Genomic DNA, 72089 nt, shown 5'->3' on the forward strand with positions numbered 1-72089 from the left:
GCGTGTGTTCACACCGCCGCCGACTTGAGCTTCAAAAGTTACCGGAAGTCATTCATTTTCAATGAAAGCTCATTTTCTCAGCTGCAAGGAACAGCAAATCTGTCGGCGTCGCATTTTGGGCGTTTTGAGCGTGTTTTTTTCAATTTTATGGTAACAAGCGAGCTAACTGCTAACAGACACCTCTGCAACCAATTAAAAATACAAATCCCATCATTATAAATGTAATTTATAAAAGGTTTCTAGTGTCAGTGTATTGGCCGTGCAGTGGCTGCGTGTGCTTCTCCCATGGTCAAACAGAGAACGCTGCCAAGCCAAAAAGCTTCCCATGCCATGCCAATCTCTAGGTATGTGATGATAAGGGGTTATTTTAACTCCAAAGGCAAAGGGAACTTTATCAGGATGCATATTATCTTAAACCATTAAATAAGTAGCCTTCAATAATAACAATGTGCCTGCTTCTATGGTAATTTAACATAGGCGTGTGAATACTTATGCCCCCTGTATTTTAAGGAAGAACATTTATTTATTTACAATACATTATTCATTCACAAAGACAATTGGTGTCCATAGAAGGTTGGATTTTTTTTTAATTCTTCTTTTCGATCAACTTTAGCATGGGTGTGTAAACTTTCTCAAGCCACTGTTAAATGTAAAAAAAAAATGTTTGTATAGCAATGGAGTTTAATTGCCAAAGACTTTGTACATTTTATTGAGCTGTACAATAAACCTTATTTGCATATCTGCTTTTTCCTGGTTGAAATGTCTTTTTTTGCATGAACAGACATGGCCTTAACAGTAACATGGCCTTACTGGCAGTGGCCTCCCAGCTTCTACACACTACTGCAGTAGCTCATTACAAGCACCCTTTAGCTGATTAGAAACAATCCCCATGTAAACATGGGCATCATTGGTAAACATTGCATGTAATACAGGCTAGTTGTCATACCTTAATTACCATCACCATATCCACATTAGCTTATAGCCTGCACCCATTAAATGCTAACTAACATGAAAACTAAATATGTACAGCTTACACTTCTACAGGACGCAACTTGGAATAATTTCTACAAATGTTACCTATATAAGAAGGTGTATCACTCCGAGCCAATCAGGTTGGTAACAGCTAGTAGGATCAGCATCTGCCTGCATTTACAATGGAAGATAAAACTGTGTGAATGCTCATATCAAAGAACAACTGCAAGCATGCTCTGTCTCGTTGGAAATCCTCTGTTGCTGTGAAGAATTTTTCAGCTCTACAACCTAATTTTCTCTGCGCAAAACTTTGACACTTAATTTAGCGAAGCAATCTACATGAATAATAATTGTACATACATCCTCCTTTATTTCTCTCTTCTTATTGTCCTCTTGTTCTCATCGCTTTCTTTCCTACAGTTTTCACTCTTCATTTATTATGGTTGGTTAGAATGTAGGAAATCTTGTGCCTGTCGCAGACATGTAACTATGGAGTCCATCGGACTTAAACTTTTTGCTCTGTTTGCACCAACTGCCAGTAGAAACTATGAAAAGAAATATCTGGATTTTTCACTAAGGAAATCACCATAGCAACAAAGAGAAGAGATGTTATTTGTCAGCTAACATGATGTCATGATGGACTAACTGACCAACTGACTGACTCCTAACTGACTTCCGGCCTCAACACCAACAGCTGTTTCACAGAGACAAGACTTGGAGGGGAGGGGGAGAGGAAGGAAGGAGAAGAAGTGTTAATTGTCAGCTAACCTGATGTCACGATGGACCACACTCACCAGACTCGATGTAAGTAAACAGTAATTTTAGCATCGTAACACACCTTTCATTTTAAATTGACAGAAACCAAATAAAACTATGAAAAGCTGTTTTTGGTTATCTCTACACTTTGCCAACCATGAAAAACTCTATTGTTGGTTGAAATAAACAAATCTCTTACCGATTTACATGTAAAAATATGTTGGCTCTATAGACGCTAAAAGTACTGTTTTTTAAATGGAGTTTGGTTGGTTTAGCTATAGCTACTTCATAGCTGTTTCTGGGAAACAGAAATGTCTTAAATAGATTTTAAAAAGGTCTATCTCTGAAGGGTGAAGACATATAACACTTTTTATTATTTTTAGTTTATTGTTGGGATGTGCACCAAGTAGTAGGCACACTGTTAAAATTACTGCGGAATTTTCTAGTTAACTTTGCAGTAGGTAATGTAAGCCAGTAGCTGCTTATATACGGTTAAATGCTAAAAGCTAAACGGTGTAAAGTGTGGCAGTTTTTTATTAGAAATAATTCCAACAGTCTGCAGTTAAAGCCAGAGAGTAGCTACACCCCGGTGGTGCTCTCAGAGTTGTCGGAGATACAACACAGACAGCAAGTAATGGTACATTAAATTACAGTTGGTAAACTGGTGGTGTTTTGTTGTGTTATTACTGTACATTTAAAATAAATAATTTTAATTTGACTATATGGATGTATCAATACACAAGTTGTGCTCATCTTTGTTTTAAAGTATTGATTCAAGCACCGTTTAGGCAACAACACCATTATGGTTTTTGGATTGGTATCTACAAAAACCAAATGATACCGAAACCCTAGTCTGGGTCCTCCACAGGGTCATAGGCCACAGGACATTAGTCCTATAATGCAAATGAGGAAATCTGAGAATTGTTTCAGATGATGTTTCCCAACTCTGACATTTTTTGTTTTGATTTTAATGTGATATTGGTCTTAAATTTGACTTGTTGAAACCTGCAGAAACCCTAGAGTAGAAAAAAACTGAATCCGGAGAATTCAAAACAGTGGGGAATCTGAACGTTTTAGTTTACAGAGATTTCTCTCCTCATTATTTGACCACATTTACATGAAAATCTAACATAACATTATAGATATAAGTATTGGTTCAGGCACCTTTTTAAAAGTATAATTTTAGCATTGTACTAGAAAGAACCCAAACGATACCAACAGTTCAGCTCAAGCTATAACTCGGCTGTATAGACACCAATCACATGGAAGGTGCAGTATTGCAAAGGTGAAGTATTGAAAAATATATTCAAAATTTAAAAAACAACAAGGGAACTAAATACAAACTATTCAAATTATCATCCCAAAAGGATGTCAAACAATACCAAAGACTATATTAGGCCCTGACTATTGGGCTCTTTCACACACACCCTTCCAGGCCAACGCTGTTCTGCCCAGAGGATCCTCAGCCTCCTTCTTTTATACCAGAAGCCCCTCCTACAAGACAAACCAAAGTTAATTGGAAATCAATCATTGTGTTACGTCAACTACCCAGCGCTACAGTGGCAGTGCTGTACCGAGGGTCAGCGATGCAACAGCGAAGGACCGAGGGTTGCCTGCAGTCTTCTGATGCAGTTTCTATCTCTGCGCTGCTGCCCTTGATCCACGCCAGTGATGGGGGAACGCTTTGCTCAGCCAATTTCCACTTGACGGCGGGCCCCCCATGTGGTCTGAACAGGGAACCAGCGTTGCAGTGGGAGGCCATCGCCACAACGCCCAGAACAAAAGGACAGATTCTACACAAGGGTGGACGTAAGATTCGTAACCCAGTACTTAGAAAACATAAACGACTCAAATTTTTTAGGACACTTAATGAGGCCAGGACTGTTTGGGACCCGGTGTTTAAAAAGGGGGGACTGTTTGGGGGTCATCTAAATGTACGCAGCTTGGTGCCAAAATGTGAACAGATTGAGAATTTGTTATGTAATTCTAATGTTGATTTTATGGGTTTATCTGAAACATGGCTCACCAGCTCCTCACCTGAAGCTGCTGTGTCACTACCAGAATACCAAACTTTTAGGAAGGATAGGCGTCAAGGGAGGGGTGGGGGGGTTCTCATGTATGTTAAGAATAACTTGGAAGGCAATCAGATCAAATGGCCCAGTAATATCACATTGGAATGCGTTGGTGTAAATATCTCTCTCTCAAGAGAGATGTCTCTGACTGCTATCTGTATCTATCGCCAACCTACTGCTAAGCTGGACTTCTATGACCAGCTCAAAGCACAATATGTAATCATAAAAAAGAAATCCTCCTTTTTGGAGATTTTAATGTCAATTGGGATAACAAAACAGACAGAAAATATCTCAAGCTCATTACAGATTATTTTAACCTCACTCAGATAATTGAACAACCCACCAGAATCACACACCGCACTCACTCTAGAATTGACTTAGTTTTCACCAATAAACCGGAAAGGATCATAAAAACTCACAACCTGTTAACAGGTCTCTCAGACCATAATGTAATCTTTTTTTCCAGAAAGGTAAAATGCTCAGAAAATCCATATCATATTTCAACCAACCACACTAGTAATATGACAATTCCTAAGAACCAGTTAGAAAATGTGGACAGAGCGTTGAAAGATATTAATTGGATAAGCTTTATGGTATGCGAGGATGTGGAAGCTGGCAGTGAACTATTTCTCTCGAAAGTTAAAGAGGTTATCCTCTCCTTCTCCAGGAGGGGGCGCCGTGGAAGTGAGAAATCCAACTCTCCCCCCTGGTTTAACCCTGCCTGTTTAAAGCTAATAAAGCATAGGGATCAATTACTCCGAAAATCTATTAAGTATGGACTTCATATAGACAGACTTAGTTTTACAGGAGCCAGAAATAAAGTGACGTCCGAATTATGAAAGGCTAAAGCAAACTTTTTCATTCAAATTATTAAAAACGCTGGAGGTAACGGTAAAAAAATATGGCAGATCATAAATAAATTGACAGGGAAACAACCCAAGCAGGACATTAAAGGCTTAGAATTAAAAATTAACAATTTGTTGGTGAGAGACCCAGTTGTTCTGGCACAAGAGTTTAATTCCTTCTTTGTTAAATCAATAGTAGATTTGGTGAAACAGTTCCCATCCTCTGAGGGTTCTGATCAGCAGGTTCCTACTTTGCCTGACAATCATCCCAAATTTTATATTCAAGAGATTACAGAATCAGAAGTCATTGATATCATTACGGCTCTGAACAATTTTAAGCCAAGGATATGTATGGGCTTGACACTGGTTTTATAAAGTTACATAAAGAGGCTTTAGCACCCCCACTCACGCACTTGGTTAATTTATCTATAAATAATTCAATTGTTCCAAAGGCGTGGAAAATGGCCTCAGTTATCCCAGTATTTAAAGCTGGAGACAAATCTGATATGAATAACTATAGACCAATAAGCATTCTACCTGTAATTTCAAAAATGATTGAAAAATGGATTAGCAAACAAATCATTGAATTCCTCAGCAATAGTCAAACACCTCTACATCCAATGCAGTTTGGTTTTCGGCCACATCACTCAACTGAGACCGCATTGGCCATGTTTATGGAAAAAATTAAAAGTCAGCTAGATAAAAATGGATGTGTTGGTGTTGTATTTCTGGATTTGAAAAGAGCTTTTGATACCGTCGATCACAAAGTTCTGCTATCTAAATTGTCATATTTTAATTTTTCTGTTCAAACTATTAACTGGTTTCACTCATACTTGTCTCACAGAGAACAATGCACTATGGTGGGTGGGGTTAGCTCAGCCAATATGGGTAGTTCAGTAGGAGTTCCCCAAGGCTCCATACTGGGGCCCATTTTATTTTCTCTATATATTAATGACTTACCAGAATATTGTTTACATGTTAATGTCCAGCTTTACGCCGATGGCACTGTAATTTTCACCAAAGCAAAAGATCCTGTGGAGGCAGCATGTGTTCTCTCAACAGCTCTTACACATATACAAACATGGCTCAATAGATCTTGTCTTATTTTAAATGCAAAAAAAACTGTTTGTTTATACTTGTCGAAGCAATCTTCCACTGTTATGCCTGCTCAATTGGGGGTGATGTTGGGCACAGAAGAGTTGGAAGTTGTTAATGAATGTAAATATTTAGGTCTGATTATTGACTCTAGACTCTCTTTTAAAAACCATGTTAAAATGATATCCAAAAGAATTAAATTTAATCTTCATAATTTTAAACAAATTAGAGGATCTCTATCAGATTCAGCTGCTTTGATGTTCCTGCATTCAATGATACTTTCACATATGAACTATTGTATCACTAGCTGGTCTATGTCGGGTACTACTACCCTAAAACCAGTTGAGCTTCTGTACAAGAAGGCGCTTAAGACTCTGGATAAAAAACATCTTAGAGAAATATAACTTACTGAGTTTTGATAATTATTGTAAATTTTCCTCTTTGTGCTTAATTTATAAAATACTTAATGGTCTGGCGCCACCTCCATTGCTGGAGTTTATTAAATATAGACAAACGCGGATCACCAGGGCGGTGGTAAACAGGGACTGTGACGTTCCTTTCAGAAAAACCTCCTTTAGCCAGAATGCATTATCTATTAAAGGCAGTGCATTATGGAACACACTTCCTCCAGCTATAAGGTAGCGTCCCACTTTGGCCTCCTTTAAGAGCCAGGTAAAGCTGTGGCTTAGAGCTAACCAAACGTGTAACCACCTCTAACTTGTATTTCTATTTTTCTACTAATGAATTGTCTTGTTTTTTCTTTTTTTCTTCTTTTCTTGTTGATGCTTTTTTTGTATACTAAATGTTAATATCCTATGTCTTTTGTGTAAACTCCAACCTGCCTGTTGGACAGCAGATGGAAATTAGCCCTTGGGCTACAATCTGGCACATTTACATGTACTGTTGTGCATGTTCATCAATGTGCATTGTCCTGAATGAATAAATAAATAAATAAAATAAATAAACCTTCCCAAACATTTCTGGCCAAATTAATACATTATATGACCACTATAACATCAGAAATTAAGTGTTACATGCACTCCAGTACACCCTTTTGTACTGGCTGACACTTGGGTCATTCCAGATCTTCCCCCCTATAAATAGGCTCGTTTGAGATGAGCCAGGTCTGCGCCAAATCGATCACCGGCAATTGGCGTCTGTTGCGTCCGGTTAGATTTGTGTCCGACTTGATCCCAACTTGCTCTGACGTCATGCACACGTAAGCAATGATAATCTAACGAGAGCAAGGCGGCCGCAGTTCTAAGACGCAGGCGGCGCAGTTGCTTTTCACCAACTGCAAGACCCAGGCGAACCCAGAACATGCTGGGAAACGCTGGCCTCTCAGCTGATTTAACAGCTGATTGGATCACAATCAACTCAACATGATGAAGTTTTATATAAACCTTTTTATTGTTTTTGAATCTGTAGGATTTTAACTGCTATTTGTCTGATTTAAAGACTTATTCTGTACAGAACACACGTTGTGTGGCTGAAAGTGACGTTTAGAAGTCAGAGAGACTAAATCCGTTCAGATCACTGATCATCTACAGTCTGTTGTTAATTAACAAATTGCATGTAGAACATTTTGAGAGTTACTCTGTCATAATTAAAACAACTAGTGACTGTGTACCAGCTGATATGTGGGTCTGATTATATTTTAAATCGGAATCACACCAAAGTGTTTTTGTCACTTCCTGTTCAGCCTAAAGGCGACTGGAAACGGCTAGAAACTGTCCAACTTTTTCGCAGCTTTTTGTCCCCGCCCCCGGCTGCTGCCGCCTGCTCTCGTCCACTTTACAGTTCATTCGAACAAGCCTAATTACTCCAGACTGGGTTGCTTCCGGTTTGCCACCTTGACCCAGATTCCTGCTTGAAGATGAGAACAGGTGAATCCACTAACTTAAATTAAATGACTTGAAATGAACTGTGTATGTGTTGTATTTATCCAACCATGATTTCTAGTCCTTTGACTAGTACTTAAATTAATTGAAATAAAATGACATGAAATGACAAGCCATGTGTTGCCATTGTGTGCCATTGATACCATTGATGCAAGCCCACATGCTAATGGTAATGCTCACGCTAACCGTCCTATGCTACTGCTCATACTAAGGTTAGCTTAGCATGCTAAGACAAATGCTACCACCATCTTAAATGAATGCACGGGGTAGCCCCATGACACACACATTTTAGTGTCATTCAACATACTGTAATTTGTACAGCATCTATAGTCTCGATACACATACCGTCTCACAGCTTTTAATCATTTTAGTCACTGAGACGTCTACAAAAGCTTAATCTCAGGGCATGATTGGAGAACTCTCAGCTGTAATTAAATGATAAGGTGTTTATGCAAATATATCTGATTTTTGTTGGCGGCAAGACAGCAGCTGTTTGAATGAGGAGGTTAAGATAAAACTGATCATTGATTAAATAGAGTCAGTAAGTGTCATCCCACTTGCTCTCTGTCTGTTAGACAGTGACTTCTTAGCCTTATCAGTTTGGCAGATTAGCTGTGAAAGTAATACTGATGCTGTGAATGCCATCAGATATATTTTAATAAGAACTGTGGCAGCTCAGAATTTACAGCCAACCTTGATGCACGCAAGTATAGGAAGTGTATCCAGTGCTTTTGAATAGGTCTCATCAGTTATCAAGTTATCTCTGCACTCCAGCAGCAGTAAAAACATGAATGTTTGTGTCATTAAAGCAGCAGAGAGAACAGTGCCGAGAAATGAAATGGCTGAATGCCTATGTAATTATGAATGTAGGTCATCTGAATTAACACATGGTCTTCAGCAAATGCAATTTCTTCCAGTTTTTAGAGTTTACCATAATTGCTTTAACATTCATACTGTAAAGTGGCTTTAATAATGTCCCAGTGAGATCATAGTCAAAGCTTTAAGTTGCTTGTACTAGAGCCAGGTGGTTCCCTCAGGGTTTCAAGAGGCTCATTGTTCGAGCATTCACAAGCTTGACACCATTTATGATGAGGCCTGTCTTGGGCAAGTACTACTTTAAGTGAAGATGTAATACCATCTATTTCTGAAAAGCCGTTAGAAATGTTGTTGGTGTAACACGTGTTCGCATTAAATGAAAAATGAACAAGATAAAGCAAAACCAATTAGCTAGTGCATCAAGCCTCAATTAAAGGACATTACTAAGTCTACCATAAATAAATAGATTTGAAGATATTTGTACCACTGAATTATTATTTTTTTTAATGGGAGAAAGTAGTGAAAAGAAGTACTGTTGAGTACCAAATTCTAAAACCAAAAACTGCCAGTCATGTGATAGATAGATAGTTAGATAGAGTACTTTATTAATCCCAAATGAAAATTCAAGTGTTACAGCAGCCACTTGACATGAATCAAAATACAAAAACAATGAGGTAGATTAAAGAAGCCAATGCAATTAAGGACTGAAGTATATACACCTAAAGGCATTCGGAGAGTGCAGACCTCAGCAAAGAACTTCAAACTGGGGGGGCAGCTAAGGCAAGTAACCTGAAAGTTCACACAACACTACATTAAATAAAACAGAATAACAGCAAAGGCACACTTAAGATAAATTCTGCAAATATGAGAAAAAGAAGCAACTCCCTAAACCCCTGCGCTTAACAGCAGTAGCCACTTTTATAAGAACATGTTTACAACAGTATAAAATATAATACTACTAATAATAATATTAATAATAATAATTAAATTCAAACAAAGCTAAATATAAAAATACAATAGATACAGAATAATAACAGAAGACATGACCTAACATAGTAAATATCAAGTGAGCTGATTGTGATTCAACCCGGACAAAACAAGAGATGCATTCCCTAAACTTCATGAACACAAATGCATGCATTAATGGTGGTCACAGTAATGACGTAGTAGTATAATTAAATATGCATTAAATCAACCAGTATCGACAAACAGGGTACCTTGGCGGATTGCAACACTCCTAATCATTGATTATGAAAGCAGACTTTCACGCCTGGATTTCAATTAGCCGTTTCCAAGGACACACACAGGAGCGGGGCAGCCCACAGGGACGTCAGTCTGGAATATTTTGTACAGACTCAATGACATATTGACACAGACAAAGTAATGGCGTTAAAACTTAGCGCACGCCTCATACCTGGACCAGGGAGAGCAGGAACACCATGCAGCAGCTTACTATTAGATTTACAATTTATTCCTGGGGGACCGATGTGGAAACTCACTGCATTGATTGTATCATGCGGGTCAGCTAACTCAAGTGGGCGTGACGGAGCCCGACTTAACCAGTCTGGCTGGAAAATGGCCTGTCTCCCACTCATAGTCTATCACATACACTGAGGACAGCATCTCTCTCATTTTGAGGGATAACTGCAATGGTGCATGCCATGTCTGGGTGGTCACCTAGATCTAACTTATCCAGAACCTGACTAAAAGAAAGGAGGGAGTAGAAAGTTTGGTAGAATAAGAACTATGTATATGTATACCTAGATGCACTGTTATTCCACCCCTCACTATTGTTACCATCACAATTGTGTTGTGGATTTCTTAGTCTGATATGGCAAATTAAAGGGAGACCGGAGGGTGCAATAATAGATCTTAATTCAATCGAAAGACCCTGAGCAATTTTTCTGCTAAATATGTCTGTCCTTCCTCAAGCTCTTTCAATCAATTAGAAAAATGTTGGATTGACTCCCGGACATAGTTCTGTTGTTCAGAACTGCATGTAGGCAGAAAAACAAATCAAAAACAAGTTTGATAAGCATTTGACACGGAAAAATAGGAAACATATTAAGGTCAAAGTACTACTTTTAAGTCATATATTCCCCTCTTTGTAAGATTTAAAGTTACACACCTGGATGCAATTATAGTTAAAAAAAACATGAACATAAATATACATATATGTATATTAAAAGTAGAATGACAACCCTAAAATATTTAATATTAATAATTAATAATCTTTAAAGTGACTATGGGGAGACTCCAGTTAGTGTTAATGTTAACCCAATATTCAATGATTATTCAAAGAATTTGCTGTTTTTTTGTGATATTGTAAACTTACCAAGCTAATACAAACCTTTACAAATATAGAATTTGAACATTATATGAATTACACAGTTCATTATGACAAATAATAATAAATCATGTTTTTTTCTCCCTTCCCCATTCTCATTATCTGTGGATTTGTTGATTTCTCTGTGCACTTCCTCCAATCTTCATCTTCCCCCCCCATTCTCTATCGATTAACTATGTGATGCATTTATCTATTGTAGGGACAGCTTATGCCACATCAGATGTATTACTCTTTTCGAGCTCCACTGATAAACACACCACGTCCTAGTGGAACATGTAAAAAAACAACAATGGTGGTATCAAATATATGGGTTGTAGCCTAAAGAATCATGTTAGGTGATTGAAGTGCCATTTCAGACAGAAGTTGCGCAAGTGGCCAGCAGCTTCTTTCAAAAGCTTAGTAGTGTCACTTTGCCAGACCTTTCTTCACAGCGCCGCTGAGGAGGGTCTGGCTAATCCACACAGCATTCTGGAATGGGAGAAAAACGTGCTCTGGTTTGATGTCATTTCTTTAAACCAATCACTGTTGTCATGGGCGGCACTAAATGCCAAACAGAGCCACGGTGCTGCTGCAAAGAAGCCTTGGGAAGGAACTTGTTTTGGTGGAACACATGTACAATCAAAGTTGTTTTAGTGGTGGAACAGAAAACTTAGACTGGACATACAGTCTAGCTGGTTGCAGAGATCTGAACAACAGTTAACCATAGTTCTCATAAATTGACCAGAGTTTAAAATTCTAACCCTAACCCTAACAACCCTAACCCTAACCCTAACCCCTAACCCTTACCGGAGCAATCCCGGAAGTGCAATGTCGTGGATATAAACTATTGGCTTAGAGATGCTATGGTACACCTCCATGTTCTGCCATCCTTGTAGAGGTGTACAGAGACTGGACTAGGTGGCCTCAGACTGGAGGTGTCAGGGCTTCATCTGGCTCCTCCTCCTTAGTAGGGGGGGCTATGAGGTTTTTGTGGGTTTGAAATGTTAATTTTTGAAGAGTGGTTGAACTGTCTTCAGGGGTCATTGAACATAGTACAAAATTATGTCTCTGTTTTTTTTGTTTTACCTGTTACAACCCTATTTTTTGGAAAATGTATATTTCACTGTGCAACACCATTTGTAACACCATAAATTCTGCCTAAATCACTGGCTATGTTAAATAAAGTTCAGAAAACAGTTATTTTCGACAGTATGATTGCATTTATTATTATACAGAATTTTCAGAATACAGAATGTCTTTTTTTAAATATATTTTGTCACGCAAGGCTTAAAATGAAACATCACATTGGATTTTGTTTTGGAGTACTTTATTTTAATTTTCAAGTTGACAAACAAAAGCAAACAAAAACAAACAACCCCAGCCCCCCCCCCCCCCCCAAAGGAAGCTCCAATATTTCAAAATAGGGGTACAATATTTTGAGCTCAGTCACATTCTAACATCAAATTATTCACGTAATCTAGTTCATCCATCCATCCATCCATCTTCGACCGCTTATCCGGTGTCGGGTCGCGGGGGCAGCAGCTCCAGTAGGGGACCCCAAACTTCCCTTTCCCGAGCCACATCAACCAGCTCCGACTGGGGGATCCCGAGGCGTTCCCAGGCCAGGTTGGAGATATAATCTCTCCACCTAGTCCTAGGTCTTCCCCGGGGCCTCCTCCCAGCTGGACGTGCCTGGAACACCTCCCTAGGGAGGCGCCCAGGAGGCATCCTTACCAGATGCCCGAACCACCTCAACTGGCTCCTTTCGACGCGAAGGAGCAGCGGCTCTACTCCGAGCTCCTCTCGGATGACTGTGCTTCTCACCCTATCTCTAAGGGAGACGCCAGCCACCCTCCTGAGGAAACCCATTTCGGCCGCTTGTACCCTGGATCTCGTTCTTTCGGTCATGACCCAGCCTTCATGACCATAGGTGAGGGTAGGAACAAAAATTGCCCGGTAGATCGAGAGCTTTGCCTTCTGGCTCAGCTCTCTTTTCGTCACAACGGTGCGATAAACAGAATGTAATACCGCACCAGCTGCTCCGATTCTCCGACCAATCTCACGCTCCATAGTCCCCTCACTCGCGAACAAGACCCCAAGGTACTTAAACTCCTTCACTTGGGGTAAGGACTCACTCCCTACCCGAAGAAAAGCACTCCATCGGTTTCCTGCTGAGAACCATGGCCTCAGATTTAGAGGTGCTGATCCTCATCCCAGCCGCTTCACACTCGGCTGCGAACCGATCCAGAGAGTGCTGAAGGTCACAGACCGATGACGCCATCAGGACCACATCATCTGCAAAAGCAGCGATGAGATCCTAAGCCCACCGAACTGCAACCCCTCCCCGCCCCGACTACGCCTCGATATCCTGTCCATAAATATTATAAACAGGATTGGTGACAAAGCGCAGCCCTGGCGGAGGCCAACCCTCACCTGGAACGAGTCCGACTTACTGCCGAGAACCCGGACACAGCTCTCGCTTTGGTCATACAGAGATTGGATGGCCCTAAGAAGGGACCCCCTCACTCCATACTCCCGCAGCACCTCCCACAGTTTCTCCCGGGGGACCCGGTCATACGCCTTCTCCAGATCCACAAAACACATGTAGACTGGTTGGGCATACTCCCAGGCTCCCTCCAGGATCCTTGCCAGAGTAAAGATCTGGTCCGTTGTTCCACGACCAGGACGGAATCCGCATTGTTCCTCTTCAATCAGAGGTTCGACTATCGGCCGAACCCTCCTTTCCAGCACCTTGGAGTAGACTTTACCAGGGAGGTCTAATCTAGTTCAATTCAATTCAATTCAATTTTATTTATAGTATCAATTCATAACAAGAGTTATCTCAAGACACTTTACAGATAGACCACACTCCAGAATTTACAAGGACCCAACAGTTCTAGTAGTTTCCTCCAGAGCAAGCAACAGTGCGACAGTTAGGGCTGCCAAATTTGAATAAAGGTGTTGTTTCCCTTTCTAGGGTTATATGCTATTTTTTCTAAAGAGACACAGTTGTTCATTTCTAAATAGTTATGGATAGAGGGGAAACAGACCTCCATGTGACCGCAATACACTTTCTGGCCACTGCCAGGGCTATGTCCAAACATGTTATTGGAAATATGTTAAGTGGTTTACGAATTTTCATAAAGTTCCCCAGTAAGCAAAACTCTGGGTCAACAGGGAGTGAAATTTGAGTAATCTTAGTCATGACACGACAAAATTCAATTCAGAAATATCTCTCTCTTCTCTTTCTCTGAGGAGTCAAATACAGCTGATGAAGGAAATTATAGTGGATAAGCCTGTACCGTGCATTAATAGTGGCAGATAAACTGTCTTGACACAATTGACCAAAGTTGGTCTTCAACCCTGATATTTAAGTCTGATTCTCACCTTTCCTTAGACCTATACAGTGCCGGTTTAGGACATTCAGCTATTAACAAAGAATATACTTAATAATAAACTTAAATGATCCACTAGCATGTAACAATTTCTCCATTTAAGTGAGTTTGGGTAAAGCCATAGTATTGTTCAAAGTGCTTCTCAGAAATGGCCGCAGTTGAAGGTAAGAGAAGAAAGTATTGTTAGGAAAATTATGTCTTCGTCTTAATTGCTCAAAGGTCATGAAAAATCAGTCCTCCAATTTACGAATCCCATTATGATGCCATGCTTTAAGGATCTTATTGTTTAAAGTCAAAGGGATGCAAAAGTCAAGGGAAGTTTGTTTTGTTTTAGAGGAGATTTTGGTGACAGTCCTATCTTTTTGCCATGTACACCACACCAAAGTCTAATAGGATGTAATACAACTGGACACAATTAGGCAGTTGTATTTGTAAACAAAATCACCGAAAAAGATAGTTGAAAATGCAATATGATCCCAAGACGGAGTTGTGTTATTCTGAAACAGAGACAAAAGAAATCACATTTGGGCTGCACAGTAATATTTTTAAAATTGGGTAGTTGAAGTCCCCCTTACTGATAGTCCCACGTCAATTTTTCCAAATATATTCTTGGTACCTTGTTATTTCAAGTGAACTGTCTTACATTTTTATCAAGAGTTTTAAAAAAGGTTTGGTGTAATGGTATAGGCAGCGCTTTTACTGCAACCTTGGCAAAATGCTCAATTTAATTCAATTAATCCTCCCAATCAAAGTGATGGGGAGGCTAATCCATCTGTATAGATCGTCCTCAATTTTTTTAAGTAGTGTACTATAATTTAATTTATAAAGATTTTTACTGTCCACAACTATACCAAGATATTTTATTCCAGTTGTGGCCAATTTGAACAAAGATGCACGAAGATGTTGTTAATGGAATTATTTCACTTTCATCATAGTTTACCTTATATCCTGAGACAGTAAATCCCAATAAATCCTGTGGTCGAGCAAGAGGGTCCATTATATTGGATTTTAAAGTACAAATAATAACTAGAACTGCAAGCAGTTATGACCAAGTTCCAAGCCTCCCTATCGCGTTTCCCCCCTGGCGCACGCCGCCCCTGATGATCCACGGAGCCCGCTAAAGCAAGCCTGCAAAAGATGAGCATGCGAAAGCAGAACCCAAAGAATGACAGAGGCAAGGCAAATTATATGGGAGTTTCAGGCAAAAAGACGTTTCAGGTGAATTGTTCATGAGATAAAAAACAGTTGTACTTGTAGCGCCCCCTACCGGCCGATTTTTGTAAAATTTGTTATGGAACCTCAAAGGGTCATGCCAAGAAGATCCCAAAGTTCCGTGTTGAAATCTTTCATTGTGGCCAAGATATGACAACGTTTTTGTGTTTGATGCTAGTTACGCACATTTGTCCGAGCGTAATTTTTATCTGATAAAAATTCTTTTGATAACTTTATGTCAGGTCGGCCTGGAGTTGCTAGGTACCATGTTTTGTGTGGATTTGTCGCACAGTCTAGGAGATGTTCAAAAAAGTAGGTATTTGATAAATCACAATTTTCACTCATAAAGGTCTTGGTGGAAATGGGTGGTGCCTATATCAGGAAATTCAGCTCAATTCAGGGAATGCATGTAAATAAATTGTTAATGTGCGATGTACGGTTTGGAAGTTATACGGCCAAACACGTTTTTTTCTGCTATAGCGCAATCTAGTGGAGAAGGGGCCTCAACACAAAGGACCAGAAGTAATGTTTGAAGTTGGAAAAAGAAAGGCCACCATCCTCTTTCCTTAGATAAATTTAAATACAGCTAATTGTAATTTACGCTACCAGTCGGCAGGAGGGGAGAGAGGTAGCATAGACCTCACAAAATTAATCCTGGGTAATACATTAATTTTAACCACTGAGATACAGGCTTGTATAGACATGGGGAGACCTATCCATTTTTCTATTTCTTTCAGAACGTTGTTCAGAACAACAGAATGTTTAACAATCTGGTTTAAGTGTGGGAAAACCTCAATGCCCAAATTTTTAAACTGCTAATTGGGGATGTCAGCAGAGATGGTTGAGTTGTGGGCAGAATAATTTAAATGAAGTAGTGCACACTTTGACCAGTTCATTTTAAAGCCTGATAAGCTCCCATACTCCTCGCATAATGATAGAAGGTAAGGGAGAGACCGAGAGGGATCTCTAAAAAAACCAAAACATTGTCCGCAAATAATGAGAGATGAGGACTCAAGGGGCAGCCTTGGGAGCATCTAGAAACTGGAGGTGTGTCCAGTTAAGACTTGAGCTGAGGGATTAGAGTACAAAGCTTTAGTCAAAAAATAAAAGTTTTACCAAAGTCCATCACCTCTAAGACTGAACATAAAAATGGCCACTCAAGCTTGACAAAAGCTTTCAATGCGTCTAGAGAAAGAATTGACATTGAAGTCTTACTGACTCCAATGTCTCCAGGGTCAGAGTGCTGCTTGTGAGGTGCATTCAGACCACCGCAGTTCCAGACTAAAAATGTAAGCCCATTATGAAAAAAGATGTGTTCCAAATATAGACAGTCGTGGAAAAGCACCTTGCTACGGCCTCTTACTTTATTAAGTCCTAACAATAGTGCATCAAAAATTGAGTCCCTCAACGCACAGAACATGTAAAACACAAAAAAAAAAACAGAGAGGACGGTAACACAATAAGGAGAACGAGAAAAGGGGGTGGGGGGGCATAGCCTACACTCAAAGTTGGTCAGTGATCAAATGGATGGACACAGGGCAGCATAAAAAGAAAAGAAAAAGCGGTCCTAAAAGTACCAGATAGGCAAACCAGATTCCATTTTCAAATTAACTTTGTCAACACATACAAAAAACATAAAACAACCCCAACAACAGCTCATTGGGAGGGAGATGCCCAGTGGTGACCTAGACAACCTAAAGGCTATATTAACCCACATGTTGTCATTGGGTCAAATTGTAATTAGTCAAAATAACATGATTGATTCCTCACAACACTTTGGCATGTATTACCTCTACTTTCATGAATTTGCTCGTATTCAATTTTATAGAATTTGGAGAGAAACAAAATGAAGTGGTCATGAAATAGCATTGAGTAAAAGTTGACATTCCAGTCTGTGATTATCCATCAACATACTTTCATTTAATTTTAGCCTAAATAATTCCTAATTTCTGCTTTTCTACATTGGGCATAATTTCCTAAAAATGTGGATTATTGACCATAAATTCCAAAAATAACAGTAAAACTAAAGTTAAGTTAATGGTTAATGTTGCGTAGTGTTGAAAATGTCAAAGAAAGTGACAAACATTGAAAAAAGTGATGGACAAAAACATAAGAAAGTTAAAAATATTGATTAAAAAGCGTCAACAAAAGTGTTGACTTTAAATTTTGACAGGAAGACAACACAAGGGTTACACAAGTTTAGAAAAGCCATTCAAAAACATTGTTACTGTAATCATATCAAATAGGAGTGTGATACAACCAGGGCACATTAAGAGATTAAGACAAATCAAAAGACCATGTTAATCAGACTGCCCATCTCCGCAGCCACGGGGCAGAGGGAAGCAGCTCACTTCAAGTAATCCCCAGCAGCTTCAGCGGAGGTAAAAGCCCTGTGTTGGCTTCCATCTCCAATCTTCAGAGTCACAGAATCCATCAGGAAAAAATCCAAACCTCTGCCCCGCGCTGAATCCATGACGCTTGGCGACGCTTGACTGTGAAGTTGCTGTAATCTGGGGAAAAACAAATCTTTCTGCCTGCGACAGTGGCCGGGGCCCTCCGTGCAGCCTGGAGAATAGCCTGTCTGGTTGAGAAGTGAAGCACGTTGAAGATCAGCGTACGAGTAGCGGTGTTGTTCTTGTCTGGGCGGCCACTGTAGACTCGGTGGGCTCTCATGATGTCGGGAACGTGTGAGATATTGAATATTGTTAGAGCCTTCTAATCCCCCCTGCAGCCCGACGGTGCAAATATTGCACCTTCAGTTTCTATCTTCTAAGTCTGTTAACTTTGCCTCCATCTCCTGCAGAATATGGCCATGGCTGTCAAGAATACTTGAGTTGCTTTCCACGGTAATTTTTAGAGTGTTCACGTCAGATCTGATAGAGCCTCTGCAATGGCGTCAGTATCGCCTCGTTGTGGCTTACTCCCGCCTGCCATTCTGCTTTATGCAATTCTGAAGAGCCCACAGTGGTAAATTATCACAGTAAGAACCATAAAACAATACAATTTGGCAAGTTTGGGCCGGGAGCTAATCTCTACGCTGCCATCTTCTTCCAGCCGATCACATGACTCCCCGCCTATTATTGACTTGATAGATGGACAGCGACCGGAAACAACAGCTAATTAAGTTATTCAAAACCTTTCTTGTTACGCTTTAACGATGAAGATGAATTTGTTAACATGTTTTAACCAACCTTTTTTATGGGAACTTTACGCAGCCATATTCTTCTCATGGTGCAACCAGGATGTGAACAGCTATGGTCATGTGAATCCATTGTATCTGCCCAGAATCCAAGCTGAATAAAATGACTACCCTATGCAAAAAAGCAAGCTATGAGCCTTTTGCAGCCACACTTTAACCTCTACAGAACTGAGTGTTTGATGCTGAAAAGATTTCGTGTTGAAAAATGTTTGGAGTTGCCAAAATAAATCCAAATATTTTCTACTGATTCAACACAGAAACAAAAAAAGAGACAAAAATGGAAAAACTAGAGCCGCAAACCTGGATCACAGAGAGCTATAAAGACAGACATAATTAGTTGACTTTGGGTCAGGCTGATATCGACAACATGCCAAATATAAATGGGAAGAGTTTCAGTGCTTTGTATTGTGTAGTCTGTGTCAATCGACTCTGCTGTTGGTTTTAGGTCTTATCTAAAAAGGCCCATAATTGCCTACTTCTGTTATCAGTAGTAGGTGTTCATTGATTTAGCAACACTGTTTAAAGCAGCATAAATCAATATTATTATATTATAAGTAGATTAAATCCCTTTGTGTGATGTGAAAATTTGTCACCACTTGGACACTTTGGTCCTACAGCCCACTAGTTTGTCGTCACTTTGTTGCAAAAAAAATCAACCCTGTGCTCCGACCATATACCTACACTTTTGTGGATTACCTCCCATAATCTACAGAATCTCTGCATCGGTTTGTCTCACAAATTTCCCGTAACGTAACACGATGTCTACAGATCCTATCCCCCTGAGCAAATTGGCTACCCCAACCCGGATCTGAACTAACGCTAACCTTAACCAATCAAGGTCAAATGCCTATCCTAATTTATATAAAAAGCCTTTATGGTTGGAACAATGGAATGTCGGAGCAGAGGGATTATTTTTTTAAACAAAGGGACGTTGGACTAGTGGGCTGTAGGACCAAAGCGAGTGTTTCGGGTTATTGATCGGTCAGAACAATGGAGCGTCAGAGAAATGGGCAGTCCCCTTATTGACAGACATGTTTGCTTTCTCACTGTCTCTCTCTAACCCTCTCCAAATCTTTTTATTTTCTGTGCAGTTTTACTTGCATTTTCTCTTGGGTCCTCTTTCCTTTACCCTGCAGCTATCCTTCAGACACAAGCTTCAGAATGGCTAATGTTATTTAGGTCCGCTATTTAAGAAAGAGGACATCCAACACATCCTTATACCTTAAAGGCATTATACGTTGATTCCCAATACAACACATACATATGTTCTATTTAGTGGCAGAAGGCTCCCAAAACAACACGTACAACTGCCGCACGGTGGGGGTTTATTCATATGATCCTTCTATTTAATGTAACAAATATAGTTTCAAACAAGGAGTATAAGTTGTGAAACTTAACAACTTTAGGCAACTAAAATACTTAGGATTAGTAAAACATCAGGCTACAGGTATCTGTTGATATAGGGTTGTCAGATTGGGAGAGTGGGAGAGAATAAGAGATGAGGAAATTGTCAGAGATATGGAGTAGGATAACAGTGGGGTAGGATGAGACAATTGATACCGTACAGCCCAAATAGTGTGTACAGCCTTCTTGTCCATTTTGTGGGGGGTTTTAAACTACACTGAACACAGGTACACTGGCTACAGAACAAAGTCCAGCACCTCAGTCAACATTAAACAGTATGAAAAGTTAATTCACAATGAATTTGTGTACATTTCATCAGGAACCAGGAGTTGCTTATGGCCAAGAAAGCGAACACCTGCTGTATTCAGCTCCAGATGACCTCAAGAAGTCCTAGGCAGGCATGCAGGCATCACTGCAATAATCAAAAGAAAAGTGGAGGCTGCAGTGGCACTAAAAGAGGCAAAAAGAGCCAGGCTGGAGCAAAAAGAATGGCTAAGGGGAGGACTGGTGTGGGAAACATAACACCAGCTCAGTCTGGCTTGCCTGAGGATAGAGGAAGTAGAAAGACAAAAACAGTGGTGGAGTCAAAAAGGCAAAGTGATTCCAGGGCTTGAGCTATGCATCAACTTGTTTTTAGATAAGTAAAGTTTATGAAGACGGTGTTTCACACAGGTTGAGCATTTACTTCTGGTGGTGGGTGGCGCAGGATGCAATGTGATGGTTGCGTTCAGTGTCAAACTATGCTGGGAGCATAACGTGTTGCTCCCAACACAAGTAACGCAATTACCGTAGGGTATTCCTTTTTGCTCTAACGCAGTAATATAACACAGTACTGATTACATTTTGGTAATATTATACTCGTTACAATCTCAGTAACGTGAGTTCAACGCATTTTAACGCAACATCATTGCTTATGTGTTTTGTCATAATCCGAGCTGACTGCAACAAAGGACTGAGTAGGAAGTCATCAGGCAGAGGTCTGTGTTGTTGCATTAATTCAAATAAGTGCATTGACGTTTCATTTCAGTATCACACAAACACTGCTGCCCCTTGCTTGAGTTCATTGCCATGCAGTCCATGGCCCTTCTATTCCCCTAGAGAGTTTGCCTCTATCAATTTAGCATGTGCGTATATTCCACCCGAAGTTAACACAGGGGAGGTCAAAAACATCAAGAATAAGCACCCTAACTCTGTGCTAATCATTATGGGCGACTTCAATTCCTGCCATTTAAAACACGATCTGCCCAAATACAAACAACTTGTCAGCTGGAGGAAATATAGTGGATCATTTTCATTGTGACCACAAAGCAGCATATCATTCACTTCCCCATGCCCCCCTCGGGAACTCTGATCACTGTTTAATTCAGATGATCCCCATCTAACAAGCAAAAACTAAATCTAGCCAAACCAAGTCAGCATACATCTAAAAGATGGACGACAGAGGCACCTGGGATGTTACAAGACTGTCTAAACACCACTGATTGGGAATCCATGCGTGCCTCTTGTGACTCCATGGACTCATATACAGACAGTGTGTGTTCATATATTTCTTTTTGTGAGCAGACCTGTATTCCCACCAAAACTGTTGTGACATATAATAACAAACCCTGGTTCACAAAATCCCTCAGGCTGCTTAGGAAGACCAAAGAGCAGGCCTACAACGAGGGGAAAGGAGATGAATACGGGCTTGCCAGACAAAAGCTAAATAAAGCCATTAGGAAAGCAAAAGCTGCCTATAAGGTGAGGATGGAAGAACAATTTGATGCTAATGACTCCTCTTCCGCCTGGAGGTCATTGAAGAACTTGACAGGTTATAAAGACAACATACAACAAGGCACTCCCTCTGCTAAAATGTCTAATGATTTTAATGTATTTTATACACAATTTGAGAGATCTCCCTGCCCTCCCCTGTCCCCTTCCGGGTGGGATCTGGGTGTCATTACCACACAGCCTCATAATTATGACGTCCCACTCAGGGAGTAAGAGAACACTGCCCCTCAGAATCAAGCCCGTTTTGATAGTGAGGTGAAGGACGAGCACCGGCTATTTAGCTGGCAGAATGTAAGGAAAGCAGGTGGCCTGCTGGGATCTCACCTGCCACCCTGAATCACTTTGCCAGTCAGCTCGCTCCAATTTTACAGACATTTTTAATCAGTTGATTGTCTCATGTAAGGTTCCGGTTCAGTCATCAACCATTTATTCCAGTTCCGAAGAAGAACAGTGCCGGGGGCCTGAATGACAACAGATGTGGCCCTAGCATCAGTGGTCATGAAATGTCTTGAGCGGTTGATTCTGTTCCATCTCAAACCCATCACAGCTCCCCATGTTGAGCCACTGCAGTTTGCTTACAGATGGATGATGCAGTTGACTTAGGCCTGCACCATACTCTAGAACACCTTGACTCTCCTGGCTCCTATGTAAGAATGCTGTTTGTGGATTTTAGTGCCGCCTTTAACACCATATTACTAGAGTGGCTGTGAAGGAAGCTGTCACTGATGGGGGTGGAACCCTCTATCTGCTGCTGGATTATGGATTTTCTCAGCAACAGACAACAGCCTGTGCGGCTCGGCCAGTAGATAGATAGATAGATAGATAGATAGATAGATAGACATGTATTGATCCCAATAAAATGGGAAATTAAAGTGTTACAGCAGCAAAATCAGTCACACCGCACAGAATATAAATCAAATACTATGATTCAATTTACATACATATGATATACTATTTTACAATATAAAATCATATTAGGAATAAAATACAAGAACAAATATTTGAATATATACAGTACATGTCTGATCCCCAGTCCACCAACATTGGAGCACCGCAGGGGTGCGTGCTGTCACCATTTCTCTACTCACTATGCACCAATGATTGTATTTCCAACAACAGTTCCATCAGGTTGATTAAATTTGCAGACGATACCACCTTGGTCGAGCTGTGGCTCAGTGGTAGGGCGGTTGCCTGCCAATCGGAAGGTTGGTGGTTCGATCCCCGCCCCTGCAGTCATTGTCGAAGTGTCCTTGGGCAAGACACTGAACCCCGAGTTGCCCCCGATGCTGCGCATCGGAGTGTGAATGTGTATGAATGTTTATCTGATGAGCAGGTGGCACCTTGTACGGCAGCCCCGGCCACAGTGTATGAATGTGTGTGAATGGTGAATGTATCCTGTAGATGTAAAAGCGCTTTGAGCAGTTGTTAATAAATACAGCACATTTACATTTACATTTGGTCGGCCTTTTTAAGGGCAATGATGAGTCTACTTATAGGAAGTGTCTCATCTGGTTGCATGGTGTGACAAGAACAATCTGGAGCTTAACCAACAAAAGATTGTGGAAATGGTGATAGACTTCCGCAGAGACCCGTCCTCTCTCCCACCCTTATCCATCAAGAGCTTTGTTGTTAAGGAAGTGGAGTCATTCAAATTGCTAGGCACTGTCATCACAAACAACCTGAAATGGGAGGTAAACAGTTCCTCCATCATCAAGAGGGCTCACAGTGGAATGTGTTGCTATGATTACTATGTCAAATACCTGTATGTCTGCTGATGCATTTGGCAAATAAAGTGATTCTGAACATTTAGTGGTGTTTTGTTTTTTTAAGAATTTACCAACACCTTGCAACATTTCTTCACAGGAAAAAAATCTGCCAGTGTTATTTCCTGCTACTGTATTTAATGGTTGAGGTGACTGCAGATACATTTGCGAGGTGGATATTATTTTGTGGAGTTATTACTCTGCGTTGAAGCGAGCTGTCCCGTCCCTGTTCCCGTGGTCAGAACCAGAACCAGACAGGTACGGACACGTCAGCGGGGACAGCAGACGAGCTGCTGACAGATAGAAACATGTTGGGAATTAATGTTTAGGCTTGCTACATGTAATATCATTGTATTATATCAGCCGTGGAGAGTAACTCTGCCTGTAGTGGAACGGCTTCAAATGACGACCAAAACCACTCGTCTTTTACTGTAACATCTACTGGTTCAATATGTTGACGTTTTACAAACAGGAAAGTGAGCAGACGGACATGTTTTCATCTAGCGTCCCACGTTCATCTCAGTAAGCTAGCAAGAATACACAACAGACAACTTCCGTGTAGGCTACTTCAAAATAAAAGCACTTCCTTTGACAGTTCACAGTAAAACTAAATCACTGTTAAAAAAATAAAGTTGTGTACCTTTTAATATATCGGCTGTAAATCAAGTACTGTAAATAATGTAGATAGTGAGTTTTAATCACACTATAATTGACCATTTCCTTTAGACTGTTTTAAACTGAACAACATGAATTTCTTATTCCAGGGCTGTAAACAAACATTTTACAACAATGCCGTACATCAGTACAACTGTAAGGTACTTTTAATTGAGTATTTACATTCTCCTACTTGCCTATTGTACGTTTTACTTATCTATTTTTACAGCTGTAGTTACTTTGCATATTCATATTAATTATACAATATAGTATGCATAATTTATGATGTGGATTAAGAGGAGACTTTATTGATCCGGTGGTGAAATTCACAAGCTAGCTAGCAATTCAGAGGCAGTAATATTATAATAAAACTAAGTACTTGCTCATTTTGTTTGTTTTAGATCATTGTTCGTTCTTTTGCTTTTGTGTTTTAATCTGTGTTTCGGGGATCCTAAACAGGCTGTTTTCTTCTATACATGTCTGGGTTGCAGTCACTAAGATCTCATCTGAACAGACTTCTGTCATTCAAACAACTCTGAAGTGTAGTTTAAAACAGCCAGTTGGAGAAGAAGATTAATCCTGTAATTGTGAAACACCGTGGTATTAAACTTTTCCACACTTTAAACCTCTCGCAAAGGCTTGTGTGCTGTGGGACTCTCAGGCTTAATCAAGTGCATTATTAAGACGTTTAAATATCCAAAGCGATAAAAATGATCAACTGCAACACCTTTTTATGATTGAAATTTGGACTACCTTTGCTTGTCAGAGATATGGCTGCACAAAAACTCCCAGGCTGACATATTAAAAGTTCATTTCTACAATAGGTTTAGATGAGGCAGGACTGTTGGTTGGGCTGTATTATTGTAAAGGACAGTGTGCAAATTCACTGGTCATGTGTTGATAACTTGGAAGGCATTGTTGTTAAATCCAATCTCTCAACTCAAATGTCTTTTACTATGATGAATATTCAGACCATCATCCACAAAAACTGTATTTTATTATCAACTGAATTACCTCTTAAAGGAATGTGTATACTAAAAATTTGATTATTTTATTTGGAGATAAGAGGTAATTTAAGGGCCTACGAGGATAACTAGTTCATCAGAGACACTGGCTACTTAAAGTAGTTACCTGTGGTTAACACTCCATTACTAGATATAATCAATATGTCTCTATTAACAGGTAATGTACCACGGCCATTTAAAGTAGCTGTGACAAAACCTTGTCTGAACAAAAAACCACGACCTTGAGGTCTTAGCAAACTATAGATCTATTTCTAATCTTCCAATTCTCTCCAACATCCTTGAGAAGGTAGTTGCTAATCACTTATGTGATTTCCTACACAGCAATAGTTTATTTGAGGATTTTCAGTCAGGATTTAGAATGAATCATAGTACAGAGAAGGCACTGGTGAAAATTACTAACAACCTTCTAACTGATGCAGACAAAGTACTTGTCTCTGTACTTGTTTTACTAGATCTTAGTGCTGCCTTCAACAACATTGACCATACCGTCCTGTTTTAGAGACTGGAACACTCAGTTGGCATTAAAGGAATCGCAACAAGCTTGTTTAAGTCATGTTTGTTCCACAAGGCTCAGTGCTTGGACCAGTTCTATTCTCCCTATATCAGCTTCGTCTAGGCAATATTATTAGGAATCACTCAATTAACTTTCATTCTTATGCGGTTGACACCTAATTATACCTATCATTCAAGCCAGACAAAACAGTAAGTCAAACTTCAAGCATGCATTAATGATATAAAATCATGGATGACCTACAATTTTCTGATGTTAAACTTAGACACAACTGAAGTTATTGTGCTTGGCCTTAAAACTTCCAAACTTCATTATGTAGGGATATATGTACTCTGGATAGTATTGCCTAGGCCTCCAGCACTACTGCCAGAAATCTAAGAGTTACTTTTGATCAGGACATATCCTTTATTGCCCATCTAAAACAATCCTCGAGAACATTTTTTCATCTTTGGAACATTGCCAAAATAAGGAATATTCTATCTCAAAACGATGCTGAAAAACTAGTCCATGCATTTGTTACTTCCAGGCTGGACTACTGTAATTCTTTATTATCAGCATGCTCTCCAGATGATCCAGAATGCTGCAGCACATGTTCTGACAATAACTAAGAAAGGAGATCAAATTTTTCCTGTATTATCTTCTCTGGATTGGCTTCCTTTAAAATCCAGGATTCTTCTCCTGACCTACAAAATGGTCAAGCACCATCTTAAAATTGAAGAGCTCTTAATGCCTTATTGTCCCACTACGCTCCCAGAATTCAGAGTTACTTGTGGTTTCTAGAGTCTCTAAATGCATCAAATTGATCAACCTACACAAAGTTAAATCAATTTAGAATCCCTAAAAGCCAAGAGAAATACCATAGAAATCCGGTATTATTAAAAAAAACACCAGAAGTAAACCAATACACACAATATATATACATAATATAAGTTATTTAATTAATTCTATAAAAGCTGATTTACTCTCCCACTCCTTTAAATACAGATGCCCTTATTATGAATTTTAGAGGAGTGACTAACTTCAAAGTAAATACAATCATCTCTTCTCTTAATGGTTCAAAGGCAAAAGCCATCTATTACGGAAATTGTTAATTGGTCGATGGGAGGAGTGTTTCTCAGTTCTTGGAAGAATGCAATAATAACAGCAGTATTCAAATCAGGTGATCAAAGTGTCATCAGCAACTATCGACCGATAAAATTGCAGAAAAATATAGAACATATCTGAACAGATTACAATGTATTTAAATGCAGGTTCCCATTACATCCCATGCAATTCAGATTCAGAAAACATAATTTTACGGAAACGGCTGTCTTTCTGTTAAAAAAAAAAAGGCTAAACTGGATAAAGGCCGAGTGGTCAGAGTTGTTTTCTTGATTTAAAGAAAGCTTTTGATTTGGTTAATCATGACGTTTTACTTAACAAGTAATGAAAGATTCATTTTCCATCAGATTTCATTAAATTGATAAAAGCATACATTACAGACAGAACACAATGCGTTTGTTATTCAGTGTATATATTAATGATCTACCTGAGGTCTGTCCACCTATTGTCACCTGCCAGATGTACACAATGACACTGTCATATATCTACATATCTACTTATCTACATGTTACAAACAAGAAGAATGGCGCAGAAGAGCCATCAGCTACAATGATCAATATTTCCAACTGGCTAGCAAACTCATGTCTGCACCTTAATGCTGATAAAACAGTGTATTCTTTTTTTCGAAATCTACAAATACAGAGCCAGATCCAGATGTTATAGCAGCAGGGAAAAGACTTTCAGTGGTCTAAGGCTTCAAATATCTGGGAATAATAATAGATACACAACTCACATTTAAAAGACATGTCAATATGTTAATAAACAATAAAATTCAACTTAGCAAATTTCAGACACATTAGGAATAATTTAACCAGAGGCCTGGTTATAGTTGTATAAGTAATACATGGTGGTTCGATCCCTACCCCTGCAGTCATTGTCGAAGTGTCCTTGGGCAAGACACTGAACCCCGAATTGCCCCCGGTGCTGCGCATCGGAGTGTGAATGTGTATGAATGTTTATCTGATGAGCAGGTGGCACCTTGTACGGCAGCCCCGGCCACAGTGTATGAATGTGTGTGAATGGTGAATGTTTCCTGTAGATGTAAAAGCGCTTTGAGCAGTTGTTAAGACTGGAAAAGCGCTATATAAATACAGCACATTTACATGATATAATTTTCTTATATATGAATTATTGTCATACCAGTTGAACACACACAGGACGGACCACAGTTGAAACACTTTATTAAGAGGCCTTGAAAACGTTGGATAAAAAGTTAAATTCATATCCCCATTGTAAAATCTCAATTAAATATGATCTGTTAAACTAGGAAAACATGATTAAGTTTGCAGATATTTTCCTTGTAAATAAAAAATTTAATGGTATGGCTCCCCCTCTGCTCAACAAATTAATTCAACAACATCTAACTTCATCCACCAGAGCAACTAAAAGAGGGGATTGTAAAATACCATGTAGGAAAAGTAGTTGTTTTCCTTTTGAGCAGCCCACACATGGAATAGCATACCCACAGAACTAAGGAACATCACATTTATCAACTCCTTCTCCAAATCCATAAAACACTGATTATTGACTAATCAAATATGCTGCCATAATCCAGTATAACGTGTGTGTCTGTGTATGTTTTTACCTGTGTCTACTTTAAATGATACTTGTGTTGTTGTTTTTTCATGCCAACCTGCCAGTTGTCATGATCTGGAATAGTTGTTGTGTACTTGTCTTTGCCTATGTGTTTCATGTGTATGTGTTGTATTGTATCTTATCTATTGATTTAAGTCATCAACCTGCTAGGGACTGCAGATGAAAATTAGCCTGTATGGCTAAATCTGGCACATTAACATGTTCGACTCTGTAACTGTATCAATTAATGTCCCTTTTTAACTATAAAATAAAAAAATCCAACATAACATTGTAGATATGACAGAAAGTACGGAAAGCACAATATGTCCACTTTAAAAGGTGAATTTACAAAAAGCTCACTTAGTAGAGTGGGCGCCCATATATAGAGGTTCATTCCTCGATGCAACAGCCACGGGTTTGACTCCGACCTGCGGCCCTTTGCTGCATGTTATTCTACCCCTCTTTCCCTTTTCAAGTTTAAGATGTCCTATTCAAATAAAAAAAGTTGTGTTATGGGAAGAAAAAAAAAAATTCTCTACAATCACAGTCAGTCTCTGAAATGTAGTTTATATCCACGACCTTCAACTTCTGGGATTGCTTCAATGCCCCCCCAAAATTCCAGAAATTCCGTTACCTTACACTTTCTTTGTGTTGAAATTTTAAACTCTGCTTGATTTCTGAGGACTTTGGTTACTGTAGCAAGACTAAAACAACTTTAGAACATACATGTTCCACCAAAACAAGTTCCTTCCTGAAGTTATTTTGTAGTGGCACTAGCGCTTTGTGCGGCGATTGTGATTGGTTTAAAGAAATACCAATAAATCAGAGCATGTTTTTTCTCCCATCCCAGAATGCTGTGTGGACTAGGCCGACCCTTCGCCGCAGAGCTGTGCAGAAAGGTCTGGAAATGCAGGACTATCCTATGTCTCCAGATTGTGTGGGTTATAGCATCCATCCACTTGAGGCTCACCGCCTCTTCTTCCTGAATCAAGTCTTTAATACATTTTACCAATATTGCCGGCAATATGTTGTTAGCCTTTTGCTTTTCTGCTACTGTCACAAAAGCCATTTTGACTCTTTTTACTGCATCTCCACCACAGACCATTTGTTGTTTAATATCAACAATATCAACGTTTTAGATTTTGCATTTTTGGCATCCAGACTGTTTCTCATCCTGGCTGAGCACAAATATCTTTGGTCAGAATCGTCATAAGGATAAATTCAGCCGTGCACAATATGGAGTAAGTCCTTCACCCAACTAGTTCGCCATTGGGTCATGTGACACTTTGAACAATGACAATTCTAAGCGTATTATAAATACAAATATAAAAAAATGACAAAGCATATATAGTATAGCATATATAGGGTTATCTGTATTCCGTATTTCTATGTGTATCAATTGATCGTATTAACGGGTAATGGAGCGCTTAAAAAAAAACTTTAAAGAATATATCTGAGAAACAATTTTTTGGTCAATCTCTCTACATCTCCATCCATCTTCGACCGCTTATCCGGTGTCGGGTCGCGGGGGCAGCAGCTCCAGTAGGGGACCCCAAACTTCCCTTTCCCGAGCCACATCAACCAGCTCCGACTGGGGGATCCCGAGGCGTTCCCAGGCCAGGTTGGAGATATAATCTCTCCACCTAGTCCTAGGTCTTCCCCGGGGCCTCCTCCCAGCTGGACGTGCCTGGAACACCTCCCTAGGGAGGCGCCCAGGAGGCATCCTTACCAGATGCCCGAACCACCTCAACTGGCTCCTTTCGACGCGAAGGAGCAGCGGCTCTACTCCGAGCTCCTCTCGGATGACTGTGCTTCTCACCCTATCTCTAAGGGAGACGCCAGCCACCCTCCTGAGGAAACCCATTTCGGCCGCTTGTACCCTGGATCTCGTTCTTTCGGTCATGACCCAGCCTTCATGACCATAGGTGAGGGTAGGAACGAAAATTGCCGGTAGATCGAGAACTTTGCCTTCTGGCTCAGCTCCCTTTTCGTCACAACGGTACGATAAACAGAATATAATACCGCACCAGCTGCTCCGATTCTCCGACCAATCTCCTGCTCCATAGTCCCCTCACTCGCGAACAAGACCCCAAGGTACTTAAACTCCTTCACTTGGGGTAAGGACTCACTCCCTACCCGAAGAAAGCACTCCATCGGTTTCCTGCTGAAAACCATGGCCTCAGATTTAGAGGTGGTGATCCTCATCCCAGCCGCTTCACACTCGGCTGCGAACCGATCCAGAGAGTGCTGAAGGTCACAGACCGATGACGCCATCAGGACCACATCATCTGCAAAAAGCAGCGATGAGATCCTAAGCCCACCAAACTGCAACCCCTCCCCGCCCCGACTACGCCTCGATATCCTGTCCATAAATATTATAAACAGGATTGGTGACAAAGCGCAGCCCTGGCGGAGGCCAACCCTCACCTGGAACGAGTCCGACTTACTGCAGAGAACCCGGACACAGCTCTCGCTTTGGTCATACAGAGATTGGATGGCCCTAAGAAGGGACCCCCTCACTCCATACTCCCGCAGCACCTCCCACAGTTTCTCCCGGGGGACCCGGTCATACGCCTTCTCCAGATCCACAAAACACATGTAGACTGGTTGGGCATACTCCCAGGCTCCCTCCAGGATCCTTGCGAGAGTAAAGATCTGGTCCGTTGTTCCACGACCAGGACGGAATCCGCATTGTTCCTCTTCAATCCGAGGTTCGACTATCGGCCGAACCCTCCATTCCAGCACCTTGGAGTAGACTTTACCAGGGAGGCTGAGAAGTGTGATACCCCTGTAATTGGCACACACCCTCTGGTCCCCCTTTTTGAAGAGGGGAACCACCACCCCAGTCTGCCACTCCTTCGGCACTGTCCCAGACTTCCACGCAATGTTAAAGAGGCTCTGCCTCCACCACAGAGGACGTGTCAGCTGGATTTAGGAGTTCCTCAAAGTGCTCCTTCCACCGCTCCATTACCTCCCCAGTTGAGGTCAACAACGTCCCATCCTTACTGTATACAGCTTGGATGAGTCCCCGCTTCCCCCTCCTGAGGTGGCGAACGGTTTTCCAGAAACACCTTGGTGCCGACCGAAAGTCCTTCTCCATGTCTTCTCCGAACTTCTCCCACACCCGCTGCTTTGCCTCTGTCACGGCAGAGGCTGCCGCCCTTCGGGCCCGTCGGTACTTTGCAACTGCGTCCGGAGTCCTCCGGGATAACATATCCCGGAAGGACTCCTTCTTCAGTCGGACGGCTTCCCTAACCCACCACCGGTGTCCACCAGGGTGTTCGTGGGTTACCGCCCCTTGAAGCACCTAAGACCCTAAGACCACAGCTCCCCACCGCAGCTTCAGCAATGGAAACTTTGAACATTGTCCAATCAGGTTCAATGCCCCCAGCCTCCACAGGGATGCACGAAACATCTCGGTTTATTTTATTTTTTTGTAAATGCACACACGCACACACACACACACACATACTTTTTATTACACAATTGAAAAAAACTCACATTTCCCAATTACATACACTGAGAAGGAATACCTGATATCTTATCTCTAGCACAAAAATGCCCCTTTTCCAATATTTGTGAGGCCTGTAGAAATGTGATGGTAGAGGAGCACAATGGACAGCACAAACTCTTAAACCCAGACCTGTAACTCAAGAGCAACTCGCATGAATATTCCAACAAGTCGCACATAAACCTTCTGTGAGAGAGATAAAGAGGGGTAGATAGAGAAAATGGGAGCCATTCCTCATTTAGCATGCTGTGTAGCATGTTAAGTGCCAAAATGGTAGCAAACTGGTGTATGTTACATCCTTCACTGTCCTTGGTCTCTTCAATAATTCATACTCATAGCTGTAATTTAGGGAGATATGCATAAAACACTGTCATGAAGGTATGTATTAAGAATCGTCTGGCTCTCCAATGCCTTGTTACATAGCACAGTCACTCTCAGTTACTGTAATATTTAAAAAAAAAACCTTTTTATTAGAAATAAGCCCTTGAAATGTAGCATCAGGAATTGTAGCATCAGGGTGACATAATGCGAACACGTCCATAATTAATTGACACAGAAAGCAATATGACGGCCGGCTGGGAGCAAACAATCTTGTATTGCAGTTAAACAGTGAGCTAAAATATTTTTCTGAAAACATTTAAGGGGAGGTATAGGCAATGCTGTACCAGAATCTTGGTTCAAATTTGATCAGAGATGCCTAATGTTTCTGTTTCATCTGAGTTTTTTCTGCCTCTATTTTTTATAAGATAGGAAACAGTATGGCACTCATTTCCTGTTCAAAAAACTCTTCTATTATTACTCCCAAACAGTGGACTAAAATATGTTTCTGAAAAAATGTAGGCAAGAAGTAGGCAATACTCTGTAGGCAAGTAACAGAATGTTGGTTTACGTGTGCAGCACTAAGCCATTTGAGCTGGGAGATGAGCACAGAGATCTGGGTGCTGGAAAGATGGAGAGACGTTTACCATAGTTAATTTACACCTACTACCTACAGCGTTATGATACCGCACAAAGCTGGTTAATAATGAATTAATAAAGTATCTCTTTAAGAGCAAGTGTACCGGTTAAGAGCTTCGTAATGTTGAAAGTCTGTGGCGCCTAGGATGATGCTGAATAAATAATCAAGTTACTTATGTAGCACATAGAGCCTGACCGATAAAGGATTTTAAGGCCGATACCAATACAAATATTTGGTAAATCCAGTATTCCAATATATCGGCTGATGTTTTAAAAAAAAAAAAAAAATCCAGAAAAACGTAACAAAACCAACAGATTTCTCTAACATTAGTTATTAATGAGTTCTCACTAAAATGGTATGGTAATAATTAGTTTTATTGTCACAACAGAACAGAGGAACATCAAAATATATTAAATTTCTGATAAATAAAATGTATAAAAATACAAACTTAAGATATGAAACTTAAAGTCCTTCTGGTGGACAGACTATGCAACGCCATCACTCATAAAGATAAGAGTCAACAAAGATGGGCAACCAGGACATGGTTGACCATCCATTTTTATTTTATTTTTTTAATATTAATTTTATCAGAATCATTTATTTGTCATGATAAATATTCTGATGAATTCAATATTTTGAATTATTATTATGATTAAATATTTTAATCGGCCATTAAAAATGCAGATACTGATGCCTAATAAGAAATGACTAATATTGGCCAATAATATCAGCCCGCTCTAGTACCAAATTTAACTGTCTGTAAGCTTTTAAAAATACATACATTACAAGGTGTGTATCTATGTGTAAATGCTTTATACCTGAACAGTTTAAAATGAAAGCAAAGCTTAATGTGCAGTGAGCAGTTTACAGACAATTGTTTGTTGAATAAGTTTACCTGTTAGTTTATTTGTATTATTTTCTCATGAACACAATCAAACTGACTGAACAAAGAACATCAGTCAGACAAAACTCTAACTGTAAAATCATTAATGAAGAAAAACAGCTGAAGGCTGTTTTTAGTTCCTTCTGCAGATTCCGCTGCTTCTCGCGATACTCTGAGCCTACTGAGACTGAGAAAGGGTTTGTAAAGGGATTTAATGGTCATCCTTGTCTTTAACTTTGTCTTGCTCCAGTACCTGCATGGTCTCATGCCAGGGATGTTGGAACTATTTTCTGGGAGGGGTAAATATGTTTGGCCGTTGTAGCCCAAATTTGGTGGCCTCTGGCCAATACCAATGCCTATCCATCATATGCACGTGTCTTAACTATTGCTTTTAGCTACCGATTGTAAACATGTAGTACATTATTGTAAAGGAGAATTCAACTTCTTGTGTATTTTATCCCACACACGTCTGTAAATAATAACTATTATTTAAAACCACGCTTATTCCTGACTGTCCTTTATGCTGTATTAGCCCTCCTACACAATCTGGACTGTGGTCATAACATCTACATCTTATAACTTATTCCCTGTTATATATTGTTATATATCTTAATGTATATTAATTCTTTTCTGTCAAGCAATTTTAATTCTATTATGTTTACATTCTTGTCTTTTCACATTCATAGTTTATATTTAATAATAAGCTATTGCACAGATCAATCCCCACACTGCTTTTTTTTTGCAATACCACCATTGTACAGTCTACCTTAGCACCTTCAACTCGTTACATTTCTGTAAGTGACTTTTATAACTCTTTCCTTTTCTGTAAGTGACTTTTATAACTCTTTCCTTTTCTGTAAGTGATTTTTATAACTCTTTCCTTTTCTGTAAGTGATTTTTATAGCTCTTTACATTTCACTAAGTGATTTTTATAACTCTTTACATTTCAGTAAGGGATTTTTATACCTCTTTACATTTCTGTAAGTGACTTTTATAACTCTTTCCTTTTCTGTAAGTGATTTTTATCACTCTTTACATTTCACTACGGGATTTTAATAACTTTACATTTCTGTAAGTGATTTTGATGTATGTGAGATATGTAAGGTTTATCAAGACATGCCTTATTGTTTTACTAGAAACATAAATGCATTCATATATTAATGCAGGAAGTTCTATAACATTATTTTGAAAACATGTTTTGGGGCGTCAGACACTAGTTTCCATAATTGGTCAATGGAAAAAAATACAAAACCATTCTAGGACATTTTAAACTGAAAATTGACATAAAATGCATGTGAAGCTGAGGCATAGCCTACATTTTTCTCACATGACATAGGCCTGTTGCATTTAAAACATTGACTGTTTAAATGTGTTTGCAATGGGTCTTAGAGATGTCTCTGCTGTAAAAAGATGCAAATAAATAAAGGCCAATTCACTCATTTGTTCATTCATTAAGCCCACACGTCTGTGGGGCATATATGGAACATGCAGGGCTTACAGAGAACTTTTTAATGCTTACTGCGCAATCGTCAAGTTGTTGCCACCTGTGTTTTCCAAAGTAGCCTGTATAATGCATAAAAGGATGTCCCCTGTCAATCCCTTGCAATCAATGCAATTCTTAATGTGTTTTGTCATCAATTATTATTTATGGGACTGACAGATGGGCCTATTTCTCTATCATAATGCTTGCATTGTTAAGCGGAGGCTTGTGGTTGTAAAATGTTCAGGCATAGTAAATTGCAACTTGTTATTCAAACATATTTTATTAGACTCAAATCTTAATATAATTAAGTAGCCGGCTGGACTTAAATGAGTGGTCGGCTGATTGGCTGGCAGGCAACGCTTATGGAAGGCATATCAATCATGAAACCTGAATAAAATCCTTGAATAAAAAGTACATGTGCACATGAAGAGACAGGCTTCTCATTCACAATGACATTACTAGGGTATGAAAGCATATCATCTTAACGTTGTAAGGAAAGATGAGGGACCGAAATGAAAGTCAGCCAAATTTAGAAACCAATTCTTTATGAAAAATACAACTTTGGTGCAGTGAAGGAATGCTGTCGAAGCACATGGAATTATTTTGCCATTCCTTGAGGCTTTCTTTAAACCAAAAGCACAATCTAGTTGGGTCAACAAATATAACGATTGGTTAATGAATGGATGTTACTAGCTGCCACACCTTTGCATCCCTACTTCCAATGTCTATGTCTCATGCTAGCTGCTTATTTCTCAACCCTTGATAAAATGAAAAAAAATGAGAACAGTTTTACATGCTTACTTTTGAAGGAAAGTGTTAAAGTACTTTTCATAAATTAAGCAATAAGGAATCTATTGTACTCAAGTGTATTGTATTCTTAGCATGCAGGGCTGTTTTACTCAAGTTTGCTCTAAAGACTACTTTAATATGAGTTTTGCATTTGTCTTGGTCTTCTGCCTCGTTGGACTCAGCTATACCAAGTTGTTTCTCTCTGTGTCTATCGTTTTTTTAATCTAAGCCTACTTTAGATTAAACCACGCCCCACTTTCAGATGAGCCTTGATGACGGCTGTGTTGATGAATTTACAGTTTATGACACAAAAAGCTAGCTAGCACACCCCACGGTCCCATTGCATTCCTCTGTGCCGATCCTGCTCCTCTCCACTCTACAGACAACTCTATCTCTCTCTCTTACTCTCTCCCCGGTTACTCAACAACAACAACCAAAACCACCTGCAGCCAGGCCACTCCCACCATTTGTGTGTGTATGTGTGTGTGTGTGTGTGTGTGTTTGTGTGTGTCAATCTGTCTGTCTCTCTCGCTCTAGACACAGCTGAGAAGCTAAAATCACCATAAACCTAAGTTTTAAATTTGTTTTATCTTGTAAAGTATCCAGCTGCGCTGCAGGGTTCCTGTGTTTGGATCTCTACCTGGTGTGCCACATTTGCTGGCGGCATGTGGAAGTAATAGAGTAGACGCCAATCGTAACATGCAATGTGCAGGCCAACGCAGGCACACCCTTCTTGATCGCAGCAGGTGGAAACAGACAGACTGAATAAAATGGGCTCCAAAATAATAATGGCTCCGCTTCGCCAGAGCCAACGATGCTGCTCTCATTTTCTGTAACTAGTGTAGAATTTAACACAGTGGAATAAGCAAGCTAGCTAGCTAAGTAACTACCAGATGGCTGACTACTTAGCTGTCTTGCTAATTCCACTGTGCTTTCAGACTACATTTGTTACAAAACATGAGCCAAACAAAGCTGTCACTCATCTGGCGATAACAATGTGCTTTACTGAGCTTTAACAAGAGTGTGTGGACAGGGGCGGATTTAGTCATTTTGAGGCCTAAGGCAAACACAGGCATGGGGCCCTCCACAACCCTTGTTCTCCCCCTTTTCAGTCCTTATTTATCTGACACTGTCAGTGGGAAATCATTTCAAAAACATTTTAGCTATCTACGATTGTTTGATTGCTAACGTTAGCTCAAAATGCCATTCAAGTGACAGCCTTTGTGTTTGATTGCTAGCTTGTAGCCAGCAGTCATTTCAAAAATGTTAGTGACGCAAAGTCAGTCAGAGTGATGCATGTGCACCTCACATCTGTACTCGTCGCAAAGTGACGCTTGCGTGACTCACATCTACACTTGACTCACATCGGGTAGTGACACACGCTACCGTTAAGACAAAGGAGTCCACCCTGTGTGTGCTCTTAAAAGGTCCCATGTCATGACAATTTCACTTTCTGATGTTTTTTAACATTAATATGGGTTCCTCCAGCCTCCTTATGCCTTTGAGAAAATGAAAGGTCAGATGGGCCAATCTTATGAGGGCACAAAGGGCAAGGTTACCTCACCTTTCTCTGTTTTGCCCGTCCAGAAAATTTGGCCCAACCATAAGAGAGACATCATGGCTTTCAAACAAACAAAGTGGCAGTTGGTCAAGGCCTCACCCCCGTCTACCTACTTGCCTCCCCCCCCTCCTTAAAAGCTGCAGACTCAGAATTGGCATGTACTAAGAAAAGCTCATTGTGGGACCGGCTCTAGTGGCTGTAATTCTGCACCAAGGCTGAATATTGGGAGACTTCAGATACAGTATTAGGGGACCACTAAGGTCTATATAAAAGAGACTTCAGACACAGTATTAGGAGACCACTAAGGTCTATATAAAAGAGACTTCAGATACAGTATTAGGGGACCACTAAGGTCTATATAAAAGATACTTCAGATACAGTATTAGGGGACCACTAAGGTCTATATAAAAGAGACTTCAGATAAAGTATTAGGGGACCACTAAGGTCTATATAAAAGAGACTTCAGATACAGTATTAGGAGACCACTAAGGGTATATAACAGAGACTTCAGATACAGTATTAGGGGACCACTAAGGTCTATATAAAAGAGACTTCAGATACAGTATTAGGGGACCACTAAGGTCTATATAAAAGCATCCAAAGAGCACCATGTTATTGGACCTTTAAGATGTTGTACAACCATCACTTAAAAAAGTTCAAGTTCGAGTTTGGCTGAAGTTCTTTCCGAGGACCTTCTTGCTGTGAGGCTACAAAGAAAACCACTGAGCCAGGCTCGTAGTACAGTCAATTGATTAAAAACAAGTGCAAAATCCATTTGATCTGAGTGAATTACCTCTCCGTCAGTGACTAATAATAACTGTAACCTCAGCCAAAGAGAATCTGCCTGTTCACTCATTTGCTCCTAGTGGGCTGCCGAGCCAATGCCCACCAGCTCCAATCCAATTAGCAACAGTAGCAACTCTCCCTCACATCCATTTAATATGCTTTCTCAACTTTTTGTGGGATTAGAGACGGGGATAGACTGTGTAATAAGGGAAACCAAGCTCTGAGGTGCTTAGAGGAGCAACTGGCTAACAATGAGGCTGCAGTCGATTCAACACCTGTCCTGATATAAACCAGAGTCACGCAGCATGGACACATGTCCAGCTGAACATTCAACGTCAGCAGTTTTCTCAGGGGGAACAAACTCACTTTGCATTAGTGGAAAGTATACATGCACACTTCTATTTCTTTTTCTTGTGTATGTGTAACAGTTATATTTTGAACACGGTGAATGGGATTACAAACATAGGTTAAACGATACTTAAAAATATGCATACAAGTATAAGTTAAAACTGCTAAGTTAAAATGCTGTAATTCAATGCTTGGTTAGAAAGATGGTCATTCATTTCTTCATTGAGTTAAAATGCACTATGATCTTTAGATCGGTAATCCATTGCGTTGACCTTTTCATGTAAAAGAGGCTTAAAAGATTAATAGAATAAAAAGACGATATGTGTTTAATATGGTGGCTAAGCTAGGTGCAAAATCTTTTGGATCCACATTGGATTTACATGGAAAATTTGTGTTCCGCATGTGATATGGAGCTGCCCCCTATACATTAACCATGCCCTTGTACTCAGACCACGCCCCCTTTTATGGCTTTTTGCACCTTTTAACGTTGACTCTTGTGTGACGTTTCACTGAACTCAGCAGAAAGTTCCTTTTTCATTGTTTGACCCACCCCCTACACTTGGTTTAACATTTGCAGTACTCCATCTCAAACAATGCACACTCCACCGTGCACGTTGTGTCCAACAGTTGCGCTAATGCACGGCTGCGTGGAGCGGCGTCTGCCAGTAACCCCGACGCGCAAGGAGGTGCATGGGCCTGTCTAACACTGCTTGGTATTATTAATTTGTTTTATTATATTATAAGTCCTGTGGTAGCTTAACTTTAACATTAAGATGTTAATATGTAATTATTGGATATTTTCTGAAATGATTGATGCTGTTGTCTTTCTTGGAAGGCAGTTTTTATGACACACATGGATGCAGATGACTGGCACAGTGAGACAAAATAAATCAAACCTGAACCGGGCCCAGGCCTGTAGCTTCAGGCAACAAAAATCCATAAAACCCCAAACCTCATTGTTTATTGGGTCTGATTGCACAACTGTTGCATTGGTTAATATTGATGGCATTTGTAACTTCATCTTTTGTTCATTTGTAATAAAGAACAGCATCCTGCCTTGGGTTTCCTTTGTGTTGGCATTTTAAACTCTGTTTGATTTCTGAGGACTATGGTTAGCTGCTCCACAGATCTCTGCAGGGTAAATCCAGACAGCTAGCTAGACTATCTGTCCAATCTGAGTTTTCTCTCGCACAACTAAAACAACTTTTGAACACACATGTTCCACCAAAAATAGTTCTTTCCTGAGGCTGTTTTGCAGAGGCGCCGTTGCTCCATACGGCGCTCAGCGCCGCCCAAGACGATTGAGTTTTTTGAGAATTTTAAAGAAATGCTAATAAACCAGTGCACGTTCGCGGGGCCCCGGTGGAGGAACTTTCAGACTTAGGTACTTTCAGACTACCTTGAAAGTAACGTCCTAATACCAAACCATTCAACTCTATTAGCCCTACTGTATGCTTAAAGTAGTCCTTTAGTCAGAAATGGAGAGAAAATTACTCTGAGCTATTACCAACATGAAACGGTTTCTTTTTAGTTATTTTTGTCTTAACAAAGTGTTTCATATGAATGCATAATAATACTGTAACCCGAACAGAGCCCTCTCTTGTTCTTCTCTGCCTTGATGCTTGAAGTCTGTGTGAGTGAACTAGAGTCTCTCAGATCACCAAAGTCTCTATAACTTTGCCCTTACTTTGAACACAATCCTCCTGAGTGAAGAGGAAACATACAGCAGCTTAGCTCTTATTTTTCAATAACACATCAAAGACACTGGCCTTTCTAAGTATTTAATTTCAAAAGTGAACACTGTAGTGTATCTCTAATGATTAATAAAATAGCTTAAATAGGGAGGAGAGGGAGAGGGTCTGGCTAGTCCACACAACATTCCGGGATGGGCAAAAACTGTGCTCTGGTTTATTGGCATTTCTTTAAATCAACCATCGTCTTGTGCTGTGCCACAGCTAAATAACCTCGGGAAGAAAGAAACAAAGTTGGTTTTAGTTGTGCAACAGAAAACTCCACACAGCAGATTCCACAGCTGTCTGGATTTACCCTGCAGAGATCTAAGGTCTAAGACTGTGCAGCTTTCATACCAGAAGATGGCCTACAGACAAACCTTGAAAAGTACCTAGTACACACATGTATAAAACCGGACGTACGCCAGGTCCTGTGTGTTTCTATCTTAAATGAATGTGGAAATGACTATACATTTGGCCCCGACGTCATTCTTTGTCCAATCATGTGTGAATGCAACAAACCATGGGAGAAATTTTAAAAAATGTCTAATGTCAAAATCAAAAGAATAGTGGCAGTACCACACCAGTTACAGAACAACGTGCATCTTTGTGTCAGTTTGAACTCACTGATGTCCTGTTCATCACAACGGCATTTTGGTTGAAGCAAGCAAGCATGGGCAAATGTTTGTTTAATGACAATTGGTTGAAGGTAGAAAAGTATTGGTGGTGGCTGAAAAACACAGCCCGTAATCATGAAGCGAGGTTTGCTTTATGTAAAGACGATGCAGCTGGGGACAATGGGCCACTCAACGGCAGAAGATTTGCTGGAGCATTTTGAGGAAAGACTCTCAAAGTAACATCTAAAATGCTTTGAATATGTTAAAAGGCATGTTATTTCCTAAGGAATATTTGTCTTTTTGTAGTAACTGTAGGCTATAAGTTAAAAGAAATGTTGTGGGTGACATCTAGGCCCAGGCCTACTACATTTTAACAATTTTGACACTGAACCATATCACATAGGCACAATTTGCGATAATTCACTATATTATGGCTTCAAACTTTTTTCAAAACAAGGACCACTTAACCAATATAACCCTTGTGTTATTGAAAATCAACGATTGTGTTGAGGCTTTTTATCAATTTTTCAAACTTTTTTGTTCCTTTTTCAACACTTTTTTTCAATGTTTGACACTTTTCACGTAACACTAACTTATTAACTTTAGTTTTACTGTTATTTTTGAAATGTATGGTCAATAAACCTCATTTATAGGAAATTATACCTAATGTTTGAGTTAGAAAAGCAAAATTTAGGAATTATTTGGACTAAAATTAAAGGAATGTATGTTGATGGCTAATCACAGAATATGTGAATATATGTGAATATGTCAACTTTTACTCAATACTATTTCAAAACCACTTCAATTTTTTTTTCAAATGCTATAACATTGAATAAGACGCCCCAAAATTAATGAAAGTAGAGATTTGTACTTGCCAAAGAGCATTGTGTGGAATCAATCATGTTATTTTGGGTAGTTAAAGAGAACATTGATATAGGAATACGGGTCAAATTGCCCGAGGACAACATGAGGGCTAAGAAAAAAATGCTTCTGAAAACATGGCTATAATGATTGATTGTTGAGCAAAAAGGGCTTACTTCACCTGCTAATAATGTTCATGATTAGAAAACAAGTCATGAGAAGTCAATTGGAAACGATTGACAGTGTTACAGTCCATGTCAGTCATCAAATCTTTGATGTTGACTTTTGCTCGCAGACCTCTTTGGTAATCTGGCATGCCACCAGTGGTCCACAGACCACAGTTTAGACAAAACATCTAATCTGAGTCAACATGAATGAAAACTTAAATATTCTCAAGGTGGACTTGATTTTTTTTAAATTAAATTCAGGAGGGCACCAAGGAACGTAATTTAAGGAACATGCTCTCTGTATCAATGCTCTCAGTAAATGGAAATTCATGAATCTCCTACAACGGGAACATGGAGAACAGTTTGGGGGGATTCAACTCCAAGTGGTAAGAAGCTGTGGTCTCCACACCCTACAAAATTCATTTAAAGGTGGATTTTTGAGATGTGGCATGTAGAAAAAGTGCTGAGATACCTCCACTATTTCTTCAATAATGACGAGCAAGAAGAAAGGATTTCACATCTGTAACACGGGGGGTGGCTGTGGCTCAGTGGTAGCGTGGTTGCCTGCCAATTGGAAGGTTGGTGGTTCAATCCCTGGCCCTGCAGTCCCATGTCGAAGTGTCCCTGGGCAAGACACCTAACCCCGAGTGTGAATGTGTGTGAGTGTTTATCTGATGAGCAGGTGGCACCTTGTAAGGCAGCCTCGGCCACAGTGTATGAATGTGTGTGAATGGTGAATGTTTGCTGTATGATGTAAAAGCGCTTTGAGTAGTCGTTAAGACTAGAAAAGCGCTATATAAATACAGCACATTTACATTTAACACTGTCATCCACATTCCCCTTATCCTTCTGTGGCCACGCTGTAAACCCAGGGTTTGTTTCTAATTATACTTATGAGTGATCATTACTTATTCTTTTATGTTTTGTAAAAACCTGCTATCATTTCTATTTAGCTGAATGATCCATTGCACTAATCAGGTTTAGCAGAGATTACTTGGTATATTTACCAACATCAAAAATGGGAAGGGGCTAATTCAAAAAACTGCCTGGTCACGTGACAAGACCAGTGTCTTATAACGTGCATCCAAGGGTCTCTACACCTGGTGGGATAAGCAAGGGATTGGTAGCAAACAGACGGGACACTGACCAGACAAGAACCTTACTCCAAGTGGAATGGTAAGTATGTAAAAAAACTGTTGTAGCCTAGTTAGCTTTGTGGGAAATTTTAATACCCAAAAGCTTGCAGATAATTTGTTGACACAGTTTTTTCTTCTGTCTGTCTGTCTAATGCATAATTGATTGCTAACACTAGTAACTCAAAACGTGTCAGTTAAAGTTTGCTTAGTGTTAAGAGTCTGAGGACAGCTCACATACCGGCGAGTTTGCTCAACTGTACCATTTATATAACCGTCATTTCACACAATAGAAAAGCAATTCAAGCGCTGTCGGAGTAAAGGAGTGCAGCAGGCGCTGTGGAGGTCGACCCGTCCTTGGCCGCTCTCTTTTTCCCTCTCATTCCCTCTTTTCTGTGTAACACAGGCGTTGTTTTGGTTCTAATACCTTATTGCATTTAACAATGACATTGTTGAGCTCAACATTTTTCTTGTTTTCTATTTGAACAGATCCTTGTGGTGTGAGGATGTTATGGAAGTGTAAGTATTATGAGTTCATGTGGGAGAAAAGGGGTTACCTTGTAAAACATTATCCGTTAAAACATGGAAACTATGGTAGAACTGTCCCATTTCCCTGCTTAAACCAAGAATGCGTGTGCACATTCAACTCCATTAATGCACTTAAGGTCCACTTAGCAAGATTCACCAGAAAACCCAGGGTGCACAACTGAGTGAAACTGCCCAAGTAACCTTTCACTGTCATGTGATTTTTTCTGCACCCTGCACAGAAGCAGTCTCTCACTCCACATTTACTCTTGTCCTCTTCAAGGAAAACATTGGTATTTTTAATTTGGGGCATGATGTTTTTCATTTTAACATCAACATTTTAAATCATATAAAAGCAGGGTGGCCTTAAAAAGTCTTAAATCACTTCCTAAAAATAAGGCCTTAAAATGTATTAAATTGTCTTAAATTCAGAGGGGACAGGTCTTAAATATGTTTGTGTCATGTCACGGCAAAAAATGCAGGCCATCTGTTCTGCCAGCCAGGTCGAATATTTTTTTCCAGTAGGCTTTGTGCTGCGTTGTCGCAATAACATGACCCCATTTGTACATGTCCTATCCCCTGACCAATCGGCTATCCTAACCTTAACCACTCGAGGTCAAATGCCTAACTCCAACCAATTGAGCTGCTTCGTGGGCGTGTCTTGCCGTGGCCGTAGTCAGTGAGATTCGTAATTTTGCGGGATTTGTAATTTTGCCGCACACAGATAGTACAGCAATGGTTGAAAGCCACCTAGAAACATGAGGAAATGCAAGTGCAATTACAAATTGATTGAAAACAACGAGTATTCTTGGTTAAGGTCGGTGCCTGGAAATGCTTATGTAGCAAACTGCGTTATGTGTCGGAAGATTTTCAAACTTGGGACAATGGGGATCAGAGTAGTGGAATCCCACGTACGGAGCAAAAAACACGTAAAGAGACTACGTAAAGGCACGCCAGCAACCCACCATTGCTAGTTTCTACTCCACCATTTCCACTGCTGGCAACAATGACAACACTACAATACTGGATGTTACGATGGGAAATCCACAGCCAACACTGCCAGCTGACCTACGAGCAAAATGTGGCTCTACGTCAACCGTGACAAGCCACAATTCATACAGGTCAAATGACGGGATTGAAGAAGTGTTCAAAGCAATGTTTCCAGATTCAGGGCTTGTACAGTCATTTACCTGTGGAAAAGACAAGACCAAATTCGTGGCTAAATTTTGATTGGCGCCATATATAAAAAAGAGCTCATCACAGAATGTATTTCTGTGATATTTCCAATTTCCATTCCAAATTTAGGACCACACTTACAATAAGTGTGGTCCTAAATTTCATTTAGAAGTGGTATTAAATTGTCTTAAATTTAACTTGTTTATGCCTGTAGCCACCCTGAAAAAGAACATTCATGGATGTTTTCCAGCACTACTTTGCAGATGGCTTATCTCTTTTTTGTTCTTTGTGTTTTTCAGGTGTTCATGGAGTTCAGCAGGATTGTGGGCAAGACCTTCAAGCAGGAATTCTATGAGAGCATGGATCGGCACAATCCTTGTCTTTGAGGGAATGTTGGACAGTTTCACAACAGACCAATGTAGGTCCATAAACATGATGTACTTTGCATTAGTTTTCACAGGTTTTGTAAAAACATCTTATCACAATGCTACTCCATTAGTTGTATTATTCAGTCCAAACATTGCTTGGCTTGTTTATGTTTTCTTATAGATCATTATTTGTTTTTCATTTTAGCAATTTAACTTGTAGTACTAGGTTTATTTCCCAAAAGACAACAGAGCCAACTGCGATCCATACACAGGTGCTCAGAAGTCTTCCTATCATCCTTGGGGACAACCCCACAAAGCTCTTCAAAGCAGGCTTTGTAAGTAAAACCTTGCTTTCTTATAATTTTCACTATTATTTATTTTCACCATGGCACTCTTATATTGATTAAAGTGTTTTTTCAAATGAGAAATCTAATGTAATGATCGTGCCCTTCTGTTATTCTATATTTAGGAATCTGCTGATGACCATGCCATTGGGATAGTTTTCATTAACGTGAAGGTGCTGTTCTCACATCTTCCCAGCATCTCAGTCCAGCCTCGTTAAAAATCATCATTGAGAGAGAAGTCGAGATGGACAACATTCAAGATCTGCCAAAAACAATGTGCATTGTGTTTAAACTCATGTATGCACTCCATCTTTATTACCCCAAGACTTTGAAGCTCACATTTCAGGTCATCCAACAGTTATTCCTTGTTAGGCCACACTGACCTAGCCAAAGCTACAGACTTTGAAAAATCAGCTCGCAATGTAAAGAGATGTCAAATCAACTGTAAGATGCTGCTGACTTCATTTTTTTACCTGTGTGTGTGGTAAACCTTTTTAATTTAAGTAAAACAAGCGGACGAACAGTTACACGTCAAATGCAGACACACACACACACGCAAACAACAGACACATTCAACACCCACACACAACACACACCAACCACACTGACACACACACACACCTACACACACTTAAATGCTGTTTAAGCTTGCTGAAGGATGTGACTTGTGTGAAAATTAAAACCGAGAGCAGTTGTAGCAGAAAGACACTAGACATTATCAGTCTATGTAGATTAATTAGATATTGTTCTGACGTGATGTTCTGTGGGTTCATGCTCTGGCCTCCCTTCATTTAGCCAGATCAAACAGATCCTGTTTGCAGTTTCTTGTACATTTGACTGGGGGTTTCTTGTGAATTTTGTTTGGTTTATGGATTTCCCACTTTAATCACAGGGGAGACCATGTTTTTTTGTATGTCTGTGACACATTCAACACCCACACACACACACAAAACACACGGACAGATAACACCCATAACACAACACACACAAGGACAGATAACACCCACACACACACACAACACATTTGGACAACATATACAAACACACGGACGGACAACACACTCTGACCACACACACATACGACACAGATAACACACAAACATATACAACACCCACACACATAATTGTTTCATTGATTTGAAATTAATTTTTCAGATTATTCATTTTGGTTGATGTTGACCTGATGTTACATTTGTCACACCAAGATAGGCTGTGTTTAGCCATTTTTCTTTAGAATAAAATCATCGGAGCATTTAGAGATCTTTCTTTTTTCTATCCAATTTAATTGAAACAATGTTTTATACCATATTTAAAAAAAATCCAATTGGAGGAAAATACAGTAATTGTAATAAATGATGAGTAGTAATAACAAGCCAAAATAGCTAGTTTTATCTAATGATTTTGAATACACACTACTGCTAAATATAAAAACTATACTTAAGGTTTCATGTTGATACTACTCGACATGTTTAGTATCAGCTTGTGTGAAAACTAAAGTGGGATAGGGCAAAAGGGTTTCCATGCAATATGCGAGTAAAGTCAACTAATTCGGTTTAAGAGTGCATCGTTGGCTTGAAAATGTGCCTGGTGCAGAGAGGGCCATTGACATTTTGCCCTCTATTGAGAAGTTTGTTGACCAAGTGTTGACAAAGAAGGTGAAGAACCAAGGGAATGCATCATTCAACACCCTCTTTGAGGGAAGAAAGGAGCCTCTTATAAAAAACTCTTGTAAAACTCTCATTCTTTATGTTCATAGCAAGAGCCTTTCAACCATTTCTGGAAAAATATCGAAAAGATGCTCCCATGACTTCATAAGGGTAATTATTTGTTATAATGCGCAACACCTTTAATATACAGAAATTCATCGATCTAACAAAAATATATATTTTTCATTTATTTATTTGACTAGAGCCTTCTCAAGCGATTCCTCAAGCACAATGCATTGGAGTCAGTAAGCTGGTGAGGCTCGATGTCACCGACCAGAAGCTTTGGCTTGCGCCAAAAGATGTTGACATTGGCCTGGGTGCAGCAGCTGTTATCAAGGTGGGTATATTCAGTTTCACCAAAGTAGTTCTCAATTACATGTACTGAAGATATCAATATTAATGAAAATTAAAAAATGCCTGCAGAATGTAAAGGGCCTCATTGAGAAGTATGCGCTGGACAAACAGTTGGCAGGCGGGATATCTTCTGGTAAATTACAGGAATAAGAATAGAATGGCACTCACTGTTTACACACTTCCTGCCATTTGAATCAGTCCAGACCAATACCTATAACATAACATGGAACATAAAAGTCAAAACATATTTGATACTATTTACTAACTTCAGATGATGAGGTAGAGTTATGTAGTGTACTAGTTAAACAGGCCATTCCACAAAAACATTTTTTTACTTTTTTAAATAGGACAGGTTGGCATGACTTGAGTGCAAACCGAGTTGTAGAACCCAAGCAGTTTTCATTGTAAAAAAATATAAGTCATGGAAGGGAGTAACAGAAAATGAAAGGAATCAGTGTGGATGGGGCTCTCTCAAAGAAGAAGACAACTAAAAGAAAAGAAATATGTCAAAGAGAATCGGAAAGAGCTAAAGCAAAAGAAAAAATCAATTTGAGAAATTAGCACAGCTTTGGAGTATGATGCAGATAGAATGGCAGAGCAAGCTGAAAGTTCAGCTGGTAGTAAAATAGCCACACTGATCACAGAATCCCATTCTTTGAGGAGACAAGCTAAAGATAAACAGAACAAACTAATTTGAGTTTGAATTGAAATTGAAAACAAGACTGCAGAATTGACAACATTGTCATGAGGGCTTTGAGTTTTAGAGCTTACAGTGCTCACTCTTAGGTTCAGAATAGGTTTAGAAGGTTTAATTTTCAGAAAACAAAAAATATTCTTATTGTACTGCATTTTGCTGCAGCTTCTCTTTTCACCCTGTGTGTCGAACTCTTTATTTTAGCTACAGACTGAGGCATCTCACTTTTGTACCGTCTTTGGGGGGAGTCGCACATGTGCAGTACCTAGGTGAGGACTGCTAGCCAGTCAGAAGCAGAGTATGAGGGTGTTAGTTTGATCAGTATAACGTGTGTTACAAATTGATGCACATTCGTTTTTGAAGTAAAAGATGGACTACAACAGAGCTGTTTGTTGCGGTTTGTGAAGAGTTTTCTCTGAACGATGGTAACGGCCTTTGTGAGGGACTTTGGGCTTTTTCACTTTGTAAACCTATTACATGCACAAAGAGATATATAACATAATAAAAGGAAGAGAAAAAGCCCCAAAAAACACAATTTGAGCACTTGAACAATTCTCTTGGTTTGCTGTACAGGAGGCTTATATCAGATATCCCACATATCAATTTTCATGGCAATCCATTCAGTAGCTTTTGACATTTTACTTAAATCCACAAATGTCAACTTCATGGTGGCACTAAAGAAAAAAATCAGAGCATCGCCAAAGTCTGTGATTCAATCTGTAAAGACCACAAATGTCTGTATGTGTGTGTACAGTATATATATACGTATATATACACACACACACACACACACACACACACACACAATAGCATTGACAAAGAGATATATAAGACAAAGGAAAGGGAAAAACCCAAAAAGCATGAGCACTTTAAAAGTTGAAGGTTAACATGTACCTTTGGTGACTTATTTGCATTATTTGCTGAATGTTACTGGCTGGGCCTAGATAACCCATGCCTTTTTTGTTTTATCAGCAGTGTGGGTTTTATAGCCAAAGTCGTTTTTCTATTATTTGTCATCCCATGTAAGCATGACTGTTTTCATGTTATTCTGTTTGCATATACTGTTATAAATGTATATTTGCTTTGGATTGCCAGGTAGACATTAATCCCTTTGTTGACCACATTGGAAGTTTGACATCTTCACAGCACTGAAAGTAGTAGCTGAACATAGCCCTTTTAAATAAATGTCTGATCCTGATCAGATCCAGTCAGATGAATTGTCTGACTGGATCTTCATTCATTAGGTCTTATGCATAGAGTACTGAATGTGCTTGCATTTGTCTGTGTCTGAAATGACATGGGAAACCGTATTCCCCCCCTTAACAACATGTTCTTGGGGGGAAAACATCCCAAACTCCCCTTTAGGCTAGTTGGCAGCCACATTTACCCATAATTTAGAGAAAGTATGATGAATACTTTTGTGTATTTGTGGGGTTTTGTAATGTCCTGGGGCTGTCTCTCATGTTTTGTTTTGTTTTCAACCTGCTGAGGGGCCAGAATTTAGAAATTACCTGAAAGGCTGAATTTTACACATTTTATAGAGAGTGTATACATACACAGTAGGGCTCTAACAGTATGCAATATGAAACCGAAATCGCGAAGGCAGAATTGCGACACACCCCTTCCCAACTCCTAGTGTTATTCTTCCCATCCAGATCAAATGCTACCACATCTTTAAATCACTATAAGTGTCACCCATTTTGTTGCTGTATCCCCGTTTTGGCTGGTAAATTTGTCTTTAGGTTACTGTAAAGACGGCTAAAAGCGAAAGGGGGGGTAACTATCGGAGCTATAACTTTACGAATGCACATTGTTCTGACTCGACTTGTCAGCTCTCATCCTTATTGAAGCCTCGCAGCGCCGGGAGTCTGAGCCAGACAGACAGAGGTGTAGTACCTAGCTAAATTACCATTAGATTAGTCGTTTATCTATACAGTTAACATTACTGATGAATTCGTGAGTTAGCCCAGAGTTGTGAAACGTGGGGAACACAATCATACTAAAAATAACTGAGCATTTTGAACAATGTTGTAATCTTTTGTTTCCCACCAAGAATTAGTTAGCAAGACTATAGACCAAGCATTAAAATGATCTACGTGCTTGTCAACCAGCACCCCCTACAGGATGGAAGAGTAATTGTCCATTACCCTTATTCTTATGTTTCATTTGAACAATACGTTAATGAAGCACTGAAACGATTTTGGAAACATTTAAGATACAAAAGAAACCTTACGAAAAAGAAGTTTATTCAAGTGTGCTATAAGTGTACTTCTTTTAAACTAAGAATAAGAGAGTATGTTTGTCTACTTTTTATACATTTATCTGAGATATACTTAAGAATAAGTATTCTTGTCAGTATAAGAGTACGTATACGGAAAATTCAAAGTATATTTGGTCTATACTTGTACTTAAATCTTTTGATCAAGATATAAAGAAAAGTATTTTTTCCTTATATAGAACGTTTAAGTATACTTGACTTGTAGTTCTACATATTTATTGTATGTAAACAAGTCAGCTTTGGTGGTGGAATAACTTGGAGTAAATAGTGGATATGTTGAACTGAACTCTTTTATGTAAAGTGTTATTAACCCACACAGAAACAGATACATATTCGGCCTATTTTAATGACAACTCTTTCAGGCTGCTACTATAACCCATTACCAGATCATTACACACACACACACACACACACGTAGTTAATTAAAAATCTCATCACAAAACATCAAGTAGCAAGTCTCTTTATGCAATATGTGAATCATTGGCTACAACACAAGACTTGTGATAGAACTTAGTCATTAATTGCACCCAATGTTCCATCTTTCAAGCATACAGCACTGTTGAATCCTTTCTTTAGTTTGTCATATTTCTGACTGTAATACAAAACCCCATCAATCAAATAATGGCTGTGTGACCAGAATCAGTTCCTTAGATTTACACAGAACTTGGCAATGGCAACACTATGTAAGTTATTATATTTTCTTGTAAACAGGGATGCCCAAAACCCATGACACGTATTTAGAATTTCACATTTTTCTGTTCTTCACTTATTAAAACAACGTTCAATGACTGAACCTTTGCAGTTTTAATAGTATGCTTTGCCTTTTCTGGTAATTCTCTCCACAATATACATTTTCTAGCTATTTCTGAAGGGACATACTGTGTTCCATAAAAATACTTCAATGGAGTGCTCATTTTGGATTCAAAAGCAAAAGGTTGACATTGCCCATAATTGCCCCCAATTACGTGAGCAAGTGTATGTTGAAAGTCATGCGGTCTTTCCTGTACAGTCTTTGAAATTCAATGACAATTTTTTTAAGAGCCAGTTCTGACATAATTACACTTCTAGTCTGGATCTTATGCTGCAGTAATATACATACACACACACACACACACACACACACACACACACACACACACACACACACACACACACAACCAGTATATACGCCAAACACCAACAAAAACAAATGATTGCAAAATCTGGCAGGGAGTAATCCTTTCAATACAGGCAGAACATAGAAGAGGAGAAATGCTCGCCACTCTAAAGCTTTCCATAACTTCCTTTCACTCACTGTCCTTGGTCTCCTAGTTATCTCAACAGGAGGTTTTATTTGTACAAGTCACGAATCAACCTCTTCAATTTGTTTGCCAATGTACCAGGCCGATTCACTGTTCACTATATCAAGCTACAACGGAGTCAGTAAACAAGTGACTCCAAGGCACACATTATGATATTCATGAAACCATATTGAAACCATTTATCATTTGGAAGTGACAAAGATTCATTAATGGAGATGGCCCTTTGACTCCAAACACTGGCTCATTTACTGAAGCTTACTTTGCATGACTAAAATGATCTCTCTCATTTCAAAATGGGGGTTCAGGGTGATTGTATGGATAGGATTTACCACCTTTGTGATAAAAGTCACAACTATAACGACAACCATTGTGTTACAAAGCAAAGGACGAGCCATTGATTCAGAGCTACAAACAACCACAAACACTTTAGAAACAGTTTCCCTGTACATCCAGCCAGTAAATACATTCATTCGCTAATAATGAGTTTTCTTAAATAAATGGTGTTAGTAATGTTAACATGGATGATTTATTTGACCCAAACCTTAACGCTGACATCAACATGTGCTTTTTCTTCACTTCTGGTTCCAGTTCAATAACCTGATAGTGAATTGGCCAAATGCTGCATTTAGAACTTTTAATGGTGCGCCATCACAATTCCAAAACAAAGTAAAGTCATCTTTTCCAAGAACTTTATGGAAAAGGTAATCTGAAGATGGGATCAGACCAGGAAAAGTTATGTTATTTATGTTAGTTATGTTAGTTATGTTAAACTCCAGTAAGTGAGTAGGTGCTTCACAGGTTAAATTGTGCCGTAACAGATAGGACCTCACCATCATTACACTCTCCTTTTGAAAGAGATGCACCAGTTTACAAGGGTTTGTCACCAATATCTTCTCTATCTTCACTGCCTGAGAGAGAGAGAGAGGGAGAGAGAGAGAAGCTGTAAAGATGTGAGCACCGAAATGCATCAGGAATATCAGTTCAGCATTTTGCTGACAAAATCCCTCTCGTGCTAGTTTTACACTAACTGCTAACATGTCATTGTTTTCTTCACTAATCTTGCCTTCCATCAAGTCTTCACTGTCCACATCTTTTCCATCTTCACTCCTGGCAGCATCAAGCATGTTCACTTTGTAATTTGATAAGTCTACATCATTCTACAGATTAACAAGGGGAAAAGATGACTTGAAACACAATCAATGAATTAAAAGGGTAGGCATTTTTAATGAAAAGTGGAAACTGTGTGATGTATATTTACCTCTTTAATGTCAGTAACCTACAGGCTAGTTGTTGAGATTTCATTGTCCAATTCATCATCACTGTTGGAAAACTCATGACATCTGTGTTTATTTGGGCATCCTCGCTGTCATTCTAAAGGTTATCAAAAAAGAGAAGGAAAAAAAAATCATTTAATTCATGACGCTCTGCCACTGGTTTAGCGCATGTTGGCACAATGAAAGTAGTGGGAGAATGGAGTTGGGGTGACACCGGATGAAATGTCTTAAGGTCAACACGGTGGACAGGGTTCATCCTCTGAGAAGCATGAATGTGTTGACCAAGTTTGCAATTGGCCCTGCATATTTTAATATTTGTTACCTTCGAGCAATAAGTTGTGAGGAAATCCATGACACTGCCAGTGGGACTAATACTGTGTAATTGCGTATTTACCGATTTATATAGTTGTGGAAAAGTTTTCATTCAAGGTCAAGGTCAAGGTCAAAGTTTATTTATATAGCACATTTACAAACAGTCACTACCGCCCCAAAGTGCTGTACAATTATAAATAACAACATAAGAAGAAGGCATAACAAATATCCAGATAAAATTGAATATGCCAAAAACAACAAAAATACAACAGATAAAAAGCTTAATATGATGGTGCCAGCCATTCAGAGATTTAAAAACAAAAAATAAGATCTTAAAAATGAATTCTAAAAACGACAGGCAGCCAGTGGAGAGACGACAGGGGTGATGTGGTCATAGCGCCTTTTTCCTGTCAGCAGGCGTGCAGCCGCATTCTGGACTACTGTAATCGGTGAAATGAAGACTGCTCAAGGCCATAGTACAGTGAGTTACAGTAGTCAGGCGATTTGTAATCAAGGCATGCACAAACTGTTTCCAGTTGACTAGGGGGCAGGTAAGGCTTGACCTTCCCAAGAAGTCTGAGCTGAAAAAAGCTTGTTTTTACCACTGAACTGATTTGTTTATCGAGTTTAAAAGAAATGTCAATAAAAACACCAGAGTTTTTACAAGTGGGCAGCAATTTGAGAACATAGGACCCAAAAGCTTGTTAAAACCAGAGACATCGGGCTTCCCAAAAATTACAACTTCAGTTTTTTTATCATTTAAGTTCAAAAATTCAATGACATACAGTCTTTACATCATGTAGGCATTACTCAGAGCTTCAACTGAGTTTGTTTAGAATTCAAAGGTAGGTAAATCTGGACATCATCTGCAAAGCAGTGAAAGGATATGTTGTATTTTAGGAAGATTGATCCGAGGGGCAGCATATACAGCGAGAACAAGACTGGGCCTAAAATTGAGCCTGAGGCACCCCGCTGTCATCGGGGCTTTATTTGAGTAAAAAGGCCCAAGGTTTACAGAAAAAGACCTGTCTGTCAGATATGACTGAAACCACTTCAGAGCTGTGCCCTTTATGCCAGCACAGGACTCGAGTCTTGACAAAAAAATCTTGTGGTCAACCGTATCGAACGCTGCAGCAAATCTAAAAACACTAGAACAGCAGAAACTACCAGAAAAGAAAATTAAAAAAAAAATCATTAAAAACTTTTAAAAGAGGTTTCGTAATGTGACAAAAATCTAAAACCAGACGGAATTTTTTCCCCAAAAATATTTTTCCATTTTTGGGGGGTACCCGAAGTTGGGGATATACCCCTTTTTCAAGAACTTTGGATAAAAAAAAATTTGCTTAGAAACTGGCCGTAGTTTTTTCAAAACAAAGGGGCCGATTGGCTTTTTTAGGAAGGGGGGGTTTTACAAAGGCCTTTTAAAAAACGGGGGGAACCCCCCCAGTTTTAAAAAGACAAATTTGTCAAATTTTAAAATCAAGGCCCAAAAAGTCGGAAAAATCTTTAAAAAAGCTTTCCCGGAAGGGTGTCCAAAAGAGCAACGGGGGGTTTTTAAACTATGGGAATTCCCTTTTTTAAATCCCAAAAAGATTTGGCCAAAACTTTTAAAAAACTGAACCGAAAAGGGAAAAACTGGGATTGGCACAGCACAAAAGGGGGAAAGGCCGGATTTTGGGGCACCTTTTTCAGTGAAAATTTTCAAAATTTTTTTCCCCACAAAGGGCACTAGGGAAAAATACCCGTATGTTTCCCCCGCGGGGTTTTTTATCCTATTTTTAAAAATTTTAAAAAGGGGGCATGCCTTTGGGGACAGTTGTTTTGCCAAACTTTGACAAAACGGGGTCTTTTTCAGCTTTAAAAAGGGCCGGGGAGTTAGACAAAAAAGTTTTTCTTAAAAACCCCAAGATACTGGGGTTTTTTCTTTTTTTCCCCTTTTTTTTCTCCAGAAAGAATTCCCCCTTTAGAGCACGAGTAGTTTCATTGTGCCATTGGCTCCCCCTTTGCCCCAAATCTTGTGCCCGAAGGTTGCTATTTAGTCAAGGATTTCTTTGCACTTTGGGGTCAAATAAAGTAACCATTTCCCTCAAGGCCACATTTAAAAGAGGGCTGCAGGGACATAAATGGAGAGGTGTTTAAAGCCCGCAACAAAAAAAGGGAAACCCTAGAGGGGGTTTAAATTTCGCCCGCCCGACATGGGGGGCGCCACTTTTTTTTGGGGAAAGGCAAAGAAAAAGAAAAAAAAGACCGGATTGGCAGAAAACCCGCGTTTTAAATTTTCCTTTTTTGGCAGATTAAGGCCATGGGGCAGGACCAAAGGGCCAAAAAAAGTTCCCCTTTTTAGGGTCGGGGAGTTTACAGACTGAGTAAGATTAAAAGAATCTAAAATGTTTAAAAGTCCTTGACCAAGGCTTAGAAACCACACAAACATGAATATTAAACATCACCAACAATTAAAAAATGATCATAATTAAGAGTAATACCCGCCACAAATGCCGAAAGTCCTTAATAAAATCCTTATTGAACTTAGAGGGCGGTAAATGAGCTCACATACCACTGTTAATTGAAGTTTAATTCAAAAAGTTGCAGCTCAAAGCTCTTGTATTGTTCACATGGGATTTTTTTTACAGTTAGACTGGTTTTAAAGACGTCGCTAGCCCTCCACCTTTTCCCGTGGTTCGAGGAGAGCTAAGAAAGAGCATGCTGGAGGAAGAAGCTCTGAGAAGGGGAAACGCTCACCGGGTTGAACCCACGTCTCTGACAGAGCATGCAGTCAAGCTCTCGGGACAAAAAGAAGTCATTTAACATAAAAGTCTTATTAGCCAAGGATCTGACATTAATCAGTGCCAACTGAAGAACAGTATCCTCCGTACACGAAGATTTGGCTCGAGCCAGTGACCGGAGATTCGCCAGATCCACGCCACGCTTGGCTGCTCGAGGACGCCGGAGAACAAACTCCTCCGCCGGTGCACGCAGTTGGTCTACAGCGATGACGGCTCCAGGTCGGATCGGGAGAAGCCACCGCCTCCTGGAGTCCGGAGGAGAAAGGACAGCTAGCGGGGGGCCGCATTGAGACCCCAGACCATTCCACCGTGCAGACCGCAGGTATATTCTCGCTTTTACAACCACACCACCTCGCTTTCCCCGTCTTCTGAGGCGCCTCCTCCGCGGGGCAGCACCGGGTGTGCGTCGCAGGAATGCCGGCAGAGCGGAGAGTAGTGGAGGGGGTACATCCGAGGACGGATTCCCAAAAATGACATTTAGAAGAGAAACATGTTGATCGCGAACGGAGAAAAGTGTCTGGCGATCATACACAAACAGAGCTGAGACATTTAGATAACTTGAACTAATAATCAGAGCGAACAAAATCCCAAACAGGACAGGGAGACGCTGCGCCGTGCACAGTGCTGGCGCCATCTTTGAACATCATTGTCCACTTCATCCTCACTGTTGGATGCATGACTCATGTCATCTCCTGTGTTTATGCGGTCATCCTTATTGTCATTGTAACATTAACAAGGGAAAAAACATAAAGGGTAAAATGTCTAAGAAATCCGATTATAACTGTAATTCTAAATAAATAGGTTTTGTCATTTACCAAGTAAAAATACTAAACATTTACCGGTTATAGCTTTACAAATACTGAAAATTATTTGCTTTACCTCCTTTCCTATCAATAGAAATTAAAAAAGTAAAATCTTTTTTCAGGCTTCTGATCTGATTCAAAAAGCTAGGCAAACATCTGCCTGGGAACTTGTTATCTTATAAGATTGAAATTATTAACGGTAATAGACAATGACCAGAGACGGCAAAAGTACTCACTTCCCGTACTCAAGTAGAAGTACAGATACTTGTATTAAAAAATACTCTGGTAAAAGTAGAAGTACTGATTTAACTTCTTTACTCAAGTAAAAGTAACAAAGTAGAGGCTTGGAAATGTACTTCAATTCAATTCAATTTTATTTATAGTATCAATTCATAACAAGAGTTATCTCGAGACACTTTACAGATAGAGTAGGTCCCAACAGTTCTAGTAGTTTCCTCCAGAGCAAGCAACAGTGCAACAGTGGCGAGGAAAAACTTCCTTTTAGGCAGAAACCTCGGTCAGACCCAGGCTCTTGGTAGGCGGCGTCTGACGGGCCGGTTGGGGTTAGAATAAGAGTGGAAATAACAAAAATAGAAAAAAATAGTTTGTAGCAGTTCTTTGTAGTAGTTCATGGCATAGCGGGTCACTGTGGGCACTACAAGGCACAGCAGGATGTAGCTGTGCACCGCAGAGTGTAGCAAGATGAACATGGCATCGCAGAACGTGGAGCGGGACCATGGCGACACCTGCCACCACGATCCAGGAGCCTCTCCGGTCCGAGGGAACATGCTGGGGAAAAAAGAACAAAAGGACTCCGGGGAGTGACTCCCCGGAGCTAGGTTAGCAACAACATTTCTAGGACATGGATGCACATAAATGGGAAGATAGAAAGATAGAGGAGCTCAGTGTGTCAAAGGAAGACAGGAAGGTCAGGAGGGCCCAAAGTGGGGATAGGATACAAACCTGGTTAGGGTAGGGGGAGAAACAGTTGGGGTTAGGGTCAGGAAGGTCAAAGTGGGGGATGGGATACAAACCCTGGTTAGGGTAGGGGGAGAAGAACAGTTAGCGTCAAGAAGGTCAAAGTGGGGGATGGGATACAAACCCTGGTTAGGGTAGGGGGGGGGAAACAGTTGGGGTTAGGGTCAGGAAGGTCAAAGTGGGGGATGGGATACAAACCCTGGTTAGGGGTAGGGGGAGAAACAGTTAGGGTCAAGAAGGTCAAAGTGGGGGATGGGATACAAACCCTGGTTAGGGTAGGGGGAGAAACAGTTGGGGTTAGGGTCAAGAAGGTCAAAGTGGGGGATGGGATACAAACCCTGGTTAGGGTAGGGGGAGAAATAGTTGGGGTTAGGGTCAGGAAGGTCAGAGTGGGGGATGGGATAAAAACCCTGGTTAGGGTCGACAACTATGACGAGAAGCAGGTGGGCCGGGTTAGGCGGACACTGCGACTCCTCACTCCCTTACAACATTCAATTCTATGTCCTAACTATAAGCTTTATCAAAAAGGAAAGTCTTAAGCCTACTCTTAAATGTGGAAACAGTGTCTGCCTCCCGAACCCAAACTGGAACCTGGTTCCACAGGAGAGGAGCCTGATAGCTGAAGGCTCTGGCTCCCATTCTACTTTTAGAGACTCTAGGAACGACAAGTAACCCTGCATTCTGGGAGCATAGTGCTCTTGTAGGGTTGTAAGGTACTATGAGCTCTTTAAGATAAGATGGTGCCTGACCATGAAGAGCTTTGTAGGTGAGATACTTAAAGTATAAAAGTAAAAGTAGCCGTGCGAATGACAAAGCTACCTGGACCACATACATGTTACTAGAGAGCACGCTGAGAAACTACAGTGGACAAGGAGAAAAAGCTCTTTATTCTTTATATGCCATCGGCTACATTTTAAATGGCTGTCTGCCAATAGGCCTAAAATATATAGCCTGTTTATTGTGACAGAGACTGGGACTCCAGGTTAATAAGATTCTGACCGAGTAGCAAGATATGAATTCAAGTGTGATTCTGTGAAAAGTCTGTATATTACCATCCAATTAGATTAGATTTGGTACTGATGATAAAAAAATAACGGGAACTCCGGTGAAGTCATTTGAAACTTGTTAGTGAGGACTAGATTAGGACTGGATTTAAAGCTGATTCTGGTTTCTAACTTCAGCCCAGGTGTGTCTGTTAAAGCACTGACCGAGACAACTTCTCTCTCTTGATGTTACATTCAAGCAACAGTACAAACTTGGGTAGCTCTGCTATGGCCGGGTGTGTGGCTCTGCAAAGAAATAAATAACATTGTAAAGGCTACCATACACAATGCATAGGAATCATACATGTTAGTAAATAATAACAATAAACCCACTATTAATTACATTATCTTAATGCAGTGTAACTAGCCTACTGTAGCATGTAAATAATGCGCCTAAAATACAAACGAGATTGAGGGCGTTCGCCGTTATTAATCAACAGCCAGGTGTAACCTAGCTAACAGGTGAAGAACACAAACAACAGAATGACTAGCTAAATTTAACTTTGCCAGAACTATAGACCAATAAAATGAGCGGACAACATATTCTAAGTTATGCAACTTACAGTTCTCGAGGACGCGCACACACAATCTCAACTCATATCCACCGGACAGCTAGTCTTTTTCTTTTCTCTTACTTTTTTCTCCGTGTGGCGTGCGCACCCGCTCGCGGTGTGAGGTGCGTGTCCGCGTTATTCTCCGACATGCACTCACAATCACACTTGATAGACGACCTTTTATAAAAAAAATAAAGTAACGAGCCAGTTTTGTAAAATATAAGGATTAGAAAGTACCGATATTAGTGTTAAAATGTAAGGAGTAAAAGGAAAAAGTCGCCCAAAAAATAACTAGTAAAGTAAAAATATCAGAAAAATCTACTTGAGTACAGTAACGAAGTATTTGTACTTCGCTACTTCCCATCTCTGACAATGACTATTAGTTGCATCCCATCATCCCTCATAAGGACCCCATTTAGCAAACTGTCAACACCATCTTTATTATTTGCATTTCAACTGCCACCTTCTTGGTTCTGCATTTTAAGAGAGCAATACAAAGCTCATTTAGCTATTTTTAGACACTTCACTGTGAAACAAAACAGAACTAAAATATTGTTGATCATATATTCCAAAATAATTAACATGCTTTTCAACATATGTAGGTTGCTAGGCCCTGTGTTGTTGTGTGTCCAAGTCCTGTTCGCTAGTAACTAAGGACCCATTGCGAATTGGTCTGTCAGCTGGTATTTGTAGTTTGGAGACAATACCACGCTAGGCGTGCAGCACTGGCACATATCCTGGGCATACCCTGTTAACTTATTGGAAGAATATTCATCAAAAAAAGAGTTATTCAGAAATAATATCCCTTTCAGATTTGATGTTCTTTACTGTTTATTATGCCTCAACAGATGCACTCTTGGATAGAAATCTTAAAATAATTCTGCAAGCTGCATGTAAAAAAGCAATAACTTGTAAATGGTTAAAGCCCAAAGCCCCAGTAATTCAGGACTGGATAGACATTGTCCATCAAATCTATACAAAAAAGTAGCATATTCCCAAAGAATACAGAAGAGTAAATTCACCAGTAAATGGTCAAGGTGGGTAAACTTTAGCAGTCCCCTAACACAGGACTTGACATGAGACATGCGTTCCTCCCACTTGTTTTGTGTTGTACATAACGTTTGGTACCAGAAACTGATGTCCAAGGGATTAATATTGATGTACCTGCCAATAAAAACAGAATACAGAACAGAGAAACAGAAGTTCTGTATAGGATTACAAGGGTGCTGGACAATAAAGCATCTTGAAGCAGACTACAAATGGATCAGGAAAACTTTAAGAAACTATATGTATCCAGCCTGCAGGTTCTCACTGTTGTCTGTGATATTTTCTTGGCAAGTGGTCAGCCTCTGTGCACGCATCCTCCACCACATTTTTAAACTGCCTATAAATCATCAGGTTAAAGACCACATAACAAATTCACACTGAAGACAGAACATCTTTTTTGTTGCAGTGCTCTCTGTGGGTTTACCTCAGCAGTAACATATCTGCTTTGACACACTGACCTTTACGACAATCAAATGAGCTTTACACATGGGTCCAGCAATGGTACAGCTGTTGTGTAGCCCTCAATGAGATAAGCACCTTGAAACAGATCTGTGTGCTTCTTTAAACAGCCACCAGTAGCACTTGAACTAAAAGCATTACAAAGTGGTATGGTTTGTGTAATGCCCAGGGCAAGAGGACTCTGCATTGGGTGATGGATACCGGCCTGAACATCAATGGTACCCATCTACCGAGCATCAGTAATATCAGTGAGACAATACCCACCCGCCAAACCATTTATAACCATCTGCTGCTGTACCACCAGACTACAGAGCAGTTGATTTTATCTGGTAATAAGACTCCTCACTGGTGTTGTAGAATGACAATAAATTAACCTTAAACCTTTAAAATTACGTAGATTTGGATTCCCCCCCCCCATTAAAATTGACTAGGGGTGGTGTGGTTCGTGAAAAAAAGTCTGAACCGTCCGGTTCGGTTGTCTCTGTTTGGAGCATGTGTATGTTGCATGGTTTGACGCATACGCAATGTTGCCTCATGCCCGTATGTTCTCTTAATACATCTATGGCATGTGACCTCAGGCAGTGCATTTCCCTTTTGAGCAAAAGAAGAGGTATGGCCATATACAGTAAAAGTGTAGTGTGTATGGAGTGCTGCAGGTCACACCACATGTAGAAATGGCAAGTGGGAGAGATAAGGAAGGCTGCCCAGAGTTGGAGGACACATCAGCATCTGGTGTGTGGGAACATTTTGATTTCATGTTGCCTATGATGACAGCAGAAATAAATAGAACTGGGACTGTAGGCATGTATTGTGCAAAATGCATTCAATATGCTAATGATAACACTTCTAATATGTCAATTAATCTGAGAAGACATCACCCCAATGTGTCGGTAAATAGTGTAGGGAGGAGAGAGCCGGTTAGGAAACAACTTCTACACTCTGCAGCTTTTAAGCAGCTTCTCAGTGATAAGTCGGACAGGGCAATAGCCATAACTAAAGCATTGGGATGTTCATAACAAAAGACTGTACAGTGTGATTGAGGGTGAAGGATTTCGTCAGCTGATGAAAGTACTCGAGCAACGTCTGCGTTCCAGGCACAATTTTTAGCCCTAAGTTGTGACCTCATTCACGACTCACGACTTGGTAGCGTTCCAGGCATTGATGGGAAGTAACGAAGTACAAATACTTTGTTACTGTACTCAAGTAGATTTCAAATATTTTTACTTTACTATTTATTTTTTGGCAACTTTTTACTTTTACATTTTAACACGAATATCGGTACTTTTTACTCCTTACATTTTACAAAATGTGCTTGTTACTTTAGTTTTGTACTAAAGGTCGTCTATCAGGAGTGATTGTGAGTACATAGTGCGGACACACGCCTCACACCGCGAGCCGGCACACACGGCACGCGGAGAAAAAAAAAGAAAAAAAGACTAGCTGTCTGGAGGATAATCAACTGAGATTGTGTGTGTGAGACCTTGAAAACTGTAAGTCAAATAACTTACAGTATGTTGTCAGTTCATTTAAGCCTGTTGTTTTATTGATCTATAGTTCTGTCAAATTTAAAGTTGTTGTGATGTTGTGGTTTGTGTTCTTCACCAGTTACCTAGGTTACACCTGGCTGTTGATTCGATATAATGGCGACTGTTGAATGCCCTTGCTCACGTTTGTATTTTAGGTGCATTATTTACATGCTACAGTTACACTGCATTAAGATAAATTAATAGTGGGTTTATTGTTATTATTTACTAGCATACAGGATTCCTTTGCATTGTGTGTGGTAGCCTTTACAATGTTATTTATGTCTTTTATTACCACACAAGCACAGCCATAGCTGAGCTACCCCCACCCATGTTTGTCCTGTTGCTTGAATGTTATAAAGCATCAACAGAGAGAAGTTGTTTTAACAGACACACCTGGGGCAAAGTTGGAAACCAGAATCAGCTTTAAATACAGTCCTAATGTAGTCCTCACTAACAAGTTTAATACAAAATTTAATCTAATTGGATGGTAATACACAGACTTCTCACAGAATCACAATTGAATTCATATCTTGCTACTCAGTCAGAATCTTATTAACGTGGAGTCCCAGTTTCTGTCGCAGTAAACGGGCTAAGCTATATGTTTTAGGCCTATTGGCAGACAGCCATTTAAAATTTAGCCAATGGCATATAAAGAATAAAGAGCCTTTATTCATGTCCACTGTAGTTTCTCAGCGTGCTCTCTAGTAACATGTGTGTGGTCCAGGTAGCTTTTGTCATTCTCACAGCTACTTTTACAGTACATTTCCAAGCTTGTACTTTGTTACTTTTACTTGAGTAAACAAAGTTATCAGTACTTCTACCAGATTATTTTTTAACACAAGTATCTGTACTTTTACTTGAGTACGGGACGTGAGTACTTTTGCCATCTCTGGTTCCAGGCAAAGTCACAAGAAACCCTTCTAGCTAATGTTAGCTAGCAGCTACTTACTGTTGACGTTAGCTAGAACTAGCTGATACTAACGATTTCTCATTGGCAATATATTTTGGTCTTTATTCGATCAAAATAATCTGTAGTAGTACACAATCGTATGTGTATTGCTTCGATTACAATGTGCGGAATTACTTCATGTTGCCCATTTATTTCTATTTTTCACTGTTAATCACCGGCGTCTACAGCATCAACAGGGGTCGACATTTTTGTTTGTGTGACGTCAAATCTGTGACTCGGAGATATGGTACGAGTTCACGAATAGTATGTGACGGGTTTGACTGCCGTTCCAGGGCACTTTCACAGGTAGAAGGTTGTGAAAACACGAGTTACCTGGAACATTATATAATATAATAAATAGAGCATAATATTCCGTCCTGCCAACTCAAAACTGTATGACGAGACAAGGAGAAATTGACAATGAATTGTCCGTCACAGCCCACGTAGCTCTCACTACAGATGGATGGACCTCCGGGGCCACTGAACGTTTCCTCACAGTGACCGCTCACTACATTACCGAATGGGTAATGGGGTTTTGCAAACGCAGCCCCATTTATTAAAGTCATACCAGTGAGTATCTCTCTGAAATGCTTTATTCAAAAGCTTTAAGAGTTCCTCTTTCTTTTAAAGGATTTTGTAAGAAATACACACTGCTTTTTTTGCCAAATAAATGAAAAGCATGTTGAAATCATCAATGTCTTCCTTCTTGCTGTATCAAAGTCTCACCTAGCTTTCCTCAGAGATGGTCCCAATAATGTGCTTAAAGTCAAGTCAAATTCCATTTGTGTATGATTACATGATATGCAGTACCTATTTTCAAAATTGTATCCTAAATTGTGGACAATTAAGCCATATATCATATGTTGGAGTATATTTCTGGAGTGTTAAAGATCAAAAGAAAAAATAACAACCGTACAGAACCAAAAACCGTGACCCTTAAACCGTGCCACACCTAGAATTGAGTATTGAGAACTGGTGGGAATGAGTGTGCTAATTTAGTTTCAATTCCCGGCAGATTGATCAGGTTTTTTAAATTAAACTTTGCAATCAGATATTAAGTATTTGGGAATTCGAATACCTATATTTCCAAAATATACAAAAGAAATTGTGGCCCTTTTAAGTAAAAGCAAGCACGTCAGATATTGGCTGGTGGTCTTAATTGCCCATAGACATGCATAATAGGGAAGAAACAATAAATATGAATGTACTTCCCTGCCTTATTTTTCCAAACCTCACCTTAATAAATATCGAGGAGTAAAAGGCCAAGAATTCAATTCAAAACACTGCAACTGCCTAAAGAAAACCAGGTTAGAGCAATGCCATGCTTTCTCGCCAAAATGCAACCTAGGATGTTTCTGAATATACCAGAGTCAAACTTTTGCTTAAAAGCATAATTAGGACAGAAATGCCACTTTTAAGATTTACCATATTCTTGTTTCAGTCAAAGGGCCTTTTTAAATGGGAGTGCTAGGGGCACTTCTATGAAAGCATCAAAATCACTAAGAAGGCTAGACACAACATGAAACGTTGCTCCATGTATCACCAGGGGCTCTACACATGAACTCCAGCATTGAGAACATTGTGTACACAGAGTTTACTAAAAAGAGGAACTCACTTAGATGTTGTTTCCGGTCGCTGCCAAGTTGTTCTGCCAAGAGAGGAGATTCCACTCTGACTCAGCAAGGAATCCAATTGTGGCCGACAAGGACACAGCCCCGTTGAGCTGGTTGCACAGCAGGTACAGCAAAGAACGCAGGACAGCAGGTAACAGCAGAATTGGCCGACTAGAGCGGAATCTAGACACAGGAACAAAGTGTTAACAAGAGCACAAGACACAAGAATATTACTAGGGATTCAGCAAAGGACACTGAGCCAAGTTACCACACGGGTAGTAGTGTAACGATCTGGCGTTGATGAGGTGATCAGACCAGGTTATGTACTGCTGAGGTGAATCATGGAATGGGCTGCAGCTGTGCAGGTAACTGCAGGAATGAACGGCCACGAGCCATGACCTACTTTGTCATAGCCACGCCCTTTGCCACTTCCAGGTGGAGACTCAACAGTAATTTACAGTAGTGTATTCCTTTTTGCTGTAATGCAGTAATATAACACATTACTAATTACATTTCGGTAATATTATACTCATTACAATCTCAGTAACGCGAGTTACAACACAAAACGCAACATTTAGTGCCGTTTTAATTTTTAAGAATTCACCAGAGAGCAGGCGGCAGCAGCGGGGGGCAGGGACAAAAAGCTGCGGTAAAGTCGGACAGTTTCCAGCCGTTTCCAATCACCTTCAGGCTGAACAGGAAGTGACATAAACACTGTGGTGCGATTCCGATTTAATAAAATATAATCAGACCCACATTTCAGCTTGTACACACTTTGTAGTTGTTTTAATTATGACAGAGTAACTCTCAAAATGTTCTACATGCGATCTGTTGCTGATTTTAATTAACAACAGACTGTAGATGATCAGTGATCTGAACGGATTGAGTCTCTCTAACTACTAAACGTCACTATCAGCCACACAACGTGTGTTCTGTACAGAATAAGTCTTTAAATCAGACAAATAGCAATTAAAATCCTTCCCATTCAAAAACAATAACAAGTTTATATGAAACGTCTTCGTGTTCAGTCGATTGTGAACCAATCAGCTGTTAAATCAGCTGAGAAGCCGGCGTTTCCCAGCATGCTCTGCGTCCGCCTTGCTCTTGCAGTCGGTGAAAAGCAACTGCGCAGCCTGCGTCCGCCTTGCTCTCGTTAGATTATCATTGCCATGACGTCAGAGCAAGTCGGGATCAAGTCGGACACAAACCTAACCGGACCTGGCTCATCTCGAACGAGCCTATTTCTTCAAAGGACAAAAAAAACATGCAAGTGTTATTTCCTGCTGCTGTATTTAATGGTTGAGGTGACATTTGCGAGATGGATATTCTTTTTTAGAGTTATTACTCTGTGTTGAAGCGAGCCGTTCCGTCCCTGTTCCCGTGGTCAGAACCAGAACCAGACAGGTACGGACAACATCTGTGTCCCAACAGTGGACGGTACGTCAGCGGGGACAGCAGACGAGCTGCTGACAGATAGAGACATGTCGGGAATTAATGTTTAGGCTTGCTACGTGTAATATCATTGTATTATATCAGCCGTGGAGAGTAACTCTGCCTGTAGTGGAACGGCTTCGAATGACGACCAAAACCACTCGTCTTTTACTGTGACATCTACTGGTCAATATGTTGACGTTTTACAAACAGGAAAGTGAGCAGACGGACATGTTTTCATCTAGCGTCCCACGTTCATCTCAGTAAGCTGGCAAGAGTACACAGCAGACAACTTCCGTATAGGCTACTTCAAAATAAAGGCACTTCCTGTAATGATTCGCAATAAAACTAAATAATTGTTAAAAAAAATAAAGCTGTAAATCAAGAACTGTAAATAATGTAGATAGTGGGTTGTACTTACACTATAATTGACCATTTCCTTTAGACTGTTTTAAATTGAACAACATTCAATAATTTCTTATTCCAGGGCTTTAAACAAACATTTTACAACAATGCCGTACTTCAATACAACTGTAAGGTACTTTTAATTGAGTATTTCATTCTTCTACTTGCCTATTGTACATTGTACTTATGTGTTTTTATAGCTGTAGTTACTTTGCATATTCATATTAATTATACAAAATATTATGAATAATCTATGATGTATAGTGGATAAAGAGGAGACTTTATTGATCCGGTGGTGGAATTCACAAGCTAGCTGCCAAGTCAAACTTCCGCTGTTATTTTGGTGAAGTAACTCAAAAGTAATGCACAAGTAGTGTAACATATTACAATTCAGAGACAGTAATATTGTAATATAACTAATTACTCTCAAATGACAGTAACTAGTAATCTATAATGTATTACATTTTGGAAGTAATTTGCCCAACACTGACAACTGACGGACAAACGTTGTTGGCTTAGAATTACAGTAAAAACCCCACAATCTCACCGTGACTGAAAATAAACACTTTATTGGCTTAGAATAACAGCGACAATCGCTAAACATAATGCAAAAAAATGCAGGCCGCTGAACAGGCTACACTAGTGTTTCTCAACGGGGGTGGTATTGCCCCCTAGAGGCGTTCAGAGAATGACGGGGGGCGCTGGAAGCAACATTTTGGAAAAGAAGGGTGGCCAGGGTGGGGGGGTGAGTTAATTTGAAGGCTAGTCTAACCCAAAGATTCACAATAACAACACATTTGCACTTTAAACTAAAAACAGTGGTCTGCAACATTAAAACCTGCCAGTTTATGGCACTGCAACTGCACAAGTGTACAGTATCATAACTCTTCTTCTCTTCTGTGCTTCAGTCAGCTTCGTTTGGCACAGCTCCGTGCTGCCTTCATGGAAACAGGAGATCAAAGCATCATCTTATATGAGCCCTGCAGGCTAGCCTAGGCTACTTCACCGTGAAGCTGCCTTCTGATAAAAAAAAAAAAAAAAGCAATTGCCGCAGGGTGTTGTGGCGGCAGGAGTGTCAGTGAAACGGCCCATTTGTGTGACGTCCTGTTGTGTTCTTTAACCCCCCAATTTTATTACTTTAATAAAGAAAGAAACATCATTAGTATCACAAACACTGTAGTGGTAGTGGTACTTTGAAAGAACTCACATCCACATATCTTTCATGTCTTTTTGAGCTGCCCTGTCTACTAGACGAGTAGTGACTGCACTAAATGATTTAGAAAGTGCTGAAGGATAATCTGGACGTGTAAAATTATCTGCGAATATTATTGCAGCCCCCATTACTAGTCTTTTCAACCTCTCTCTTTCATCTTCAGAAATCCCTAGAGATTGGAAATGCGCCATGGTTATTCCCCCCCATCAAAGGGGGAGACACCCTTGATCCAAACTGCTACAGACCTATATCCATCCTACCCTGTCTTTAAAAAGTCTTTAATGGTTTAAAAACCATCGATTAAAAACCCTCTTGCATCCCACCGTACCCTTTTCATAATGCAATTTGGCTTCTGTGCTGGTCATGGTTGTACCACAGCCACACTCAACGTCTTAAATGACATCATAGGTGCCACTGATAAAAAGCATTACTGTGCAGCCATATTTATTGATCTGTCGAAGGCCTTTGACTCTGTCAACCATTGAATCCTTATTGGGAAACTCAATGACTGCCTCGCCTGATTCACTACTTCTCTAATGTGGTCCAATATGTGAAACCAAAGGGCCTGTTGTCTGGACCTACAGCTGTCTCCATGGGGGTGCCACAGGGTTTGATTCTCGGGTGGACTCTGTTCTCCCAAATATCAGTGATGTTGCTCTTGCTGTGGGTGACTCTCATATCCACCTCTATGCTGTTGGCACTATCCTGTATACATCTGGCCCCTCACTGAATACTGTGCTATTTAACTTCCAAGAGAGCTTCAATGCCATTCAGCATTTCTCTTTCTGAAACCTTCAGTTCCTTTTAAACTTTAAAAAACTAAGTGCGTGCTTTTCAATCAATCGCTGCCCACATCTGCTTGTTTGACCAGCATCACTTAGCTAGATGGGTCAGAATTAGAATATGTGGCTGATAATACATGGTTATGTGTCTGGTTAGACAATTCCCTCTACTTTCAGCCCCACATTAACCACATAAAATCTAAAATCAAGTCTAGAATCGGCTTCTTATTCCGCAACAGGGCCTGCTTAACTCATGCCGCCAAACTTGCCATGGTGAAAATGACTACCGTACCGATTCTAGATTTCAGTGATGTCATCTATAAAATGCCTAAAACTCCCAAAATACTGGATGTAGTCCACCACAATACCATGTGATTTGTCACCAGAGCCCCCATGCATACCCACCATTGCATCCTCTATGGATTAGTCAGCTTAACTCACTAGTACCAACTTATTAGAGGTCCTTTCTAGGCAAGGACTTGTAAATAAGTACTTGTACTTCAGTTCACTTATCACCATAGCTCTATTTACCCACCTGTGCTCAAGCAAATACATCTCTTTAGTGACCCCAAAAGCCCCCCCCCCCCCTCCTTTGGTGTCATTCGTTACCTTTAAAGTACTGCTTTTGTCCAATCACTACACATATTAACTCTGCTCCATCATTCATGCAGTATTGTATACCTTACTTTATTGTCTCTTACGCTCAATTGTATAGTGGCACATTCTCACTTGCACTCCTATCATTTTCGTTTAATGGTCTTTTGGACAATTTCATTTGTACAAACTATACATAGACTCTATACTACATTCAGTATTTTTACTGGACTATTGTATTTGTATTGTGTTACTGCCATATCATGCACAAACTGGATGCTGACTCTTTATTTTATCTGTTGTCGTTTTGCAAATGAAAATTTGTTCTCAATTGGCTTACCTGGTTGAATAAAGGTTGAATAAAAAAAGTTTAAAGTTATACTGTATATTTAATTTGCGTCACTTGTGCTTTTGACTCAGCAAGCACTAATTAATTAATTTAATTAATTTAATTAATTTCAATGTATACTCTTATGGGGAAATTACAATTAAAGCAGTAATGGAGCATCTACTAAGTCTGATTGAGGTGTTTATCGGTTATTATCTTTACAGTGAATAAAGGTTGATGCTGGGGTCAAAGCTTTTCTCTGCCCCTTATTACAACTGCTATAATTTAGAAAGGTCCAAATGAAGCTTCATGAAGCATTTTCCTTATTTTCTGAGCCCAATAGATGGCGGTCTTTGTTCAACAAAGGGTTTTTTTCAAGCCTTTTAAAAATAGTGGTTCATAAAGTTTCATGTGTACAACACAGCTAAAGAAAAACCAACCATCATTGATGCACTTGTAGAAATTCCAAAATAACACGCTTGCAGAATGTATGATTAAGTTACTGCTTGTGGTTGAAAAATAACAAGTGACTTTTGAAGTCGTTATTTTTTTAAATTTCACATAATCAATGACAGCCCATGCCGCTTTGTCTTTAAAAAATGCTTGATATCCATGCTTTTTGATCTTAACGTCATTCCCAAATTAAAAGTGGTACAGCTCCCATATACTTCAGCCCTCTGGGGTGTGCCTGATTTAATTGGAAAGGTAACACTCAAGTTTCTGTTAAGTGCCAGGGTGATTCTAAGCTTTACTGACATAGTTACATCCAAGTCATGCGTCTGTAAAATTATTAAAATACACTGCTGAAACACATCTGGTGAGATACAGACAACACAGTGTCATGGCCACATGTCTTTTACTACAGAAAAAATCCAGAAGCCAAAAGACTCAAAACAGGATTTTATATGAATTCTTTTCTGTGTTTTTTATTTCCATTTGAAAAGTGCAAAGAAAAAAGCCAAATGGTGCAAAATACAAAACTTAATAATAATAATAATAATAATAATTATATACATAATATATAGAAATAAGTAATCCTAAATTGGTCAGGTTGAGATATGGATTATGAGAGGCACTGTTTTTGCTTTTGACACAGCTACAGCCATCACAGGGTTGAAATTTTATTGTAAAGTTTGGTGTCTGATCTGTCTTCTTATTAGCTAAAAAGGTATTAGGGTCTCGTAAAAACACGGGCTTAGTGGATAAGGCTGGTACTGCACCCCATGGCCCAGAAAGACTTTTCTCATGACGAAAGAAACTATATTTCAGCAGGGGGGTACATCAACTTACCAGCCCAAAAACTTAAAGGGTCCTTTTTAAAACATTGTGTTTTTAACATTTTAACAATCACTAGTAGCCAAATTAAACTAGGCATGATAAATATGCATAATGGACGCGAGCAGACCCGCGGGACTGCGCCCGCCCATGTCACCCTGCACAGGGCACACTCATATTATGGTTCTCCTAAGGTAGCTGTAGCTGTAATGGATATAGCTAATGGTTGTAATTCACCATGTGTTCTATTAATACATCCATGGTATTATTTTATGATACATCCAAGGGATGTATGTACTCTGTAAAGCCTGTTACGTGGATGGAACGTCATTAGCGTTAGCTAGTAGCTAACATCAGCGATAGCTAGCATGGATGTATTAAAAGAATGGTAAAACAGCTAACATAGCTATATGACTATACATATATAATGTTACTACAGACATAGTAGGACTGTATGCTGTAAAGCCTATAACTTGGATCAGATATGAAGCCATGGATGTATTAAGGGAATCTCAATTGACGAAACTGGCTAACCTTATTAGCTAGGTTAGAAGCTTAGTAGCTAGGACGGGGCTTTCCGACGAACGCTCTTGTTTCGCTCTTAATACATGCATGGTGAGAAGGGAGACGTGATTCGAAGTCCGGAAATGAAAAACGATTTAGCTTTTTTCCGTTGAAATTCGGTCAGAACTTCAAGATTGTGAGGCAAACAGCTAATTTTGGATTGAATGGCTTGGATGATCCACTTCCTTGTT

General features: G+C 39.8%; 3 long non-coding RNA genes across 3 annotated transcripts; 2 read left to right on the top strand and 1 right to left on the bottom strand.

Moving 5' to 3' along the window:
* The first annotated feature begins 1148 nt into the window (after positions 1-1148).
* LOC116672486 (uncharacterized) lies at positions 1149-17147 on the top strand. Its single transcript, XR_004327563.1, has 3 exons — positions 1149-1324; positions 2190-2194; positions 17135-17147. It is a non-coding gene; the product is annotated as an uncharacterized LOC116672486 (long non-coding RNA).
* A 1745-nt stretch (positions 17148-18892) lies between these two features.
* LOC116672495 (uncharacterized) lies at positions 18893-25672 on the bottom strand. Its single transcript, XR_004327571.1, has 3 exons — positions 25480-25672; positions 19739-19743; positions 18893-18904 (listed from the first exon to the last, which is right to left on the bottom strand). It is a non-coding gene; the product is annotated as an uncharacterized LOC116672495 (long non-coding RNA).
* A 17368-nt stretch (positions 25673-43040) lies between these two features.
* Positions 43041-45301, top strand: LOC116672485 (uncharacterized). The gene is made up of 3 exons (XR_004327562.1): positions 43041-43262; positions 43709-43738; positions 45220-45301. It is a non-coding gene; the product is annotated as an uncharacterized LOC116672485 (long non-coding RNA).
* The last annotated feature ends 26788 nt before the right edge of the window (positions 45302-72089 follow it).

This window comes from Etheostoma spectabile, chromosome 22 (assembly GCF_008692095.1).
Source record: "Etheostoma spectabile isolate EspeVRDwgs_2016 chromosome 22, UIUC_Espe_1.0, whole genome shotgun sequence".
Classification (NCBI taxonomy): Eukaryota; Metazoa; Chordata; class Actinopteri; order Perciformes; family Percidae; genus Etheostoma; species Etheostoma spectabile.